At 34.3% G+C, this 68,830-nt stretch overlaps 3 protein-coding genes and 2 non-coding genes across 13 annotated transcripts; 4 read left to right on the forward strand and 1 right to left on the reverse strand.

Moving 5' to 3' along the window:
- Positions 1 to 25,993: 25,993 nt before the first annotated feature.
- LOC120074821 lies at positions 25,994 to 26,069 on the forward strand. The gene has a single exon (XR_005481102.1). It is a non-coding gene; the product is annotated as a small nucleolar RNA Z102/R77 (small nucleolar RNA).
- Positions 26,070 to 28,488: 2,419 nt separating this feature from the next.
- Positions 28,489 to 28,560, forward strand: TRNAD-GUC. Its single transcript has one exon. It is a non-coding gene; the product is annotated as a tRNA-Asp (tRNA).
- Positions 28,561 to 30,696: 2,136 nt separating this feature from the next.
- LOC120073140 (protein FRIGIDA-ESSENTIAL 1) lies at positions 30,697 to 47,757 on the forward strand. Of its 5 annotated transcripts, none has more exons than XR_005480681.1 (8): positions 30,697 to 30,896; positions 35,887 to 36,408; positions 36,598 to 36,827; positions 36,907 to 38,321; positions 38,425 to 38,483; positions 39,174 to 39,252; positions 43,968 to 44,069; positions 47,741 to 47,757. XR_005480681.1 is itself a non-coding variant. In XM_039025785.1 (6 exons), the coding sequence occupies exons 2-5, from the start codon at positions 35,915 to 35,917 to the stop codon at positions 38,452 to 38,454; spliced, it is 2,169 nt and encodes a 722-aa protein (XP_038881713.1). In that variant the 5' UTR covers positions 30,697 to 30,896; positions 35,887 to 35,914; the 3' UTR covers positions 38,455 to 38,483; positions 43,968 to 44,229. The 5 variants fall into 5 exon arrangements, 1 of the variants encoding a protein (XP_038881713.1); XR_005480680.1 differs by lacking the exon at positions 47,741 to 47,757 and adding an exon at positions 47,528 to 47,680; XR_005480682.1 differs by lacking the exons at positions 39,174 to 39,252; positions 47,741 to 47,757 and adding an exon at positions 47,528 to 47,679.
- Positions 47,758 to 47,775: 18 nt separating this feature from the next.
- LOC120073142 (dormancy-associated protein 1-like) lies at positions 47,776 to 48,985 on the forward strand. Its single transcript, XM_039025791.1, has 3 exons — positions 47,776 to 47,936; positions 48,081 to 48,300; positions 48,631 to 48,985. Exons 1-3 carry the CDS (start codon positions 47,831 to 47,833, stop codon positions 48,665 to 48,667), a joined length of 363 nt encoding a protein of 120 aa, XP_038881719.1. The 5' UTR covers positions 47,776 to 47,830; the 3' UTR covers positions 48,668 to 48,985.
- A 582-nt stretch (positions 48,986 to 49,567) lies between these two features.
- LOC120073141 (putative E3 ubiquitin-protein ligase RING1a) lies at positions 49,568 to 54,563 on the reverse strand. Of its 5 annotated transcripts, XM_039025790.1 has the most exons (11): positions 54,283 to 54,388; positions 53,768 to 54,123; positions 53,176 to 53,234; positions 52,756 to 52,899; positions 51,947 to 52,028; positions 51,726 to 51,846; positions 51,590 to 51,631; positions 50,670 to 51,170; positions 50,376 to 50,483; positions 50,092 to 50,286; positions 49,568 to 49,975 (listed from the first exon to the last, which is right to left on the reverse strand). In XM_039025790.1, exons 5-11 carry the CDS (start codon positions 52,000 to 52,002, stop codon positions 49,949 to 49,951), a joined length of 1,050 nt encoding a protein of 349 aa, XP_038881718.1. In that variant the 5' UTR covers positions 52,003 to 52,028; positions 52,756 to 52,899; positions 53,176 to 53,234; positions 53,768 to 54,123; positions 54,283 to 54,388; the 3' UTR covers positions 49,568 to 49,948. The 5 variants fall into 5 exon arrangements, with proteins under 5 accessions (XP_038881718.1, XP_038881714.1, XP_038881715.1 ...); XM_039025786.1 differs by lacking the exon at positions 52,756 to 52,899 and having other exon boundaries at positions 54,081 to 54,123; positions 54,283 to 54,563; XM_039025787.1 differs by lacking the exon at positions 52,756 to 52,899.
- Between the last annotated feature and the right edge of the window lie 14,267 nt (positions 54,564 to 68,830).

Here is a 68,830-nt window from a genome sequence, read left to right on the forward strand (position 1 = left end):
GAATCGACCGAACATGTGGCCGTTTCCAAAAAAATTCACAAAATATATGTTCTTTTCGATACTTATAATATCCGTGTCATAATACAAACACAAAAATTACATGTATGCAAAAGTTATAATTCTTTTGACGATTAAAAAAAAAAAAAAAAGAGAAATCTGGGGAGAATCTAAATGGCAAAGATGAGGGAAGAGAGAAAGAAATGAAAATATCACTAGTTTTTAGGGTTAGTTTTGAGTGGGTAAAAAATGTGGTTTTAATAACCCACAGTTTTTCTTGATGGCTTAATAAACATGGGTAATAAATACTCACCCAACCCAACAACTCATACTCATTTATCAAACACCCCTTAAGTGACTTTTTAGGTTTGCCCAAGAGTAATGTTTACCTTGGAAAGCTGAACAACTTTTGATCATCATCCATTAAACTCTTTGACGGAGTTTTTGAATAACTGTCGCACGCTTGTAGAAAATCTATCTAATTCACCATTTCAGGTAGGTTCCCAAGTAGGGGTATTCCGTCTCCGTTAGCTTAAGTACCCTAGCCTAGATAGAATCCGCCTTAGCCATAAGGTCTCGTATAGATAGATTTAATACAATTTTAATCTTTTATGCCAATTAATTTAATCCCATTAAACTGATTTAAAAAGATTAAAATTAGATTGATAATTCCATTAGAACCTTGAACTTAGATCTATCTCAATTCAATTTTAAAACTCTTATAAAACATGAGTTCGCCTAAGTCCGCATGCAACTCTTTCTTATCGATTTTAGTTCTAATTTCCCTTATAACGCTTATAACCGAACACAACCAAAATCATCCACAACGTGAAGCAAACACATATAAGGCATTCATAACTTTTATAAACAAGTCTAAATGTCATGCTTCATGAATTGTTCATTCATTGCTACTCTTATATAACACTTATATAACCAAGCAACGAACATAGCATACATGATTCCATGCACCCTTATACTATAACGCTTATAATATAAAGATGACGCATGAATATGCTTACTACATGCATAAATATAACTCTTATATTTCATGATGCACGCGCATGCTCTCTTGTAATTTCATCATGCCAAAACAATATTATAACACTAATAATATATGATGCATGAAAAATTACACAACCTAAGGTAGGTTTTAAATCTATCTGTCATACATTATGTCGTATAAACTACATACATCTCATGTATATTAAGTAAAAGTTAATGAACCGGAATAATTAGCCTCAAATCCTCAAAAACCTAGCTAACTATTACAAATAGCAAAGAGTCTCTAGTTTAAAGAGGCAAACTGGGTCTTGAACTGTTCGGACGAAATCCGCGTCTCCTTAATCATGTACACACTCCAATTGATCGCCTATATGAAAGAGTAAATGCTTTACTTAATTGTCGCTTCCTGAGCTAAACGATCGTTTAGCAACGATTGTGTACCTTGACTATGCGATGAAGCATGACGTGATCGTGCAGCTCGCCTGTGCAACGCAAACCTTAAACGATCATCTAAATGAAAACGATGCAGTGAAGCACAATCGTCTAAACGATCGCTGAGCAAAAGTGAGGTATCACATACCCGGTGATCGTGTAGTCAGTGACTATGTGATGAAGCATGCTTACTACATGATCGTTTAGTGCGCACGCCTTTTATTAAACGATGAGCATCATATGCTCTATACAATCGTCTACCTCCAGCATCCACGAGATCGAGCAACCAACACTATACGATAGAGCAAACACTTTACCCCATCGTTTAGTAAATACAACATGATCGTTTACCTGAGGCTACACGATACGAAAAACCTTTGGTCTTCTTCCTTGCTGAGAACCGCATCTCCATGCTTTGAAACTTCATCACGAACGACTCAACAAACTCAAACACTTTGAATTACAGACTTGATTTCTTGTTAATTATGCCCAAAACTGTAGGGGCCCTTACAAATTAATACTTTGTAATTGAAAAGAAAGCTTTAAACAAAGGCAATTAACCGGTAAACATTCATCAACATCCATCCATAAACGCATTTAACCTTTAAACGCAATGCAGAAAACCCACCATGACTGTAAAAGGATTCCAAAACTAAACTGAAATTTGGAATATTAGAACAACCTGGCTCTAATACCAATTGAAGGAAATTAGACATGAGGATTTTCATGAGCAGCAAAATGATCGTTCCAAATTCCATTCGAAATTGAACATAAACAATTACAGTACAAGAACGGAAACAAAGGGTCATGCACAACACAAAATTACAACATGGTTTTAGAATTTCAAGGGATAGAGTATGAATACCTCTGAATAACCATTCTTCAAACTCCTTCGATCAATATCCAAGCGTGCAAAAACAAAAACACAGCCTTCGAACACAACGACCAGTACACAGCACAAACACAATGAACACAACGATCACGAACCCAACGAATGACCTCCAGATCCTTGAAATCAATCGAGCTGAGTGAGGACATCACCACAATGGTTATCTTGATATTCTCGGTGTGAGAATCCAGGATTTGTGGGCTCTGTATGATCTTGATTAGAAGAAGAGATTAGAGGACAACGATCGTGTAGACGATCAAGCAAGTGGGAGATGACATAGTCCATCGTATAGATGATGTGCTCGATCGTGTAGAAGATGGCAGCCTATTGTATAGACAAAGCCACACGATCGTTTAGCTACGACCAACTGAATGAATTATCGTGTAGTTAAAGTCCACGATTGTTTAATCTCTTTATTAGCTATCGCTTAGTGAAACACTTTCACTTGATAGCTTCTTCGTGAGTTATTTCCGAAAGTAGTAAATCTTTAAATTTAGGAAAACATTTTTTCTTTTATCTCACGATTACCATAAAACCACCAATAACCTCCCACTCAATTGGTTATTAGAGAAAAAGAGATAATTATCAAATAATTAATATTATTATAAATAAATATGACAACCAACTTACCATATTATATTTCTAACCTATAGTTTTAATATTTCATCTCATGAAACATACAAACCATGGTTCTTTTTCTATTTTATGGTACTTAATGTAAATCATATTTACATTAATCCTCCACTTGATGTATCTCATACATCGTAACAATTATATCATATATAATTGAATTTCCTCTTGTCAATTTGAATACTTCAAACTAACACCAATAACTGATTCTCAACTTGAATCCATTGAGCTACCAAGGGGACCTTATGGACTTGTAGCTTGAAGCTCCAACGATACGTGAATAGCCGACTAAACTCTTTAGTCATGAGATCCACCATTCGTTAACTATCGGGCACTCCACTAAAGATCGACAGCTGCACTCTCCTCACTATAGATATATTTCTGTGTCTATATCAACCAATCAACAATGTGATAACCCTTCACAGATCGCTCGTAAGTATAGTTGGGCCAATTTACCCTTTTTTCCTGTAGTTACATCAAACTGCTTAAGTACCACTGATCCCTCTAATGAACATAAGTCATAGTCCTATTATGACTGAGTCTTCTCTTCCAAAGAAAGGAAGTGGCCACTTAGTTCAAGACCCAAAATCAGCCCCTAAGGAAGCAATCTATCTACTTACCCCTGCTTCAGGGAAGGAATGAATTCCATCTTGGGTAACTGAGCTCACATCTCCTTAATCAGAAAAATCCCCAAAAATGTAGGTACATGAGTTGGCAATCTGGCCATTCTCACTCACACTAATCAAAGGACTGCCCTCAAAGCTAGGAGTTCTCAAAACACTCAGGATTAAGGTCATATCACCTATGGTCGTTTAAATGAGATGAAGTCTCAAGTATCAACAGTATTATATAAAGAGACCAGTCATCTCATGGCCTGGTCTTTTACAAACTCTTTGTATAGGATACTGTTGGAATATTTTTAGGAACGCATTTTGTTTTATTTTAATTATCAAGGACGGATGAGTTTGAACATGAAAACATGCATTAGACATAACTGATGCGTTTGCTCCCATGCGTCTGAGGTCATGCATCGGAATGATGATGTATTAATCTTAGTATGCAATGACCACATGTTCCTATCACAAGTTTTCTTACGCTCGCGCCAAGTATAACAAAAACACAAGTTGCTCGGGTAATCCGAGGTCGAACACGGGGACTTATCTCTCAATAATATTTGTGAAGTGATGTGTTTGAGGCGAGGAATAAAAATAAAGCGAAGAAAGTTTAAATGACTTATACACTACTCCTACTCCTAACTAAACAGATTGAGCAATAGGAGGTTTACAATGAGAATAGTTAGAAACACAACAACCAATAATGCATATTAATGTTTACTATCTTAAATCGTTCGAGTAATCCCAGCTCGTTACACTAATGCATCACACCTCTCGGTGGTCCGCCGCATGACTATATTTCTATAATGCATGGATGCGTTGAGCATAAGATTGGGCCTATCTCTAGGAACAATGTGAACCTTGCTTGGTGTGTTTCATCTCTTACCTTCTCAGACAGTTAGACGCGGCTATTTAACTTATAGACAAGCAATGCAACATCCCATAGACAAGCGGCGTTGCTACAGTCTTTCACCAAGTAAAGAGGATTAACTCACTACACTCGCATAACGCACACCTCTCGGTAGGTTGCTTCATGCATCCTATCTCTAGGCTACACGATTAAGCATGCGATTGACTTTGATAAATAAACGCTAAAGATAAATATGACAGAGATGAAGATGATGAAGAAGATAGTAATGAAGGAATTAAGATTTGTATTGATCACAAAATATCTTAATATCTTAAGCTAAAATTTAATACAATCATAGATTAGAAGGAAGGTAAAGGAATCAGCGTCAAGGCTGCCAGTGGTGCCATGGTTGAATGGTGGAGATGTCTCTCTTGAACTCTATCTCCGGCGAATGCTCCGGTCGTCACTCGGTCCGGGATGTGGAGATGAAGAATTCTCACTGGAAATCTCTTTCAGACTCTCATCTGTGATCACAAACTTCTGCCTTGAGGCAGAAGCTCAGATGTCTCAAAATGAGGTCTCAAGGGCTATTTATAGAATTTGGATGCTGACAGCTGTAATGATGGAGGTATGGCTCACTACTGCTTTTGTCGCGGTATAGGCATTATCACATCACTTTATCTTGTTGATACTCCCAAGGTATGCGTCCGAGCTGAATTTAGCTGAAGTTATCAACGCATTCTACCCATCTTGCAATCTTCTATTATGGCTGTCATTCCGTGGCCACAATCTCTATTTGTTCACCGCGTTCTCCATGCGTTGGACGCATGCGTTTACCGTAACTTCCATGCATTGGATGCATGGGGTTGTCGTCTGCGTTCGTCTTTTGTGGTTACCTGGCTTCAGCGCATGCGTTTGTCTGTGGTTGCTTCTTACAAACACATGCGTTTGGTTCCTGTGATAGCTATAAAAATAGATACTTTGACAATGAATAACGCAAAATATTGGGTCAGTGAGGATTTAGGTGCTAATCGATGCAAAACTCAACTTTTCGCAAATTCTAAGTATTATCACCGCATTTTCTACTTATTAGCCCTCATAATTCTAAATAAAAAGCTTATAATAACTGGCATTTCTTCCAGTTATCATACCCCCAAACTTAGAATCATGCTTGTCCTCAAGCATGCGTTACACTCAAGAAATTCTTAACTCACCTTTTGGCATTCCTTTGCGATGACTAGCTTTTCAGAATATAATTAACTCGTACCTCTAACCATGGCTACAATGCTCTTCTTTACTTTGGCTGCTTCTTCAAAGAGATCGTTTCTAAGTTGAAATTCGGCAAGCCCTAGCTCAAAATTTTTTTATTTATTCTCCGCAATTTTGCGTTCAGCACATGAGAATGCGTTCGTTCAAAACAATTCAAGCTTATGCGTTTACTTATTCGAATGCGGCATTGAACCTGGTTACGCTCTTCGTTTCAGCTTACCCCCACGTGTGTCATGCGGGCATCCAACTTCGATGAAGTTCCATATTCAACTCAACTCATGTCTTGTTTAATTTGGCTTGCGCCAGACAGAGAAGTTGCGCGAATGCGTTGATCCTGGCAATTGACCTTTGTTTTGGCTTGTTCCCACGGGTGTCATGCGGACATTCAACTACGGGTAAATGCCTTTCACAATTAAGCTCTTATCAACATGGGTTTCCCCTTTGCGTTGACAGTGGAGTTGTTATTTTCAAAAGCTATCTCTCTCTTTTTTTTTTTTTAAGGAAATAACCTAAATGTGAAGAACACAATTCTCCGAGACCGTTGCCACACCCCAAACTTAGAGGGTGGCAGCGTTCTCACTACAAGCTGAAAACAAACTTAATAGGAATGTGATAACAAATGTTTGAGCAAGGGTTTGTACACAATACAACTATAGACTTTCACAATTTGAAGAAACTATTAAAAGTATGGGGTGCCTTGCGATACTAGTTAGAGGACGCGGTGAATTATTTGTACCATTATAAACGCATCGCAAAGACCCGACAAGGAGAATTACAAAAGGATAATGCATAAAAGATAGCAAGAAAAGAACCTTTAGTAGAATAACGCATGTGATAATGCATTAGAGTTCATGCGATTAAAGCCTTGCATTTGAAGGATGCAGAGGATTCTTCCGTTGTAACTGCACACCAAGGAGAGTTATTATCGCACCTACAAAGAGCAAACATACCACAACCAAGGAAGCAGCCGCATATCCAAAATAACAATAAAAATAAAAGTAATAAGCTAAATTAAGAAAGCAATGTAAAAGATAGAGTGGAAGACGTCCCTGGAGGAATTGAAGTGTTGTCACCGCAAGGAGTCTCCCATGCAGGAGATGACTCTCAACTGCTTGAGTTAAGGGCTTGCCCTGACCATTGGAGCTTCCAAAAATTATTGGATGCATGATGGTTGACATGCGTCTAAGACTGCTTTCAGCTCATGCGACAGATAGCCTTTCTATCTCTGGGTCAATATTTGACTTTCGATGCATCGCCTATACTTCAATTATTATTTGCAACTTGGTCGAACAATCTACAATACGCCTAAGATTGAAAGGGTGTATGCGAAAACACAAAAACTTCACAAAACATTAGTTGCCAAGTCCCCGGCAACGGCACCAAAAACTTGTTGGAATATTTTTAGGAACGCGTTTTTTTAATTTTAATTATTAAGGACGGATGGGTTTGAACATGAAATCATGTGTTAGACATAACTGATGTGTTTGCTCCCATGCGTCTGAGGTCATGCGTCGGAATGATGATGCGTTAATCTTAGCATGCAATGACCACGTGTTTCTATCACAAGTTTTCTTACGCTTGCACCGAGTATAACACAAACGAAGTTGCTCTGGTAATCCGAGGTCGAACACAGGGACTTGTCACTCAATAATATTTGTGAAGTGATGTGTTTGAGGCGAGGAATAAAAATAAAGCGAAGAAAGTTTAAATGACTTATATACTACTCCTACTCCTAACTAAACAGATTGAGCAATAGGAGGTTTACAATGAGAATAGGTAGAAACACAACAACCAATAACTCATGGTAATGTTTATTATCTTAAATCACCCGAGTAATCCCAGCTCGTTACACTAATGCATCACCCCTCTTGGTGGTCCGCCGCATGACTATATTTCTATAATGCATGGTTGCGTTGAGCATAAGATTGTGTCTATCTCTAGAAACAATGCGAACCTTGCTTAGTGTGTCTCATCTCTTACCTCCTCAGGCAGTTAGACGCGACTATTTAACTTATAGACAAGCAATGTTGCATCACATAGACAAGCGTTGCTACAGCCTTTCACCAAGCAAAGAGGATTAACTCACTACACTCGCATAAGCACACCTCTCGGTGGGCTGCTTCATGCGTCCTATCTCTAGGCTACACGATTAAGCATGCGATTGACTTTGATAAATAAACGCTAAAGATAAATATGACAGAGATGAAGATGATGAAGAAGACAGTAATAAAGGAATTAAGATGTGCATTGATCACAAAATATCTTAATATCTTAAGCTAAAATATAATACAATACATAGATTAGAAGGAAGATGAAAGAATCTGCGTCAAGGCTGCCGGTGGTGCCATGGTTGAATGGTGGAGATGTCTCTCTCGAACTCTATCTTCGGTGAATGCTCTGATCGTCACTCGGTCTGGGTTGTGGAGATGAAGAATTCTCACTGGAAATCTTTTTCAGGCTCTCATCTGAGATCACAAACTTCTGCCTTGAGGCAGAAGCTCGGAAGTCTCTAAATGAGGTCTCAAGGGCTATTTATAGAATTTGGACGCCGACAACTGTAATGATGGAGGTATGGCTCACTGCTGCTTTTGTCGCGGTATGGGCATTGTCACATCGCCTTATCTTATTGATACTCCCAAGGTATGCGTCTCAGCTGAATTTAGCTAAAGTTATCAACGCGTTCTACCCATCTTGCGATCTTCTATTATGGCTGTCATTCCATGGCCGCAATCTCTATTTGTTCACCGCGTTCTCCATGCGTTGGACGCATGCATTTACCGTAACTTCCATGCGTTGGAAGCATGGGGTTGTCGTCTGCGTTCGTCTTTTGCTGTTACCTGGCTTCCACGCATGCATTTGTCTGTGGTTGTTTCTTATAAATACATGCGTTTGATTCCTGTGATAGCTATAAAAATAGATACTTTGACACAGAATAACGCATAATATTGGGTCAATGAGGATTTAGGTGTCAATCGATGCAAAACTCAATTTTTCGCAATTTCTAAGTATTATCACTGCATTTTCTACTTATTAGCCCTCATAATTCTAAATAAAAGGCTTATAATAACTTGCATTTCTGCCAGTTATCAGATACCCCTGTTCGCATGTTTCCACATGAATGGTCAAGATCAAACCATCTGTAGTAGTTCACAACACTTGTAAACTCTACAAAGCGGGTCATATCCGTAGTGTCACAAGAATAAGGTATCCATTCTTAATCCATATACTATAGACCTTTTAGGTTATCACTTAAGGCATGATCCACTTGTATATCTCATATATATGCTTAAGTTTACATCTAATAACCATGGAACTTTGCTTATTGGATATGAGTAAATGCAAAATAAATTAACTCTTATTTTATTCATAATAATGTGTACAAAGTTTACAAACACGAGACTCTAAGATAATTAGGACACCAATCCCAACAGGTTATGCATCAAAATATGTGTTTCTCCTAAGATATGTGTCCAACTCCTCCTCTATGTATCTAACAACTCATTCCTTATACATCAAACTCTTCCTCAACTTCATCTTTTCTTGGTTTTCATCTCCTTTTCATAGCATAGCTTTCTTCTTCAAGCTCAAAGCATAGCCATGCGTCCACTTTGCCTCTCTTCAACACACGATATGCATCCACATGACCATCTTTGCGTCCATTTCGTCATCTATGTGCCCAACACTCCAATTTTTAGGGTTTCTTGCATTTATAGTGGCATATGTTGTCCAACACTTAGCTAAATTCTCCCTCAATACGTTCACCAACCTTACTCTACGCGGTCGACCCTATTTCCTCTCTTGGTTGTGCATAGTTCTGAAGGAAATCAGATATGAGAATTTCTATAAACAACGGAATGATCATTCCAAATTCCATTCGAAATTCAACATACACAATCACAGTCTTAAACGGAAACTAACAGGTCATGCAACAACTAGAAATTACAGCATGCTTACAAGACAATCAAGGGATAGAGTATGCGTACATTTGAAGAACCATTCTTCAAACACCCTCGATTAAAATCCAACATGCAATAATAACAACACAGGCTTCGAACGCAACAACTGGTGCACAACACGAACACAACGAACCCAACGATCACGAACCCAATGAACGACCTCTAGATCCTCGAAATTAATCGAGTTAAGTGAGGACACCACCACAATGGTTACCTTGGTATTCTCGGTGTAAGAATCTAGGAGTTGTGTATAACAACCCCACCTCCTAGGACTACTAAAAAGGGGATCGCTACTACATGCATGCATAAATATTCCCATTGAGGAAAATAAAGTAAATTAAAATAGAATAATCATGATTTTGAACTGCTTTAGGTATATAAGAAAATGTTCTGACATTATTTCAAGATATTAAATCGTTCAACACGGGCATCTTTTTTAACAAGAAATAAATTATATAAAAAATTATAATAAAACCATGAATGTAATAAAAACAAAATATGAGAAAATATAAAGGGTCAAATGCGGAAGCAAATTCTGGTTCCTTTAGCATTGTCATGGATTCCTCTTGTCAGTCGTCCGAGTGTCCTTGCTCTTACCTGAAAAAAAATAAAGATAAAGGTTAAGTATAAAATATCAGTAAGTGATCCCATTACAGGAATCAGACTATGCATCTACGAGTAGAGAAAGATAGCCCGTGGCTCATACAACTACATCGATTTTAGATGATGAAAGGAAAACCAAAAGACGTACTATCTTGCCTTGAAACGCATGTCTAGTGGCCCGTAAGCACACTGTCAAACATGAAAATAACATGAACGTGAACCCGTCGACTCACGCATGTCTAGTGGCCCATAGACACACCGTCAAATATGGAAATAACATGAACGTAAACCTGGTGGCTCACTAGTCCACTAATGACATGCAACAAGCAAAACATAATGACAAAAAAATCATGCTCAGGAGTCCACTAAGTAACTTTATGGGTCTAGTCTAGGTTGCCTGGCACGAAGGCACTGGTAATAGTATCACTTACCTTAACTTGGTCTCAAAAGTCTGCACAAATGACTCTTTAATAGCCCTTGGATAAAACTCAAATCAACCCTAAGACATTAACCACAAGTTTAGTTTAGCAACTATGGACTAAGAAGTTAGTAAAAAATTAAGTAAATCCTTGGGGTCCAAGTCCAAAGGATAACCAACCAACTTACACAAAACTTACCCAACTCCAAAATTCTCCATCGAAAAGATTGGTCTCTTCTTTGCTAGCAACGCCCCAAAATCTTCCAAAATCCTAATCCTGAAAGTCGACACAATGGGTAATAAGTAAAATTGTTTCCAACACCAAGTGACACTCCAAAAAATCTCAAACACCAACCCTTGTCCAAAATAAACCAACTCTTACCCAACTCAAAAAGGCAGTGGCGGACGAATGCGTCGACTTATGGCTGGGCGCGGCGACAGAAGCGAAACTGGATGGCTGGGTGCGGCGGGTGGCGGTCAACTAGATGGTCCAAACACCAGCGAGACAGTGACGGACGAACGGCGGCTCTGTCGCTGCGACAGGGATGGCGCTGGCGGTTGACGCGGCGTTGTGGCTCTAGTGCTGACGCTAGCAATGGCGAGGTGGCGAAGAAACAGGTGGCTTGGGTTTGGGTAAAGAATAGAAGAAGAAGAAGAGAAAAAAAAAAAAAAAAAGAAAGGAAAGGCGCGTGGGCTTGAGGAGAGAGAGAAAACTTATTTCTTTTTTTTTTTTTCATTTTTCCTTTTCGCTTTTTTTTAACCTTTCCACAAGTGTGTAGATATATATAAACTAACTTCTTCCTTTTTCCTTTAAAAAAAACAAATTCTTTAATCATTTTCCAAAATATATATACTTATATATATATATTTTCTTTTAAAAGTTTCAATAAACACATTTAATTATCTCCATAGATAATCAAATCTCCAAATACAAACCAAAATAAAACTCATTTAATTCCAAATAATTAACTTATATTTTAGCTTAGCAAAAAAAAAACATAAATCTCGTATAATTTATCCAAGTAGCCAACATAAAAAAACTTAATTACAAAATAAATCAGGATGTTACATTGTGGGCTCTGTATGATCTTGGTTTGAGGAAACTACTGGAAGACAACAATCGTGTAGACGATTGAGCAAGTGAGAGATAATACAATCTATCGTATCGACGATGTGCTCAATTGTATAGAAAATGGCAGCCTATTTTACAGACAAAGCCACACGATTGTTTAGTTACGACCAGCTGAATGACTATCGTATAGTCAATGCCCTATGATCGTTTAGTCTCTCTAAAGCTATCGCATAGTGAAACACTTTCATTTGATAGCCTTTTCTGTGAGTAACTTTCCGAATGTAGCAACTCTTCAAAATTAGGAAAACATTTTTTCTTTTATCTCACAGTTACCATAAAACCACTAATAACCTTCAACTCAATTGGTTTTTAAAGGAAAAGAGGTAATTATCAAATAATTAATATTATTATAAATAAATATGATAACCAACTTACCATATTATATTTATAATCTATAGTTTTAATATTTCATCTCATGAAACATATAAACCATAGTTTTTTTTTTTTTTTTCTATTTTATGGTACTTAATGTAAATCATATTTACATTAATCCTCCATTTGATGTATCTCATACGTCACACTAATTATATCATAGATAATTGAATTTCCTCTTGTCAATTTGAACATTTCAAATCAACCCCAAGAACTGATTCTCAACTTGAATCCATTGAGCTACCAAGGGGACCTTATGAACTTATAGCTTGAAGCTTCAACGGTATATGAATAACTGATTAAACTCTTTAATCACGGGATCCACCATCCGTTAATTGTCGGACACTCCACTAAAGACCTACACCTACACTCTTCTCACTACAAATATATTTCTGTGTTCATAGCAACCAATCAACAGTGGATAACCTTTCATAGATTGCTCGTAAGTACAGCTGGGCCAATTTCCTATTTTTCCCCTGTAGTTACATCTAACTCCTTAAGTATCATTGATTCCTCTAATGAACATAAGTCATAGTCCTACAATGACCGAGTCTTCTCTTCCAAACAAAGGATGTGGCCACTATGTTCAAGACTCGAAATTAACCCTTAAGGGAGCAATCTATCTACTTACCCCTGCTTCGGGGAATGAGTGAATTTCGTCTTGTATAACTGAGTTCCCAGCTCCCCAATCAGGCAACTCCCCAAAAAGGTAGGCTTGTAGAGTTGGCAATCTGGCCACTCTCATCTATACTAATCAAAGGACCACCCTCAAAGGCAGGAGTTTCCAAAACACTAAGGATTGAGGTTATGTCACCTATGGTTGTTTTAGGTGAGATCTAAGTCTCAAGTATCAACAACGTTATATAAAGAGACGAATCATCTTGTGGTCTTGTCTTATACAAGCTCTTTGTAGGACACCCTTGCTCACATGTCTCCATATGAATGGTCAGGATCACACCATCTGTAGTAGTTCACAACACTTGTAAACCTTTACAAAGAGGGCCGTATCCGTAGTGTCACAAGGATAAGGTATCCCTCCTTAATCCGTATATTACAGACCTTTTAAGTTATTACTTAAGGCATGATCCTATATATCATAAACATGCTTAAGTTTACATACAATAACCATGGATCTTTATTTATTGGATATGAATAAATGCAAAATAAAATAACTCTTATTTTATTCATAACAATGTGTACAATGTTTACAAACTACGAGACTCCAGGAGAATTAGGACACCAATCCCAACAAGTTCAGTGCATTGTTTACTCAACACATAACCAATACTTCCCCATGCTTTCACCTTGTCCCTCATCTTAAAGCATGGCTCCTCATCCTCATAGCATAGTCTCTTATGCTCATAGCGTAGCTTCTCATGCTCACAGCATAGTCTCTTAAGCTCATGGCATAGCTCTTCATGCTCACAGCATAGTCTCTTATGCTCGTAGGATAACTCCCCATGCTCATGACATAGTCTCTCATGCTCACGACATGACTTCTCATGCTCATAGCATAGTTTCTTATGCTTGTAGCATAGCGTCTCATACTCACAACATAGTTTCTTCTTTCTCATAGCATAGTTTCCATGCATCCAAAATTGTCCAAAGTTTTCCTTATGATGCACCTACCATGCGTCCAACATGGTAGGACTTTAGCCAACCATGCTATGAGTTGAGCTTCCTTAGCTATGTTATGACTTCACCTACTATGCTATGACTTTTCATCTATACTATGACTTACTTCTGTCAAATACACTATGAGTTGAACATAGCCAAAATCCTCCATTCTTTCCTATGCTTTGAATCCAACTCTCATTCTTATAGTATAGTGTTGCGTTGAAAATGGAGAATAAAGCATATCTTTGATCAAAAGGAACTAAACCTAAGACAGAGAAGATGACTTGAATTGATTAACGATTATGACCGTACAATTGACTATCACCCAGGTAAAACAAATGTGGTAGCTGATGCTTTAAGTCAAAAAACTAAATCAGCTGGAGCTAGTATTAATTCAATGAAGGGTAGATTGATCCATTAGTTGTATAATGCTAGGGCAACATTATCAATAGGTCGTAAAGGAGAATTACTTGCCTTACTTCAAGTACATCCTACTCTTGTATAAAATATTATACGTGAGCAATTAAAGGATTCTAATCTTCAGAAGTTAGCTGAAGAAGTGGATAAAGGATTGAGGACGAACTATCAACTAAGAATAGACAAAGTGCTACTAAAGAAGGGTAGGATTTGCGTACTTAAGGACTTAGCTCTTAGACAAGCTATCCTAGAAGAAGTACATAGTTCGCCATATGCTATGCGCCCAGGCAGTACGAAGATGTACAGAACATTAAAGAAATCATACTGGTGGCCGGGTATGAAAAAAGAAATAGCGGAGTATGTTGACAAGTGTCTAATATGTCAACAAGTTAAACCAGAGAGACAGAAACTAGCAGGATTACTTAATCCACTCCCAGTACCAGAATGGAAGTGGGAACATATTACGATGGATTTCTTGTATGGATTACTTAAAACACCAGCAAGCTATGATGGTATATGGGTAATTGTGAATAGATTGACAAAAACAGCTAAGTTTTTACCTATTAAAGCCACTTATACCTGGGACCAACTAGCTAAGCTATATGTTGATCGAATCGTAAGTCAGTTTGGAGCTCTAGTTTCAATTGTATCAGATAGAGACTCCAGATTTACATCAAAGTTTTGGCCTAGTTTGCAGAAAGCTATGGGGACCAAGTTATGTTTCAGTACCGCTTTTCATCCACAGACGAATGGTCAGTCTGAGCGGACAATCCAGACATTGGAAGACATGCTGAGGGCATGTGTTTTGCAATTCAAAGGCAGTTGGGATACGCATTTGTCGTTAATTGAATTTACGTATAACAACAGCTACCATTTGAGTATCAGAATGGCACCATATGAAGCCCTATACGGAAGACCATGTAGGAATCTGATATCCTGGAATGAAGTCGGTGAAAGGAAATTACTAGGTCCAGAACTTGTACAACATACATCAGATAACAGTAAGATTATAAGAGATAATCTTAAGACGGCTCGAGATAGGCAGAAAAGTTATGTTGATAAGCGGAGAAGAGAATTAAAGTTTGAAATGGGTGATAAAGTATTTCTGAAATTATCTCCGTGGAAAGAAATACTCAGGTTCGGTAGAAAAGGGAAGTTAAGCCCGAGATATATTGGACCGTATGAGATAATAGAAAGGATTGGTCCAATGGCATATTGATTGGATTTGCCTCCAGAATTATCTCGTGTTCATGATGTGTTTCATGTGGCAATGCTTAGAAAGTATGTGCCAGATTCTACTCATATATTATCTGAGCAACCAGTACAGTTGAAAGAGAATTTGTCATATAAGGAGGAACCAGTAGAGATTCTGGACAGAAAGGAACAAGTCTTGAGGAATAAGACAATCCCATTAGTAAAGGTGCTATGGCAGAATCATGCTATAGAAGAAGCAACATGGGAAGTTGAGGAGCAAATAAGAAATAAGTATCCGCTGTTGTTTAACTGACGGACTTGTGGCGAAATTTCGAGGACGAAATTTTTATAAGGAGGAGGTAAATGTGAACCCTGAATCCCAATTTTACACTTAAGTGTGTTTTCTTATTTAAATTGTCTTAATTTTCCACTTAATTGTGTATCTCTATTTAAATTTGTATAAATAAGTTGAGTAGGTTGATGAGAAAGTTAGTATGAAATGGTGAAGAAGGGATGGGGATTTGAAAAGAAAAATATGGAATTGAGTTGGGAAAGTTGGGGAAAATTAATAAATAGGTTGAGCTAGTGTGGAATAATATGGAAATTGAGTTTGTGAAATTTCGGCTAAGTATAGAGAAGTTATGTGAAACGCGTTATGGCTGAAGGACTGAGAAAAAAATGGAATTTATGTGAAATGCAAAATATGGGAAATTACTTTGGAAAAAATTGGAAAATCCGTGTAAAAGTATCATCAAAGTGGTGAGCAAACGTGTACGGAGAACAACGTTCGCAGTAGCTAAGAGCGAGATCGGTGAGAGTGAGATCAGCGAGATCGTTGAGAGCGAGATCATTGAGATCGAGACCAGCGAGATTAGAGAGGAAATGGAAGAGAGCGAGAGTGAAGAGAGCGAGACCAGCGAAAAAGCTGGAGAGAGCGAGAGTGGAGAGAAAAGTTAAAGCTGAAGAGAGCGAGAGGGAGAGCAAGATTGGAGAGAGCAAGACCAGCGAGATTGCTGAAGAGAGCGAGAGTGAAGAGAGCGAAACTAGCAAGAAAGTGGGAGAGAGCGACACTGCCGAGAGTGGAAAGAGCGAGAGCGCCTATGCCTTAGCCTTGCTTTGTCCGATTCGAACGTCACGCCTACGCCTCGCCTATGTATTGAACGGCCGAGCAAGTTTCTGGGCAATGTATTTAGACGCATTGGGGTGGATTATGCTTGTGAAAACCCTAATTTGAATACAAACAAAGCTTGAAGACGTAAGGGCAAACGTCAATTAAAATCTAGGTGTCCGATTAAGAGAAATTCTTAAACCCTAAGAAACTGTGTTAGATGCGTTTGGGAAGAACACATTGAACTAAGGTGAAGTCAGCTTATGTTGATAAAGGGAGGATTAAACATTTGACCATGCAGCCAAGTAGGTGCTGTCAATCCCACGAGCAATTTGAATGCCTATAAATAGGGAGTTGGGATTTCATTTTCAAATCACACAAAAATCATAAAGAACGTAGAGGGCAGTGAGGGTTCAGAGGAATGTGTCAACTTTGAACGAGAAGATCTTCCAATATACTAGTGCGTTTGGAGTGATTTCAAATCCATCTGAAAGCTTGGGAAGTCTAGTTTTCAGAGTAGGGCTGCCGGAGGAAAAGGCTCAAAGGAACTGGGCTGGAGGTTGAGAAGAAGGCAAAAGGGTCAGACTATTGGATCAGTCTGGGTCAGTCTTGAAGATTTTGAGATTCCGGCCAAACCACGAGGAATTCTAAACTAAAAGTTTAGGGTAAGATTCCTAAGAAATTTTAGAATAAGTTTGTAGAAGGAAATGTTTTCAAATAAGGTTTGTAATTATAAGTAATCTAAGTTGTAAGTTGAATCTAGATTCTAGGGGTGAAAAAGGGACCCGAGGAGCTACTAGAGTGAAAAGTTCCTAAGAGTTCGAGGTGAGTGGCTAAAATTTTTTCGAACTAAAATGTTTTTAAACTGTTTTGATTGCAAACATTTTACAGAAAGCAATGTTTGCGAAAATAATTCTCATGCCTACTAGTTTTATAAAAGTGGTTTCCAAGCAAGATTCTAAATTGTGTTGTGAACGCATGCCTATTGTTGAAAAACTATTTACATACGTTGATTTTATCCAGCATGCGTTACCATCTTTAAAGCCATGTTGTACATGTGTTATACTCTACAAGCTTTAAAGAGAAAAGTTGTTTATAAATAGTTTTGGTAAAATGCGATGCCGAAGTACAAGGAGAAAGGCATCCACCCAACTAGATACTGAAGTACAAGGAAAATGTATCTATTGGTACTGAAGTACCGTTTGAGAAGGTACCAAGCCAACGGGATACTGAAGTACGTTGGAGAAGGTATCCTAGTAGCTCGATACTGAAGTACAAGGAGAAGGTATCTGAGCAGTAGTACCTAATGTGTGAAGGTACTTAGTGTGGCCACAGGTGAATAAAGTCAGAAGATTGAGCAAAAGGGTTCTCTCTGGACTAGTAGTTGGTGTTGGGATTATTTTACCAGATATACAGTACTTTGACTTGAGAAATGATTTTACTGTTTTATGTTTAAAATAGTTTTATATACATTATGCTTGGAAATATATTTATGCTGCAAAAGTTTATATTTCAGATAAAACTATTTTCTGAAATTATGCAGAGAATTTACTATGTTTTCTCGGTCACTCACTGGGCGTAAGCTCACCCTGTTTTCAACTGTTATTGTCCCCCCCCCCCCCACAGGTAGCGGTCAAATCCTCTGAAGATAGCTCAGTATCTGCTCTGCCACTAAAGGACCAAAAGACTTGTAACCGTTTGCTAGGTGGTTACTATTAATATTGTACACATGTTACTATTGTTCATATAGGAACTAGGGTTGTGGGTTTGTGGGACTTGTAAATCTAATGTTGTAAATACTCTAAACATATTAAGTTTCTAAGTTAATAAATTATGGGCCTATAGCCGTCCCGTTGCATATAGTTTGTATTTGGTATCAGAGTTATTCTGCAAGAGTTTTTAGGTAGTAAGTGTCAGTCTGAGGCTTGATAACTGTTGTAGTCACACCCTTCTCTAGGCTAAGAGGGTGATCTGGGGTGGGGTGTGACAGTTGCGTCGAGCATAAGATTGTGTCTATCTCTAGGAAAATTTCATACTTCACTTTAGTGTGTCACTACTCACCCTCTCAGGCTGTTAGTTGTGGCTAATCAGCTCATAGACAAGCACTGCAACAACCCATAGATAAGCGTTGCAACAACCTCACACCAAACGAAAAGGATTAACTTATTATACTCCCACAACGCACACCTCTCAATGGGTTGCTACTTGCATCCTATCTCTCGGCTACACTATTGAGTATGCGATCACCTTTAATAACTAAACGATGACATAGATAAAGAAGATGAAGAAGATGGTGCTGAAGGAATTAAGATATGTATTGATTACAAAATGTCTTAATATCTTAAGTTAAAATGTAATACAATACAGGGGCAAGAGGAGGAATGGAAGGCTCGATGAAAACAATCTCTTGCTTTTCATCCGAAATGCGTCAAGGCTTCTGGTGGCGGCATGGATGGATAATGGAGATGTCTCTCTCGAGCTCTATCTCTGGCGGAAGCTCCGATCGTCACTCGAAATGGTTTGTGGAGGTGAAGAATCCTCAAAGAAAATCTCGCTCATGCTCTCATCTGTGATAGCAAGCATCTGCTTTAAGGTAGAAGCTCGAATGCTTTAAAGTGAAGGTCCAAGGTGCTATTTATAGAGTTTAAATGCCGACAACATTCATGATTGCGTTCTGCCTCACTGTTGCCTTTGTTGCGGTATAGGCAATGTCACATCATCTTATCTTGTTGATGCTCCCAAGGTACGTGTTCGAGCTTATTTCTTCTGAATTGCCAACGCATTCCATCTACCTTGCGAGCAGTTTTTTATCACGATTATCACTCTGTGGACGCAACATTCCATGCGACGAACTAATCTTTGTGACAATCATCTCATGCGATCATCCTTACGACGGTCTGGGACCGACGCATGCGATCAATTCCTGTAATATCTTCAAAAATGGACACTTTGACGCGAAATAATGCATGGTATAAGGTTAGTGAGGATTTTTGGTGCTGATTGACGCAAGCTCACTTTTTCACATGAATTCTTAGTATTGTCAATGCATATTCTGCTTATTAGCCCTCATAATTCTAAGAAAAATGCTACAATAGCTTGTATTTCTACGAGCTATCACATAGTTTGGACACTTAGCCTATTTTTTTCACTCCAATCTACTATGCCTCCAACACATAGAGATTTTCGTAAGTACTATTACTTTCTTTAAGGCATACTTTAGGTACTTAGCCAAAATTTTTCCTTTCAAGGCTTCAAGTATGAGCTCCTCTTTTAACCTAAGGAATCCTGTAAGGGTTCGGGTGTTACAACCATATTTACCTAAAAAATGACGGCAATAAATCGTCATTTTCCTCGATGTTGGCTTTATTATTGGAACTTTGTCCTTTCTTGTGTCTGCACGTTACAACAGTATGACCACTCTGATCACAAACCCAATAATTTTCTCGAATGCGCTTGCTAGGATCATTCTTTTGCCCATGACACTTCTTTAAATTTTTCTTCTTGGACTTATGCTTTAAAGCTTCATCAACATGAGCCTTGACTTCGACTTCCAGTTGAGTTTTATCTCCTTTTCTGTTATCATATTTGAAGTTTCATCGTAAGGTTCTCCATGGATAATTCCTTTCATTTGCACTTAAAATAACATTCAAAGTTCTTTTAAGAAGGAGACAGCTTCTCAATCACAGTAGCAACTTGGAATGACTAACTAATATCCAATCCTTCATTTTGAAAATCATTGATGATAATTTGTAATCCTTCCATCTGATTGACTACCATCTTAGTGTCATTCATCTTATAATCTAAGAATTTTCCCATAAGGAATTTCTTAGTACTAGCATCTTCCAATTTGTACTTCTTGTATATTGCCTCCCACAATAGTTTTGATGTACTATAGACATTGCAATACACATTATACAAAGTGTCCTCGAGACCACTAAGCATATAATTACTGCGTAGGAAGTCCTAATGCATCTATGCTTGCTTCACAGCTTCCATTTCAGAAGTTACAACATCTGGTGAGGTAATTGGAGAATCTTCCTTCAAAATGTGAGCAAGATTCAGAGTAGTGAGATAGAAGATCATCTTCTGTTGCCATCTCTTGAAGTTGTCTCTCTTGAACTTTTTCTATTTTTCAGCATGAGGTTTGAAAGTGGGCGATCCCATCATGGAAGAAGTAGAAACATCGGTGGAGGAGTTTGCAACCATCAGTTCAGATATTAATCGTCTTCAAATTGTTGGGAAAAATGAAATATATATATGAATTGAATACACTAGCAAACTTATTACATCTCAACTAGAAACAATTGTATAGTATTCAAATTCAAACTTAAGCCAGATGATGTAACAAGGCCTAGATATGAAAATAACCAAATACTTGAAAGAACCTTAAAATTTTGGAGACTCCAAAATGTAGTCGAGGTACGCTTCTGATGAGCGTTGTACTGAAAAAACTTTTCACTTTGGAATGAGATGCTACAATTGAAGAACCAAGTTGCCATGTATATGCTAATAACTTAGTAACTCTAAAAAATACAAAATAAAATCAATAAATACAAAAACTAAAACATTTACCAAATTTAACTCAATTGAATTGTTACTTAGCAAAAATCAAATATAACTCATTCAAATTTTTTTAAAAAAAACAAATTTAACTTTCATACATGTTAAATTTGTATATAAAACATCATTTTAATTTGAAATATTCTAATAAATGAATTTAATTTACACAATTAAATTCATTTTTTATGTTTCAAGTCTTTACCTATATATATCCAACAGACTCAACAAATTTTATTCAATAGAAAATTCAAGTATTTGCTACTATAAAGGCCCATGCCCTTTTTGGTCACATTGATGCTTCTTCTCCTCAACCAAATCAATATCTTTCCTCTACTACTTGCAACTCAGTCAAACGGGATCTTAATATTTACCTAATTAGATTCCGTTTAATATCTATTATCATTTTACCTTTCTAAAACCAAAAGGTTCACCTATTTTCGTGTATTTTTCAACATTAATGGCAAAACAGTTTTATAAATTCTTTGTTTTATTATAGGTAGACTTTTCACATGTTTTATAACTATAGGTAATGAATAGATTTCGGAAATGACTTAATTGCATTTTTTTTCTTTCAAGATTGCACGATTTTAGGCATTAAACAATTTTCAATTTTAGTCTCTAGGTCGTTGGGTTAATTATAAGATCAGGGTGGTTTTAGAAAGAAATTAAAGAAAATGGGTGGTTTTTAAATTATTTAGGAAAATAAGTTAGTTTTTCGTCTTTTAGTGAAAGTCGTCTTCAAAATTGGAATGTATTTTTTTATGAGATGGGACCCACACAATGAAGAGCACTAGTTGTTGTGATTTCTTTTATTTATCTATTTTTTACACATCAATTTCCTTTATTTTTTTAAGGACATAATCGTTTTTTTTTTTCTTTTTATGATTATTATCTTATCATATCATCTGGTTTTCTTTTATTTTTCTAGCAAATTTAATTTAATTAAAAAATATTACGTATTTAAATAATTTTTAAAATATAAACAATTATATATAAATAAATATAATGTCACTATTTTTTTATTTTACATGGTATTGTAGTTTTATTTTACTAAATTTGTGACTATGCAATATTTAAAAAGAAAACCATAATATGATATAGTAAAATAAATTTATTGCATAGCTAAGTAAAATTCTAAAACTTTGTTATATGAAAATATCAAAAGTTCTAATTTTTTTTCTAATATATTACTAATCCTTCTAAGTAAAATTAATAGATAATTATATTTTTTTTAAAAATACCAATTTGATCTCTATGTCTCAAAATCTAATATTGAAAATTTGTCCCTTTTGATCTTATTTAAGTATTGAAATTTCAATATTACATAGTGTTCGCACGAGATTTTCGGAGAAATTTAATTCGTTGCATTTAAACTTTGTATTTGTTTTAATTTCAATATAATGAGCACAATCTCTAAAACATAATCCTTTTATATTTTCCCTTGAAAAAAATAAACTTTAATCTTTCAGCTTGTTGATTTTCTGAGACGATCGATTTTTTGACTTGTTGACCTTCTTGGAAGATCGATCTCAAAGCTTTAGGAGAGTTATATTATCTAGATCTTTAGAGCTTTGATCTTCAATTTGTGAGCTTCAGTGCTTCAGTTTTCAGAGCTTTGATCATGTGGAGTCGATTTTCAGAGTTTTGACCTTTAAAATGTTAGATCTTTAGAGAGCTTTAGTCTTCAATTCTTACAACCTCTTCTTTTTCTCCCCTAAAATGAAGGGGTAAGGCCTCTATTTATAGAGGTTTCTTGTGAGTTTTGCATGGGCTTGGGCTCAGTTTTTCCTTTAGCCCAAATTTCAGTCATAGGTATGGATTGAGCTGCACTTAGACACAAGCGATTTTAACTACACGACCCGATCGAATCTATAATTTTTACAATAAGCTTGGGCTTTTGTTGTGATGACATGAGAAAATTGGTCCAATCATCCTAATTAGTCTTCTGTTAAGTCACTAACGATTATGTTATTTAAAAAAGAATTTCCCCATGAAGATTAAAATAGTCACATCATCAATCTATTTTGATTTAAAATTGGTCCAATCATCCTAGTTAGTCTTCTGTTAAGTCACTAACGATTATGTTATTTGAAGGACTAAAATTAAACATTATTGAAATCTCAGGGACAAAAGTGTTATATTTTAAATCATTGGGACCAAATAAAAACTAAATCCAAAATCTAAGAACCAAAAGGATATTTTTCGAATAATATAATTATTCACTAATGTTACTTAGAAGGATTAGTAATATATTAAGAAAAAAATAGAACTTTTGATATTTCTATATAACAAGGTTTTAGAATTTTACTTAACTATGCAATAAATTTATTTTATTATATCATATTACGGTTTTCTTTTTAAATATCGCATACCTCACAAATTGAGTAAAATAAAACTAAAATATCGTGTAAAATAAAAGGCAGTGAAATTATATTTATTTATATATAATTTATTATTTAAAAAAAATATTTAAATGCGTAATATTTTTTTAATTAAATTAAATCTTAGCTATTCTAAATAAAAAAGCCCAAGTATATTTTGGTTAACTATTCAAGATTATTAATTCGAGTATTACAATATTTGTTTAAACAACTTGTAATCTTAATGGGAGCAAAATATACATGAGAGATCTCCTATTAATATTCGACAGGACATGTACGAAGCATATATTTTTTATATTACGATCAATGTTACTTGCTATTTTTACATATCTTTATTGACAACCTTTATATACTAAATATACAATAATTCATTAAACGTGTACAAACTTTATTATATTCATTACACGTTCTAATTAGAATTTGATATATATCAATCATTTACATACTTCACAAATGTGCAACATTGTACACAACAATATAATTATGCATATGCCTTCATGTATACTTTTACCCACTAGTATATACCTTTATGTATGCATTTGCTACTCACATAACTCTGCACACATATATATACTCTGCACATCCACTTATTATAAATAAATATCTATATTCTTCTTTTATATATCATCCATATATGCTGATATGTATTTCATATATATGAGTAAGATAAAGGAAATTTGAAAATAGATTAGAAAAGATGAAATAAATTCCAGTGATTTCCTTTAAATTTAAATGGATGCAGTTGAAAATTTATTATTTTGTGATATCGGAATGTAATATGCAACATCCCACACAATCCTCTCGATGGACTGGCCATATATTGATTTGGCCGAGCAACTTATATCTCATATTTATCCATTTTTTCTAACTAGTTGTTGACAAGTGAAAAAACTTTAATCTAGTGGTATATATGGTCTAAACGATGAAATTAGTGTAGATTGTTTCCTTAGAGCTGTGAAAAGTCTTATATTTGGCCGTTACAATATGAAATATTTACAAAAAAGCACTTTGAAAGCTTTATTTGTTAAATTTAATCCATGGAAGTTTTGTGCATCATTTATAGCCTCAAAAACGTAAATTAATTCTAAAACTAACATTACAACAATTTTGGCTTTAATATCGGTGAAAAAAAAATAAAAATGAATGTAATAATATTGATTTTAAACCGACATTAAAGATAGGCCATAGCTCAACGCATAGTGTTCATACTATCGATCTCGAGGTTTGATATTCGATTCTCCCACCCCACACTTTAATTACAATACTTTTTTTTAAAAAAATCGACATTGTAGATACCCGTTATTTTTTTCCCTTTAGTAAAAAAAAATATACTCTCTTCCATTTCACTATCTTTCTTCTCTCTCCTTTCTCACTTCTCTCCTCCAAACTTTCTTGCTCTTGATGGATCATCACCGTTTGCCATTGCCCATTCACTGTGGAGGTTCAACTTGTGTTGTTTCGAGCCCGTGTAGGTCCGTTATCACTTCGTGCAGCTTGTGCGTGTAGGTTGCCATTCAACTCGTGCAGATTCGTCAGATCCCCGACGTCGATCAGCTCATTGTTTGCATCCTATTTGCCGTCGTTCAGATATCCGACGACGAGCATAGAGATATTTGCCTAATATTCCTCAAATCTCCGATATCGTGCAGGTTCGTTGCCGCCCGTCGAATCAGTAGATCTGGTTGTTGGTTTTTCTGATCCAGTCGTCTATTTGCCTGATCTACTCGTGGTTCTCAATCTGGTCGTCGACAAAATCTATTGCTTTTCTCATTTTCAAAACCTTCCCTTGCTTCTTTCATCATCATCACTCACTCCCACATGCATCGAAGAAATGCTTCAATCTTCAGATTTCGAGCTTGCTGCACCTCCATGAACAATCCCGAGATGATATTTCCTTCTCTCTTCTTCCTGCTTTCATTCCTCCTAATTCTCTATTTCATTTTCCTCCCTCTTTTATGTTTCCCTTTTTTACTTAGGCCATTGCAAGGGAACTCAGATGCTGTGTTGCTTTGTCTCTCAACAACAGTTGCAGTTCGACTTTTGTTTTTGTACTTAGATCTCATTACTTTCTTTTGTTTTTCTTTTTTCTTTCGTAGCTTCATTCCTCTTTTCTATTTTTCTTTGTGTTTATCTTTACTAATATGGATTTGGTTTTTCAACTTCTACTTTGTTTCTAATGAGCTTCCAATTCGCTTTGGGAGTGTGGATGCTTTATTTCTTTTAACTTTTTTCTTTCTTTCTTTCTTTCCAAATATCTGAAGATCTTTTCACTATTGCTTTGCAATCAACTACAACGCTACCAAAATCCATAATTTGTTCTTTCAATTTTTGTGCTCTTGTTTTTGTTTCATCTGTTTTCTTAATTGTTTGTTTACTGATATGATCTCAATCTCATCTACTTTCAATTTTGATTTCTATTTGTGATTTTTGTATCTACTTTGTGTTCCTCTTGATTTTAGTAAGATGATTTTCCTTCTAGCAAGATTATTCTCTTTATTGTTTGGGTTTCTTTGAATTGAGTTTTAAAATATTTTCAAGATTCTAATTCTGAAGAATGAAATGATGAGCTTTGTTGTTTTGATTGCCGTGATGATGGCAATTTTTAGTATCAACTCTAGCTGATCATTCTTGCTACAATTGATATTGTTTTTCTAGGTCTTGTTTTAAAGCATCAATTCTCTTTATTGTTTGTTATATTGGTTCTTCTTTTGGTTTAAATATTCTTATAGTTCAAAATGTTAAGAATTAAATAAGGAACATTATTCTAGTTTTGATTGCTGCCATGATGGCAATTGTTGTATTAGCTCTATAATCATTCTTAGTACTATTTTGGGCATCATTTCATCTCTTTGCTTAAAATTTTATTTTTTTCTTTATGGTTTGGCACTCTAGATTAAATGTAATTAAGGATGTTTTATGGCTTATTCCTCAAAAGAGAAAAAGGGTTGTTTTGGTTTAATGTCTTCTATTGTCTTATCTTATTAACTTTGTATTTCTGATCAATCTTAGTGCGATTAATTTTGATTTTTGGGTCTTGTTTTTTTTAGCTTCATTTCTTTTCCTTTTCAATTTTATTTTGTTGTTTAATTCTTGTTAGTGTGGCCAGAGACCAAGTTTGGGAGTTGTTAGATCGTTGTAATTATGTGTTCCAATGAGCGCGAGGATACAGAATATGAGATTCCTTCCATAATTGATGTATTATGAATTTCTTGTTCTTTTTGGATTAAATTGAAGTTGATTTTGTTAGGAATAGGATGAGGATTGAATGTTTGATTATTTTAATCTTGGATTGATGTCGGCTATTGCTACTATTTCTAACTTTGAGTTTGTGATTTTTTTTATTGTGTTCAAGTGAAAGGTTGAAGAAGAAAGAAGAAACATATTGTAAGGTGGTGCGCTAGGGGTATTTAATAATCCACAACAACATATCATTAATTGATGGTTTTGGTCAAATACATCAAATGAATTGGAGTTTTCTTTCTCTCTTGGGTTTTTTTCTTTTTCTTTTTTTTTTTTTTTTTTTATGTTCAACTACTTCTTCTTGGACCGTTTGCTTTTTTGCTTGAATGTCACTTTGTTAGGAGTGTGTACTTGTGATATGACATATTTCTAGATGTTTTGTTTGATAGTTGATTCTGTTGTTGGAAAATGGTACTCATCTTTAGTATCAGCTAGCTTTAAAGAGTATTGGACAGATGCAGTTAGCTAGAGAACAGTTTTTAAAGATGTTCTATACTTTTATTTTAGTTATTTTCTAAACATTACCTCAAGCTTCTATTTTTAATTATATTATTTTATATTTATTTTTCTTATTAACTTATGTTTACGTATTAAATTGGCTAATGATTAAATTGGGTTTTAAGTTTCCATTATTGCAAATAAGTTAGTTGTGAAAATCAATCAAATATATACAAAATGCTATATAATTTTGAAGTTTGAACTCTAAAAAATCTCGTTGTTAAGGACATATTGGACTCTCCTAGCAGCAATTTAAGTAAGTAAAATTGTAGTTATTGGGTCTTGTGCACTAGTTATGGGAGGCTAAGATCTTGAGATAACTTTCTATTTTTAAGTTCAAGCTAAGATATCTCTAAAATTATTATGTTGATATTAAGTGTTTGTTAATTCTTAAAGAAGAAGAGAACATTTTTTTATTATTATTTTCATTGTTCTTTTCTAGCACATGGTTTTGTTTTTTTGTTTTGTTTGTACACTCCCTTTTAGCTGCAATCGGTAGTTGCTTCTCCAACACATTATCTTTTCCAAGTTGTTCACGAAGGAATCACTTTCTTGGCCTACACCCAAGTCCAAATGCCGAGTTTAACGGGCATTAAGGTATATGTTAATTACTAACTATTAACTGTTGAAGCTAAAGTGTTTTAGTCTTTGGACAAAACTGGGCGTTGAATTAGTTGGTGAAGATTAAGTGACTCATGTGCGATTCTTTCTTTTGATATGATCATTGACAATTACAAGATTCATTCTTTTGTTATTTGAGCATGGAGAGTTGTAGTTTTGAAGAAAACAAATTAGAGTCCATTCATATAGACTTCTTGCTTGTCATTTCGTTTCTACCAAAGCAACTAGTTGTCCTCACTTCCAAGGTTCCAACCAAGTAGTAGAATTCTAAACTACTCAACGTATTTTAAGGTATTTTTGGAGTACTTTAATTGGTATTTTTCTTAGAAGTGTTTATAGGAAATATTTTCATATAAAATCAATATTTGTAAGTCATTTTAAACTCATTCGCAATTACTCTAAATTTCACTTGTATTTTATATGCTTAAATTACATGGGATTTTGATATTTATTTTACATTATCATCCTAATTTAATAAAAGATGGATAAACATGAATTAATGACACTTAAAAAGCTTCAATTTAATCAACAAGCCGGTCCAATTATCAAAGCAAGAACTAAAATACGTCTAACTGAAGAAATTGAGATATGAGTATATAAAACACAGACAGAAAAAGCAGGTGTGGAAACAGAATTATAGAAGCTGTTATTTTTCATATAATTTAAAGTTTTTGGCTTTAACAAACTGGTCGTTGTAGTATAGTGGTGAGTATTCCCGCCTGTCACGCGGGTGACCCGGGTTCGATCCCCGGCAACGGCGTCTTTTCGTTTTTATTTCCAAATTTTGTAACTGCATTCTTTTGTTTTTATTTTGAAATTTTGTTTCACAGTTCACGCATTACATCACACTGAACTAGGTTTTATGGTGCAAATTTTGTATAATTATTATTTTATAATATTATATAAATTTATAAAATGTGATGTTACATAATTTGATTCTGAGAAAAATAAATTAGTTTATGACACTAAATTATATATTTTTTATTCTTTTTTTAAAATGTAATTAGATATAATGAAAATATGTGTACTTTAAGAAGTTTCGGTCTTTTGAATCACAAAATTTAAACCAAAGGATATCTGTAAATTAATAATTGATAAATTCATTCAACTTTGAATTTGAATACAGAAGCATGATTCATATTTCATACCAAACATGACATAAACATATTGGAAGATTCTTTTTAAAACACACACACACACACCATGACAAAATGATATTAATTGACAGTCAATAATTTAGGACCAAAATATGATTGTGATTCCAATGTATTTTATATGATTCAACTTCTTTTTTTTTCTTTTTTTCTTTTTTTAAAAAAAAAGTTTGACAATAAATAAGGTGGAAGATTTGAATATTCATTATTTTGATCGATGACATATACTTTAATCAATTAAATTATACTCAGGTTATTCAAATCTAATAATTTGATAAATCAACGTGAGGTAATTCAGTTATTCAAAACATTATATCATCTTAGATATTTGAATTCTCACTCCATGTATTTTTGAGTCTACAAAAATAAATAAATAAATAATTTGCAATATCATGATATGAAGGATTTTTTTTAAAATATCGATTATTAGTTGACTTACATATATCCTATATATCCGTGACTTGAAGGATTAAAGGTTTGGATTTCACCTACGTTAGCTAACTAACAAAAGAATATATGGAGTATACTGCAATTTACATTAACAATTAAAAAAAAAAATCCAATAAAACTTTTTTTTAAAACATATTATTAGTAAACAAACATAACAATAAGTTGGTCATGCATAATTGGTTGGTGTCATCCTACACATGTGAGAATGGGTTATAATAAAGGGATTTTCAAGGCATATGTCTAATATGTTTGATCAATGCAAAGTCGTAGTTTGAATCAAAATGATATATCGAGTATACTACAATTTATATTAAAAATACAAGAAAAACCATCTCCAATAAAACTTATTTTTTTGTTTGTTTAATAGACTATTAGTAAACTTGCACAACAATAACTTGGCCGTGCATAGTTGGTTGGCGTTGTCCTACACACGTTAGAATGAGTTATAATAGAGGGATTTTCAAGACAGATGTTTGATCGATCAAAGGTCATGACAAATTTGAGGATTAAGGATTCAACAATATTTGAGTTTGAGCAGAGTAAGAGTTTGATGTGTTTATCTTGAATAAGGTAGCTCATGTCTTGAGTGCCCCAGGCTGTAATCCCATTTGGATATTTGAAATTCTCCGATTAATTGTGTTGTATTTGTATCAATTATGCAAGCCATTGCCCTTTATTCCAACATATTGTTTTTTTAATAAAAACTTTAATAAATACCAACGAACCAAAGAACGAAGGTCGTCGTTAATTAAATCCAGGACCCACTCTAGAAAACAAAGATCTCCAATACTTGACAAAAACTTATGAATTGAAAGATAAAAAAAAAATCAAAAGATTTTGAGAAACCAACACCACAACGATCTACATAGTAAGCTGCTCGATTACTAAGACAAGAACAAAAATAAAACGAGACAATTTTCTAAGCATCTTATATTTAATAATATACAAATGGTAATTCAAAGGCTCTCTTGCAAATTTTAACCCAAAAAAGATATTTATAAACTGATTGATGTTAATAAAATAAAGTTGGAATAACTTCGCAAAATTTCAAAAATTTGAAAAAGATGATCAATTTCATATTATACACATGTAATGTAATTGATTGAATGCACATATATGTATATATATATATATTATCTTAACGAAATTCAGAGCAAGAATTGATGGACAACTAAAGAAATGGTAACATATTTTAAAATTTGAAGATTAAGATTGTAATATTAAGTGATTTTAAAATGCAATTTGACAAAATTGAAGAGTGAGGGTGAAGTTACAATCTTATGTTTCACAGTTGATTTCCTTTTTCATTATTGTAAAAAGAACAGAAAGTACCCCCCGAGCCCATTTCTTCATTTACTTTTACTCGATTTCTAGCACTGAAAGTTGGAGGAAGAAGCAGAACTCAGAACCCGGAGACCGGAGGCCGGAGGCCGGAAGCCCTAGCTTCCGATTTTAGCGTTACCGTCTTCCCAGTAGCTTAAAGATTGAATATGTATGTTGCTTCCTCTCTCTCTTCTCATGTTTCTATTTGACTTGTATTTGGTACGTGGGCTTTGAATCGTGTAAGGTAAAGATTCATATTTAGTTCAAAATTAGATCTTTAGCTATCAATTTGATTTCTAGGGTTTATATTTTTCGCTGCCCAATCTATGTTTTCTTCTCTGAGTATTCTGAAATTACAAGACAGTGGATTGAGTTCAATATAAATGTTTTTGGGTTAGTAGTTAAAAGTAAGGTAGGAGGTGAAGTGAGCAGGGGGGTTATGCGTGGAAATTCTCATCGAGCTTGACACAAGGGGGCGTGTTCAGGTTCCTCAAAAGATGTGGAATTTTAGGCTCCTTCCTGCATTTTGTTACTGAAGGAGTTGCTTAGCTATATGTTTCATGACAGAATGTGGGCTTCAGAAATTCTATTTACTTTGAGAAGTTGGTAATATTTGGTTTTTCATCTCGGGCTTTAGTTTCTTTCCCAACAAAATGTTGGGTTGAGAAAATACTTCTCCTTCAAGGAGTTAAGTAACATTGGTTTTCTAGTTACCTTCATAATTTGTTCATATCTGCAATAGCACATGGTAATCATACGGCCTAGCAACCCTGAATTGACACAGACTTTTAACTTCTCCCGCCTTCAAGAATCTGCTCTCTTTCCTTGTTTCCTCTATTCCAAGATTGTCCACCCTTTTTTTCCCTGAAAAAATTATATAAATTTCTTAACTTTCTTTGAGGGGAAAAAAGAAAGAACACAAGGTCATACAAAAAATGAACCCACAAAAATAAGAATCAGGCAAACTACAAAACGGTCTCTAATCAAGTATAACAAGACCTATATAGAACTATGTTTTGATTAATCCTTTCATGGCAGACAAGGATTTGCTTAATTTCAAGGATGAAAACTCAGTAAAGGCTCTAGAATCTGAAGGAAAATGGAAACTCTAAGGTGATTTTCATTTGTGTATTGGAAAGTGGTCTCGAGGAAAACACAGTCATTTGGATTTTATTGAATATTATGGTGGGAGGATTGTCGTTAAGAACTTTCTATCCTATTGAGATCGTAGCACGTTCGAGGCTATCCATCATTACTTTGGTGGTCTTGAGAATATTTCTTCTCAGACTCTTAATATGTTGGATTGCAATAAGGCTCATACACTAACACAAGTCGAGATGAATTTTTGTGGTTTTCTGGCAACTAGATTAGAAATCAATGATAAAAAAGGGAGAATGCTTCGTAGATTTGGTGATGTTGCTGCCTTAGATCCTCCAAATATCATTAATGATGTTCTTTCCTAGAAAGACTTTTCCAATTTTTTTTGGATTTGCATCGTTTAGACCAAGTCATGGAAGACAAAGGAGTTTTTAATGTGAATGATGACGTAATTAATCCTCCAGCTTTAGTTCAAGCGATAGAGGAGATGATATTTGCTTAACAAGGGATCTATGTTTGATATGGGTCTAATCTGCATGATCATCAAAAACCTGTTCTAAATCTTCAAGATCTTTGGAAATCTTTCGAGCCACTTGCCATTATTAACGACCATTCTTCCCATGCGGGGCCTATTGCGATTCTTGAATCCCCTTTTGAGACATCCATTAAAGCTCTCAAGTCCTCGTGTCAAAGAGATTAAAAATTGTTACATTGCAGCTTATCCCTTATATATACTGAGAAAAGTGAACCTATCATTTCTCCTCATTCACTAACTGAAGACAATACTACGAACTCGATTTAATTGAAGTAAATTGTTCAGGTCTCATGATCCCCTCTGTACGACAAGTGGGTTGTTAGAACTTATCTACAATATCTCCGTCAAAGCCTTCAATTCCCAATCCTTGTAGCTATACAAATTTCTCTTCAAAAGATCTTGTTTTGATTCATGACATCATCCATTCAACAAAAGACCCTGCAACTCCTCTTTCTCCCTTTGGGTGTGATGGCTTTGATGCTGAATTTGAAGTTAGCCCAAACAATGTGGAATCTCTTATGCAGCCTATGAATACTCACTTTGATGATATGGTGATTAAAGTCTCCCTTTCTAATGCTTTTGAGTTTCTATTTCAGCACAATGATAAGGAGATTCTTCCTCCTTCCTCATCGATGCCTAGCAAATATGCATCTTTTATTCAAGCCCGTGGTTTTTGAGTTCTGTGAAATCCCTCCTTCGACATCATAAGAATCTGTTTTTCAAGGTTCCAAGGTGGTCTCTTCATTTTCTTTTGGAAGTTCGTGGAAGATCCCTCATTTATTCCTTGATTATTTTGTTATTTAGTTTGGGGATTCTGTTCTCAAAGAATTTTAGGTGCCTTGGTTTTTCTTTTTTCGGCCTTTTGTGGTCTTCAAGGGGATGATGTCTTTGGTTCAATCGCTTCATATTTTTTAGATTTTCATGCTTCTACTTTTGTGGAAATTTGGTCTTTCAGATTTGTTTGGTGAAGGTTTTTGGCCAACTATTACTTGTATTGGTTGAAGTGGTTCAAGTTGTCGGCTGTGGTTGCTTTTCAAGGTTTCTCTACCGTTGAGCTTTGATTTGATTGGATATGTTATGTGTGCCTCTACTTGGGTTTTTAAGTGAGTTTGTGTGTATTTTAGGAGTGCAAGAGGAAAAAAAAAAATTGAAAGACGACTTAAATCAATTGAAATTGATGTCGGGTTTGTTTGGAACCAATCTGATTTAGAGTGTTCGGTTAGTATATATAAAAAGAAAACGCGAAGAAATTTGGTCGGATTTGGGTTTTGGCTAGATGGGATGAATATAATCGAGCCATATAAAACAAATATCAATAGTGTCTCAAAAAAACATTTGTGGTTAAAATGTCTAAGCAACCATGCTAATATCCTCAAGGGTAAGAGCAATGTTGTTGAGGCGAGTTCAGGGCGGTTGTCCATGGCGGGAGGTGAGGCGAGGCGAGATAAAGCCTCAATGCCTTGAAAGAATCCGAGGTGAGAGACTTCAACAAGGAGCTCGCGTGGGTGCTCCATTTCTCGCCTTTTTGTACCATAGCCATAAAGGCAGATGAACGCTATCAACATGGGCAAAAATGACCTTATTAACATGGAAAATTGAAGAGTTAGGAGAAGAAAGTAAATACAAAAATGAAGAAGAAAGAGTCCAGAAGTTTGAAGAAGAAAAAGAAGAAAAAGAAGAGAGGAATGAATAATAATAATAAAGATGAAGTGCATGTTTGAGAGTGATTTTTAAATTGTTAAAATAACTTTTTGTCAGGTTCAAAATCACTTTGAAACACACTTTTAATACGCAAAATAAATTTGATGTTGAATTCTACACTTTTTAATTCAATTTCCATATCAACAAAATTGATTTAAAATGATGAATAGTAGGTTTTAGAGTGATTTTGGAGAAGATAAGTGATTTTAACCATTTAAAATCACTCTCAGACATACCCGAAGAAGAAAGAAGAAGAGAACAAAGAAAGAATATGAATTACGTAGTCAAGAAGAAGAAGGGTCGAACAAGTAGAAAAGGCAAAAAAGAAAAAATGTATAAATCATAAAAGTTGCACGTCGGATGTTGCATGCTATAATGACATATGGGAATCTTTCTCTTCCATTAAATTTAATGCCTAGCTTTATTTACTTCTGACGTTTAGTTGACATTGTTTGAAGCTTGTTTTGTTTAATTTTTAGTCATAAGCCTAAGCCTAAGCCTGTAGAACCTGTTTTTTACGATGGTGATGATGATGATGATAATAATAATAAATCTGTACTTTATTTTTATAAACATCTCTACTTTTTCATACCTTTATTTAAATATCAAATAGTTTTTTCCCCTTGTTTTCATGTTTTTAAAATTAAATATTTATTATTTTTACATATAAGATAAGTTATATAGAATATTTGTTTATATCATTTTATCACATTCGCCTTGCTTCACTTAGGCGTCACTTTTCTGTTGCCTCTCACTTTAAGGTGCTTAGGAGACTTGCCCCCTTAGAGCGTGCCTTACACATTGAAAACACTAGGTAAGAGTTCAAGTCTTAATGAGCGTGCTAAAAATTTTTATGTGGTATCTTTTCATTCGTACTCGTGGATGACGTGAGAGCTTAGCAGGCCCATCAACATTGTGTTAGGAACCAAGGTAGTATGGGCTACCTTTGTCCCATATTGGTTAGAATGGGATGACCAATGTGGTACTTAAGTGGCTTGACTCTTTCACCTCAATAGTTGACTTTTGGGGTGTGGTTCTCCAAGGTGCTTAAGTACCTAATAATGGTATCAGAGCTGGTTGTTGATGTTCCGGAGTGGAACTGGCAGGGATCAGGTGTGGCTGAGTGAAGTACTGACGGAGTAGCCACTGGTACGTCGGCTTCCGGGAATGGGGTATTGTTAGGAACCAAGATAGTATGGGATACCTTTGTCCCACATTGGTTAGAATGAGATGACCTATGTGGTACTTAAGTGGCTTGACTCTCTCACCTCAATAGCTGACTTTTGGGTTGTGGTTCTCCAAGGTGCTCAAGTACCTAACACACTATAACCCAAGCCTAACAACCTAATGCCTAATAATTTCGTTGGGTTCTTGTCCCAACAAATGCATGTGGATTTATATGTAAACGGAAATGGCCAGACTGACCCTACAAAGCCGTCGGTTTGGGCGGTTTGGCTCGAGTTTCCTATTTTCTTTATATTTCTAGTGGTTCAGTTTCGGTTTGAGCCCCCCAAACTGAGCTGATGTGAACCGTTTACACCCCTAGCGTATTTTACAAATTAAAGAAGCCTCAAATTGAGATGTATATGGTGTTAATAGAATGATTTTGCAAACAACTGAAGATGATGAAGCTATGACTTCTGGTTGAAATTTCAAAAACACCATTTCTATCTAGCTAGTTTTGAATTCTGTTTGGTTAGTTTTCTCAAGTCTGTGGCCACTTGGCCTTCTTTCTACCAAATGCTGGTTCTTTTGTGCTGTAGATAAATATAAAAATCTTCTTTTCTCCCATAGGTGACCTTTTTATTTTTATTTTTTGTCTCAGTGTGTACCTTGTAGATGTTTGTAATGATATGGATACCAAGAGGCATGGCAAGCACTTGAGATCAGACACCATTACTACTACTGAAAATTCTGAAGTGAAACTGTTCTCTGTAGGAGAAACTGAAAATAGTGGCAATCTTGAATTTTCTAGTCCATCAGGTAAGCCCTTGGAAAACAAGGAGGAACAATCACATGGAGAGTGCACGAAAGTTGAATCACGGAAATGTCTGAAGGACAAGGAGACAGAAGATCAAGAACTTACTGTGGGTGATAAGGATGTAGAGGCTTTGAGAAATAATTTACCTAAAGATTTTGGTGGCTCAAATTATAAGAAGGTTCTATTATGCAATAGTGAGGTTATGGATGCTGAAGCCACCAATGGATCAAGTGTCACCTTAGGGGATTCGGACATTGGATCAAAAAATCACTCGGTTGGACGGAGTATTGGTACTACAAATCCTGAGAGAGAGAGTAAGCAAACGAACATGGAACTAGAGAATGGAGAAAACCAAATGGCATCAAGGTACTGATGATGGTGGTTCAACAACTTCCTTTATTACTTGTCAAAGTACCATCTTAACAATTGTGTTAAAAGAAAAAAAGCCACCATACAATCATCTTTTGCAGCTAATGCATAGTGGTTATTTTATTACCTTGTCAAATGTCAGGGATAGTTCTTAAAATAGCTCTTCCTAACTATTAGAATTTCCAGATCAGCTGCTTCAAAAAAGAGGTCAAGAAGTTTGTCCCCCGTTGCTGATGTTAATGGTGAAGAAAAACACCCTGCTGCAGCTATCTGTGACTTCTATGCTAAAGGCTGGTGCATAAAAGGTAGCTCTTGCAGCTTTCTGCATATAAAAAAGAATGCATACAGTAGTGACCAGCATTCTGAGGATCGTGCTGATGCTTCAAATTTGAAAAAACAAGCTCAGCTCAATGAAGGTGAGATAAAGTAAGTTATGCAGATGTCGGAAATTCCTTCTCTAGCATCAAATTCTAATAGTACTTTCGAATGGCACAGGTTTGCAATACAGTGCAGACGTGTTGAAATCACCAGTTGTTCATCATCCACCGAATTCTTCTCTTCTAAAGGACTCTTCACTTTCTCTGAAATTTGGTCTTTCTTCAGAAAGAACTTTACCAAGGGACTTCTCCAAAAGCCAAGGATGGGATGGGTTGCATGAGAAAAACAAAATTTTATTGCATCAGAGGGAGGATTCACTTTTGGGTGCACTTCCTGATTGCCAGAAATTGCCTTCTACTAGTTTTGGTGCATCGTTTCCCCTTAGTAGAGGTCTTTCTGCATCAAGGCATGGGTTGCCTCCTGAGTTTGGACTTTCTGCAGATGGCTTCACCAAATTGGGTGTCATGGAGGAACCCGCTAATGTTGCATGTCCACGTTTGCTGAACAATCACCTTCCAAGGGGTGGTATTTTATCTTCACGTTTCACTACCTCTAATGCTTCTTCTTTGCCTTTTACATCTTCCTCAAATGCAAGCCTCCTCGGTGCTCATAAGATGTCCATTATGGACAGAGAACATCATGTTTCTACGCTGGCCTCGTTGATGAGAAGTTCTCCCTTTTCTGCCTCCGGATCAGATAATTCATTAACTAATGGGTCAATGAATTCTTCAGAATTCAAAATGAAATATTCTTCGGACGATTGGGAACCATCTATACCTTTTAGACCATCCTTTTTTATTCCTTCAATAACTACGGTAAGCCAGTATGATCCTTTCTTGGATAGCATTGAGGTACCGAGAATAGTGGGTGGTTCTTATAATGTTTCTCTTGATCGTCAAGGACATGAAGAAGCATCACCTCTTAGAACTTTACGGAGGGCATCGGGTAATTTTATGGTTCCTGGGAGTTCAAAGCCGGAATCTAATGATGATACAAGTTCTTTATCCTCTCATAATAAAACTGAGGAGAAGAATGAAAAAATTGGGCATCTACAAGGCAAAGATTCACTTTTGTTAGAAGCAGAAATACGGGGATCTTTTGGTATTGATGGCCGTAATGGTTCTAGGACAAGAGAGGATGATCACATGGGTGTCACCCGTGAAAAAAATGTTACCAAAAAGAAGGATGGTGAACTAAAGCTTCCAAATATTTCATTACATGAAAAGGACTCTGAAGCCGATAGTGATAGACAACTTGGTGATATGGATGGTAAGCATCTCATGGATGGAAATGTGCCCAAAGAATCAAAAGCAACTAGGCACTTCCGATCTGCTCTCATAGAATTGGTGAAACAAATATTGAAACCTAAGTGGCGTGAGGGACGTCTCAAAAAGGATGTACATAACACTGTTGTTAAGAAGACACTTGATAAGGTTCTAGGTGCTCTTCAATCTCACCAAGTTCCAACTACTGTGGAATCGGTTAAGCAGTATCTTTCTTCATCTCGTCCGAAGATCGAGAAGCTTGTTGAGGTAGGTATCTTTGTTAGAAAGATGAGTATACTCTGAATGATGTAGATTGTGGGCTCTACATAGAATCTTTGTCTTACTGACAATGATCAACATTTATATGCAGGGATATGTTAGTAAATATGGAAAGTCTTGAGATGGCAGGCTAGCGCTTTTTTTTTTTTGGTAAGTTTCCTAAGGATTCTACAATTTAGAAGCCTTGAAGAGTTTGTCAAAGGTTGTTTTACAATCTTGATTATTGGAAACTTGAAACTAGTTGTGATGGTTGCTATTTAATGCATTGTGATATTTTCTTTTCATAAGCATCTTTTCTCCCCTCATTTTGTTCTGCTTAATTCTTCTTGCTAGTTCTATCAGAAAAGAACTCTTTATCATCATCTAAACTGTAAATCTGCTCTTGATTGTAAATAATAATGCCCATCCTTCATTTATTCAGGTGACATTGTCCCCTCAAATCAAATAAAATAATAGTAATAAATATAAACTTAAAAATAAAAAATTAATAAATTTCTAGTTCAATAACTTCCAACTTGATTTATTCTAGCTTTTACTGATTTTTCTAATATTATTTTCATGTAAGCAGTGGGGAATGGTGTAGACCTGTTGAAATTTATACATTCGTGCTATATGTGATTAACAACTATAGATCAAATCACCTTTTTGGGCTCGTTTTGGTGTCTTTGTTCTAATTGATTTTTATAATTATGCAATTTTCTTTTCTTTGTTCTTGTTCTTTATCCTTCCCCTTTTCCTTTTCTTTAAGCCAATTGGTGTAACATTTTTAAGCTCCTTCTATTTTGGATAAACTAATGCCATATCTTCTATGTCTATATCTGTTTTTGTTGGTTAATGAAGTCTCTCGTTCTCCATTGAAAGACAAGGATAGATGATTTTCTGTTATTAGACGCAGTGCTTCTGAGCCAGTTTTTAGAAGGTTAGCAAAGTCATCTCGTTATGAATAGTTTCCGTATCTAATTTCAGCTATGTTATTCTTATTGATATCTGGGCTTGCTCAAATTTTGAAATAAAATATATTCAAGAGAAATTTGATAGGAACCTAAACACAATCAACGTAAACTTACAAGATAGCCAAGTAATTCGAGGAACTTGGACTCTCACCTCTTGAAATCTCTCTCAATCCCTAAATCAGTCAGCCAAAATATTGTCTAGCTTCTCATTTTTCCCAGTCTCTATTTGTAACCAAATATCATAACCTCCCTAACTAATTACTAACATACCCTTAATATCCTAACAACACCGCCATACCATTCAATCAAAATTAATTTTTTTTTTGGCTAAAATATTAATTTTGAGTCCCTCAGCGATGCCTGTCTTATTGTTAATTAATAATTATATAATAAAATCTTGATTTGTTATGAAACATAAGGCTTTAGGCACCTATACACATATCTGGATGAAAAATAACAACTTTCATTGAAAGAATACACAAGTGCAGGTGGAGCCCATAAAAAAGGAGCCGGAAAAAAGTTACAAAAAGGGCTTAAGTCCAAAATGATATCTATGATCTTGGACTGGTTAGAAATCAAAGAGGCATTGAAGATAGGGAATGGGAGAGTGCCATTGGCGAACTCAAAAGCCATTCCTACCAACCACGAAACCTTTGTCAAAATCAGATTGAGAAGCTTGCTTGAGCGGTCAACTAATGCGTTTGCTAGAAGCCCAAGTAAGGGGGAAGGATCACCTTGATAAATATCCCCAGAAGATATATAATTCCCTTGTCCTACAATTGAGTAAGAAGGAGAAATTTGTAGAAGCAATGCTGCTCCTGTTCCACGATTTCAATCTAGAGCGAAAGTTCTTAGCCTTGAGAACAGCTAGAAGGAAATTTCAATCAACCCTCTCAGAAGATCTAGCTTAGATGCTAGCCTTGTCACATCCCCTCCCAAGCTCACCTCTCAAGCCTAAAAGGAGACGTGAGGGCGACAGATACCACCCTTTTGTGATACCTACTGCCCATCTCTTACATGTTTTGCTTAGTAAACTTACAGCCAAAAAAATATAACAATAAATCTTTGGCTTAACTTCTTTTATTACATACAGCATAAAGTTTACAAGCCCTCAAACTCAACTTAACAGTTCCAAACTCTTAGTTATAGAAACTCATAATAACAAACTTAAGTCCGAAAGTGTGGCTGTAGTATAGCAGACCTTAACCTCAAGTGGCATCCTGAAACTCCTCTCTTTCGTTACCCGGGGGCGGGGGGATAAAACATTTGGAAAACATGAGCTGGGAAGCTTAGTGAGTGGTATGTTGTATACAAAAATAGGTTTTGCTTTTGAAATTCATTTTGAAAACGTTTGCACAGACAAACAGTCATAAAACAATATAAGAATATAAAAACGTAACCATCCCAGTTTGGTAACTGAGATACACTGGCATGATCATATGTTTTTCGAAGATGAATCATGTCAACCAAATACAAGACCGAGGAAACAAGTCTAGTACCTAATAAAACCCGCCAAATGTGCACATGTCGACAATATCCCACTAGACATACTCGGCTTACCATGGACATGAAAACAGACTTCGGATAGCCTCAGGATAATTGTGGACGCATGGTGACCTTCCTCAGCACCTGTTGGAGGCATGGTTGCATCAACAGACTAGTTGGGCGCATGGTCCACCCTCTTAGACGTAGCATGCCTTCTCAACTCAACTTCAGACTCCATTGGTGCATGGCATCATGACCAACGCATAGGCATACCCTTATTAACGCATGGCCTCTCCCTAAAACTCTAATTCTCTCTAGCTCTCTCTTTTTGAGTCTCCTTTGAGAGAATTTGAGTTGTGAGCTAAAACGAAGCTCTATCGGAGTATTTATAGGCCCTCCAGAGTGTCCTTGTCATCCTTCCTATGCCATCAATGCATGACACCTCCCCTCTTGAGTGTCTTCACCACGTTGAGCCACCACCTACTTGCATACGAGCTTGAGGTGTCTTCACCGTGCATAGTCCAACGCATAGCTCCTCTTTGAGCTGTCATTCCGACCTTTTGCATGTCCTACTATGCGTTCACCTCATCCTTGACTCGGCCAAGACTTCACTTGGTTGAGCCACGTATCCCACATTGTTGTCAATCCGACCTTGCTCTCCAAGTTCTCAAGTTAACGCATGTTGTGTAACCTATGTTGGGTGCATGGTTGCTTCACCAACCACCCGATATGCATCCAACATCTCCTTCCTATGCGCCCATATAGTGTGTCAACGCATGGTTCCCTAATTATGCTCCTAATTCACCTTTCATCTTATAGCATAGTTTCTTCCTTTGGTTCATAACTAGGGTATGTGTCCATTCCACACCTTTCCTTTAGGTATGCGTCCAATTAGGTTTCTTGGCTTCCTTGTTGTATCTCTTTTCCTAAAGGTTTGTCTTGTGCTTCCAACTTGCTCGTCATAGACCCAAAATGGAATCCACAAAATCCCCTATGCGCCAAACCCTAGTTTTATGCGCCCAACCTTAACTTTATGTGCCAATCCTTCCTTTACTTCCTTCTTCCTTGGTTTCTATCTCCTTCTTAAAGCATAGCTTTCTTGTTCACACTCAAAGACATAGCCATGTGTCATCTTTGCCTAACTTTTCCTCCAAGCATGCGCCCATAGGGCCATCTCTACGCCCGACACTATATTCTTTAGGGTTTCCTCCACTTGAAGTGTCCTATGTTGTCCTACACTTAGCCAAAATCTCTCCCTTGAATACCCTATGCACCCATCATGCTTTCACTTGCACAATCTCCTTTGTTCGTAGCGTAGTCCCCAAGACTCGTAGCATAATCTTATAGCTTAGCCTCCAACATCCCCTAAACATCCAAAGTTTGTCCAAAACCTCCCCTTGGATGCACCTATTATGCATCCATCATGCTATGGCTTGGTCAACTATGCTATGACCTACTTCCTCCACTACACCATGCGTTAAACTTAACCTAGATTCTCCATCCTCACCTATGCTAATTCTCATAGCATAGTTTGGACACTTAATTTTTTACTCCAAATTTCTAAGGCATAGTTTTAGGTACTTAGTAAACTTTCCCCTTCCAAGGCTTGAACTATAAGCTCTTCTCTCCTCCACCTAAGGAATCCTACGAAGGATCGGATGTTACAAGCCTTTTCTTTTTTCTTGTCTTCCAATGTTAGAAGAATCTCATTACCACAAATATAGAATCAATAAAAATGGTTTCTAACTAACAAACTGCCAGAATCAATTATTTGTCTCTGACCAACAAAGGCAGCTTAATTAGGAGAGATTGTACCAGGCAAACAAGTCTTCACTCAACCTTTACATTAGATCCTTAGCTTCAATATTCTACCTGCAATTCGTTTAGGTTTGATCCCCTGCAACTGTGTTACCACTCTAGCAGTTGCATATATTTAGGTGGATACGATGGAAGAAAAGAGAAAACTATCATTTTTTTTTAGTTAGAAAAATTCTTCAATCCGTGTGGAAATGGGGAAGTTTTTTTGTTTTTCCTTTTTATTGATTGAATTTGAAGATGGTTTTCGGGTCCCCAATCTAAGCTTGTGAAATGATCCAGTAGGTTGGTAGAACGGAACAGGACGAGTGGTCAGTGGAGTTTACTGAAGGGATAATAATGTAATATATGTTGGTTATCACTCTACCTATTGGAAGAGGATGTCTTGGCAAAATCTTCTTCTTTCGGGATTTAATCTTATAACCTTCGAGTGTCTTCAAAAATTTATTTGTGTCCCTCTAAAATTTTACATAGGGAAATAAAAGGCTAAGGTTATTGCTGTGAACATGATATGCTCCATTAGTTGTCAACTATGTCGAATGAATTCTCCTCCATCCCTGTTTTGATGAGAATGGATTGTTTTTGTGTTAGGCTGAGATTTGTGCTATTTTGAAAATATGTGGGGGTAAAAAAAAATATATATATATCCGAGGATGTTTGGATTCTCTGTTTCTCTGGAGCCCATTCAAGTAGTTGGCTCCCTTTTGTATACTTGTGTATTCTTTCATTTTTTGCTTAATAAGGCCAGGTTTTTCATTTTCATTTTTTTATTTTTTTAATAAAAGTCCTCGACTTCTAGAGAAATACTGGCTATAAGGTCTTATGGCGATCCTATTGGTAAAGCTATATTATTTTCTACGGATGGAATCTTTCATGGAGAGGAGAAAAAGTTGGAAATAGTGCACTTTGCAAAACAAAAGTAATTGGGATTTGAAAGAAGATGCAAACATTATGTTACCTCTTCGAATATTAGATGACCTCGTAGACAAAATTTATTATAACTTTATCAATTTATGTTCTAATCAGTGCAGATTATTATGTTCAATTGTTCACAATATGGTTATACTTTTAGCCTTTCCATTGAAGAAGAATGCTATTAGATTTAGGGGGACTGAACTGAAAGCATTTGACTAATAGATTAGACATGTCATGTAAATTAGTTATCAGCATTGCTCTTAGGGGCAAAAGGTTGTAACTTGTAAGGATAAGGTAAGAGAGAGCTCAGAGCATCGAATCAATGAGTTAATCCATGCCTTTTGGGCTTTGACTTTGGCTCATTTCTCTCTTTTTTTGTTTGCTTTACGGCACGTCACTTTGGTTTGTTCCCAGCTCACGGTTTTGTATATTGTGATTTGGTTTCTTTATAAACTTCATCCCTCAGCCTTATCTGTTGCTGTGGCGACTACTTTCTGTCAAATGAACTGTTGTTGGAACGGGGCACAGGCACATCATTAACAAATACAAATGCTTCAAAGAATTACAGGTGACTTCTTGTTTGTTAACTGTTAATATGCGATTTAGTGTTGGTTTGAAATGACTTTCGAAGTTTTGATCTTACTAGACCAGCTAAAAGCTTACTCCAATTGATTATGGCATGCTTTGAGCCTCGAAATATATATAATATAACCAAAAAAATTATTTAAGACATGCCTTTCTATGCTAACGTGGCATTTGGTTATTGGGGAATGGATATTGTTATCATAGTCAGCATTTTCTTCACTTGCCAATATATCCAAGGTGGAGAAATTAAATGTGAAATAAACATCCATTTTCCTTAAATGATTAATGGATTTAGATGGTGAAATTCATCAACCATATTATATTTATGGAACCCCTAAACCTTAAAGAATAATCCAACTTCCATTCCACCCAAGCAAAGTCTAGATTCTTCCAGGGGCATCTTATTATCATCATGGTACGTTACGTTTAATTTATATCCATAGACAATTTAAAACAAAATCTGGGCCGTTGATAGTTGAAGAACAAACAAAGTGAAGATGTACACGTGTGAGCTTTCAATTTGTGTTAAATCATGTGACCTTTGCACTGAGAAATCGGACAAAACCTGTTTTTTTTAGTAATTTAATTATTATTTTTTAATAGGAGACATGATCCCACTTGTAAAGCAATCCATAACCTGCTCCGTATTCAAGTAGATATTTTTCCTTTTGTCACCATGTTTTCTGAGTCTTCATCCTTATCCATTTGACATGTTCTTTTTTATTTTTTTAATCCCATATTTGATTAAAAAAAGGAACTTTTATAATGCTAGCGTAGAAGATTTCCTGATTAATTACAAATTTGGAGAAAGGTAGGAGACGTTCGGGATAAGGAGTTGATTATTATAGTCTTAAGTTATTATAGTTGGATCATAATAGTTTGTATTTGAGATGCAGACTATTTTAGTTTGAATTATAATAATGTGTTTGTGTGTAAATTATTTTAGTTTAAGAATGAAATAGTAAATATTGTAGCAAAGAATAAAAAAAATTATGAATAGTGTTGACTGTAGCTAATTGGGGACTACAAAAGATGATTATTATAGTCTTAGGATAGTCCTTGTCCGAAACGATCCCTTAGAGGTTAGTTTGGTGGTTTAAAAGTTAGATTTTATTAGATATAAAATTGAGGTGTTTTTAAATTTAGAAAATTGGGTAAATTATTTATAAATATATAGTAAAATATCACTATATATCATAGACAGATCGCGATAGAAATCTATCAGTTTCTGATAGATGTCTATCGCGTTCTATTGTGCAGTAATAAATGTTTATCACGATCTAACTATTACGGATAGACAGTGTCATTTTACTATATTTGGAAATATTTTCAACACATTTAAAACAATTATCCTATAAAATTTAATTAATCAATTATTAATTAAGTTTAAAACGTATTAAATGTGTTAGACTATTATTAGATACAAAATTAAAAGTTTAACTAATCCGATGTTATTTTTATTAAACAAAATTATTGATACAGTATATTATATTATTACATTCTCGTACTTTGGAGTTTATTTTAGGAATTTCAAAAGTTCTATTTTCTACCTTTAAACTTTGAAATTCATTCCAAAAACATCCTTAGTTTTTTTTCCCTTTTGTCTTAATAAAGATATAATTGATGCAAAGATTATTGTGTAAAAATTGAAAAACATGCCTGACAATATTTACAATATTTTGTAGCATTTGATATGTAGAAATTAACAATGCAAATGACTTTAACTATATATTTTTAAGATGAAATAAATGGTAATAACAACATATTCTTTTTTATAATTGGAAATACTATCATATATGCCATTTAATTTTTACACATTAATTGCTACGTTGATTTCGTTTTTTATGTTAATCAAGAAGATAAAATTTTGGAACAATTTATTTGGGAGTAAATTTCACATGGATAGTCTTGCATACGCCTTTTAATTTTTATATGGCAATTGCTAATTCTTTATGGATGAAACATTCAACGTATCAGAATATATTTGGAAGATTTCCAAAAGTTTTAAGAGTGTTTTGTCTAATTAATCTATGGCATGTGTGATGCCTATAAAATTTATATATAGGAAAAAAGTTAAAAGAATTTAATTAATGAAAGTCTTATATTTTTAATTTGAATAGTTGCAATTATTTGAAGTAAAAAAATAAAATAGAAAATGTGAACTTTTGGTTGAGTATGGGGGCGTTATAAAAGGTGCCTCAAGGTCGAGTATAGGTCTCACGGTGTGAATTTTTGGGGAAAATGTGATAAAAAAATGAAGTATCTTATATCCTATTTTCTTCACGTTGAATGCTTTAATAATATTTCACACTGAATGAAGTATCATATAACTCATTTTTTTCACATTGAATGTTTAATACAATTAATTATTTTTACTAAGTTATTGTTTACTTTTGTCAATGTAACATTTATTTTGGATAATTAAATAATATTGATTATTGTTCATTAAATGTTTTAATAAACTTTAATAAATCAATCATTGCATGCTTGTAACAAATCTAACTTTGACCTAAATAGTTTTACAATGCGCAAAATATGTATTTATAAAAAATTATAAGGGCAAAGTAGGGACTCAAATATCCTCCTTCATAACTCAATTATATACACACCCTATAAATTGAGAATTTGGAATTTAGATATTTCAAAGGTTAGTGGTTCACTTTAAAGTATAATATAATATAAATAAATGGTTTAAAAAATATAGTTCATGTTGAGATTTGAAAGAAAAGATTTTAGTCAATGCTAACCTGAACATATATTTCAATAGTAATTGATGTATATTTCTTCTATTAAAATCAGAGGATTAACCTTTATACTCTACATTTATAATACTGAAAGAAAAAGTAATTATCCTATAACGATCAAATTGAATAATCTTCTATTGGGCAAATATCAATTCATACTCTCGATTTTGAGTGTTATATCAATTTAAATCTTAAACTAATAGTTATAATAATTTAAACACTGAACTTTTATTTGTATATCAATTCAAACACTGAACTTTTATGCGTATATCAATTTAAATCCTAACCTTTCATGAGTATGTTTATTTAAACACTAACTTTTAGATGGTTTAAATTGATAACTTATAAAATTTCAAGGTCTAAATTGTTATACTTGTAAAAATTTAGGATTTAAATTGATACAACTATTAGTTTAGAGTTTAAATTAATAAAACCTCAAAGTTCATAGATGTAAATTGATATTTATCCTAAAAATTACTTACGTGCATTTTGAGTTGAATAACACTTGGGTGCACCTATCTTTATACATCTCTTTTCACCGCTCACATAAAACAAAATATTAAAATATTTCAAAAAAGGGAAAAAAGTAAAATTTATCACATGACAACTTATGATTAGACAAGTTGGTGGAATGTACAGATATAGGTGTTACTCGCTCTATTTATTAATTTTTTATTAAATTTTATCTGTTATGTAGGTGAGGTGGACCGAAAAAATGGAAACATTGCTATAGGCTTCACCTAGTTACTGGATTCTCTTTTTTCTTTTACAAAATAAAAACAAGTCATTTTTTAAAAATATATTTATTACATGACAAAATTTTATTGAGCAATTGTCTTTTAGTTTGGTGTTGTGTGTTTTTTTTTTTTTTTTTTTTTTTTTTTTAAAAAAAAATTAATAAAAAAAAAAGGTTGGCCAAGACAGTTCGAGCAGTGAGAGGTCTATTTATAAAACCATACACATGACCATAGAATTGGGCTTCTAAACAAAGTGATCAACAATGGTTCTGCTTGAGAAGCTTTGGGATGATGTTGTGGCTGGACCTCAGCCTGACCGTGGCCTCGGCAAGCTAAGGAAAATCTCCACCAAGCCCTTAGTCCTTAAAGGTAAAACTCCCCCCTTTCTTCTTTTTTGATCACTTTCTTAATTTTTCTTTTCAATCTAATTTGTTGATTCTTTCTTTTGGTACAAATTCCTTGTTGTTGATTATATATATATATATGTTGTTACTCTTACTATGACAATTTTAGATTTGGAAGGAGAGGGAAGCAAATACCAGAGATCGATGTCCCTGCCAGCTAGTCCGGGAACACCCACTACACCGGTGACACCTACGACGCCGTTCACGGCGGCGCGTAAGGACAATGTTTGGAGGAGCGTCTTCAACCCTGGTAGAAACTTTGCAACCAAGACTATCGGTGCCGAAGTCTTCGACAAACCTCAACCCAACTCTCCAACTGTTTACGACTGGTATGTACCCCCACTTTCCACCCCTTTTTACTGGGGCGATTATTATCCACGCGCCGCCTTGTATATATATATCAAAACTTTAAAAGAAAAGTTGTAAAGAATGGAAAATTGTAGTGATAGTGAAATGAAATTAGATTCCGGGGCATTTTGTCCTCAATATTCCCAACAGTTGGTGGATGATAAAAAAAGATTCGAAATTTTGATTCTCCCGAACGACATCCAAGCCGTCAGATCTGTTGACTTCGTCATGGTCCTGACATCCGAGGGCTTGGATGAGCCCTCTATTTTGTCCGATCAAACTGACATGAAACTGTTGTTTTGCGATTACAGGCTCTACAGCGGTGACACCAAGAGCCAGCACCGTTAAATGGTGGCTGCAGCGGCGGCGATAACCGGTGGCCGTATGTAAATAGCGTCGTGAAAGGTTCATGTTTGGTGACGTGAACCGGTGGGTTTTGGATGTTTATGTGATTTACATGTTCTAACTAGATCTTGGCATCTGAGCTATCCAAGCAAGTTTTTAGAGTGGTGTTTAATGTGTGAGTCTGTAGCTAATTAGGTTTAAGTCTGCTGACACAGCCGACGATCTGGACTACTACTCCATAGGGTCCGCCGTGCACGGCGGTGATTAGCGACTCATAATTGTTGTCTAAATAAAAATTATCTTTTCTTTTTCCCCTTTAAATTTAATTAATCAGTTGATAATGTATGATGTTGATGATACCCATTAAATTGTGATAAACCCGTCTTTATTACGTAATTGTGTAATGAAATGTTGGTAATGGAGTGGACCCACGACGCTAAAAAAGATCTAGAGTGGGGCCCAGTGTATTTCCAGCTAGGTCCCACAAATGTGGAAAGTGTGGGAAATTCCAAATGGTATAACAATACAAGCGGTTTATGGATAAGGATAGAGTCAGAATCAATCAGCTCGGTTGGAGGTTAAAATTATTGCAGTGTTGTTTTTATTCAATTTACATAGTGGATTTAATTGTAATTATTAGGCCAATTTTATTTGGCAGTTGAAAGATCAATTTCAATTAGTTTCCAAAGAAGGAATCAATCACACAACCAGATTTGACTAAAATTTTGCACCATCTTTCGGAAAAAGTTAAAGTAGATCCCATTAAGTTTCCAATTCATTACTTAGAGTAACTATAGCATTTTGTCCACACATTACTAAAAGAAAAAGTCACCTATTCAATAATAAACTATCATGAAGATGAAGAGAATGAAGTTGAGATGGATTATAGAATCAGACGCAACGTTATGAAAATTGCTCTACATTCTCAAGTCATGAACATCCATATTCCATGGTATATATATCCACCTAAGCTTTTATCAGTTTTGCATCAGTTAAATCCTGCATGGTTGATGAAAATGGCACATATACATGGCAAAAGGGGGAAACCAGTAGCAAGAAACTAATGCAGGTGGTTAGATAACATTATAACACATTCAGATGGGGAAAGAAGACATGTAGTTGGAGCTTCTTAAAGCCCTTGATATCTTGAGTTGATATATATACATGGAAATTTTACCTAAATCTTAATTTCAAGGATGAATTGCTAGTACGCTTAGCATGTCTGCACATAGAGACTTGATGCTTTTATCTTCTTAGCCAAACAAATTCCTCTTCAGCAGAACTCTAGCCCTTTTTCTTATATGCCAAGAGCTGGAATCAAGGGAACAAGCTTAAAATGTTGCACAGAAGGCTTTATACAAATGGTTATTGATGTAGTGGGTGCATTTTTTTTCAAAGCATTTGTGTGCTGTAGATTCAAGGCATACCAGATAACCACAAGCTAGCCTGTGTGCTTTGACTTTGGCCGTCGATAGCGTTTCTTGCTCGTTTAGTATCTGTATAATTTCTTTACATGGGTTCTTTAGAGTTCCGGAGTCTGAAGGATTGAGTTTCATTTGCAGCTCTTTTGCCACGCACATTTCAACAACATCAACGGAAAGCCCGGTTTTGAGAGCAACGTACTGCAGAAGAAAGGAAGCTCAAGGATCAACTAAAAAATGAATTAAGAATATAAACGGATGAAGTGCAGCTCCATTTAGTGACAGATTACTTGACTTAGGTGTCCAATCGTCACTGAAGGCCTGCAGCGAATATATGGTCTTTGCAATGCGGGTACTCTAGTTTCATCGATGGAAATGAGCACAAGGTGGATGTCCAACTAAAAGTCAGGAAGAGAAGGCAAAAGTCATTGATGGATAGAAACATAAAAGATCGTTGAGCTTTTAAGCAGCTAAAAGAGGCATAACAGCATGCATGTGATTCAATAGGAGAGCCATTTATACGTTAACATGTCCATAATTTATTCACAAGGAAGTTCAGTAACACCTCAAATTGTTGTTTTTACCTCCTTCTCACTGACATTTTCTGAGTTTCGAACATAATCCGACAGCTTCATGATGCGGTTATTCCTGGGATTTTTACCAGCCCCCCCATTTACACCCCCATATCTAGTGTGACTTCTTATTCCACCTTTTCCCCAAGAAAGTTTTTCCGAGCTACCAACAAGCCCTATAGATGCACCAACTTTTTCTTTGTACACTTCATAATCATTTTCGATACCACCATCTGTTCCATCTGCTCCAGTAGCTGAAGAAGACTGGGAAAATCTAACAGGACCACCTCTCCTGGATCTTTTAGGTCTAATGTCCATTCGCTCATCCGCAGAAGATGAATTTTTGCTGACATCATAATCATTTTCGTCCTCGTTTTCATCAAAGCATATACTCTCAATATGATTTTGGAAGCTTTTGGATCCTCTAGAACTTAATCTCCTCGAAGGTTTAGAACGTTTCCTACCCAACGCTTCAGTTTGTCGTTGAAGTGTCTGAGCGATGGAAGTTTGGATCTGAAAAATAACCCAAAAATAACATTTTAAACCAAACGTGAAGATAAAGGATCAAGTGTGATCATAGATACCTGATACAACTACAATCTATAATAGAGTGTAATCTTAGATACCTGGTACAAGTAAATTCTATAATAACCATTTTGATTTTCAGCACGAGATCTTTCCAAGTTAAATGGAATAGAAAAGCACAACAGCGAAGAAAAACATGCTCTATTTCATGTCCCAATGTTCCACAATTTTGCATTACATATTTATCAAATAATGACTTAATAATTCCTCTCTCTCTTAATCAATTTCAGCATGACAAACTCTGTGATTTCTTGTACATTTAACAATGCAAAGTGAGCTTATTAACTCTGGAAACAAACAAATTCATGTCCATAACGAAAAAAATCCACAGAACTTAGCCTTCTCACCTGCTTATTACGACCTTTCTCTTCTTCTTGGAAAGCCAGTTCCTAACCAAAAAAGAAAAATTAACAAGGAGTATACAGAAATGACAATATCAATCATCAAACACCAAGCTTGCAAGTTAAAACATAACATTCCCACCTCTTCCTCATATTTGTCAATATCTGGATATAACACGGCAATCAAGGTATCATAATTTGGATCATCTCTCAGAGAGCGTCGACTGGCACAATGAGTGCGGCAAGCGGGGCACTCCTTATTACTGCAGCAAATTTCAGTACAAGTTTAGTGTAAGCCAGAAGGAAAATCGTGCAACGATACTTATTTATTTTCTTCAAAATAAAAATTACATAAGAGCATACCCTAGGCGCATTGATTTGTCTATGCATTCCCTGCAGAAGCGGTGCAGACATTCCATCACTGTTCTGGTTTTTTTTATGATTCCTGCACGTTAGGAATTGAAAAAATTTTATCGACCTCCTTAAGAATACATGCATAAACATGGAGATAACCCTCCAAAGTGAGCTCTGAGGTTACCTCACCTAACCCACCTAAATATATTTCCCAAACATGCTAAGACTTAGAATGTCATGGCTCATAGTATTTGGATACAACCACTAAAAAATGTCACATTTCAGGAATGTTTTGATTTGGAATTTAGTTATGAAAAGGAAAATTTTTTGGTGTTAGCTGTAAGTGCATGAACTGAAAGTAAAGATCAAGAGTCTTGACAATATGAGCATAAATGTACTAATTGTTACGTGTAAACATTAACACCATCACAAACCACTGGCCCTAAATGTACTTATATGTAGCCTGAAACGGTAAGGATCGAAAAGGAACACAGAACACCAAAAGGAATGAAAACCAAATTCCATAGCCTCATATGCTCAAGAATTCACTCACTCTACAGTCCAATTAGTGACCTTGACGGAATGGTGTAATCACAAAATGCAAAACTCCATAACAAAGTAGAAGTTGAGGTGGAAAAGTTTGTCATCTTAAAACTGTGGAATGCGTACATAATCTGATAAAAAAACCATATCGGGATCCATTTCTAAATCAATAGTCCATATACAAAGCCAACCTCAAATTTTAGTTCTTGCCATCACTCCCAGATCCGGAGAATGGAGATTATAAAGAATAAAAAAATTTATGTTCTCCGACACACCTTATATACAAAAATCAATTTTGCTGCATCAGAATAGATTCTTAGATCAGGTGGGTCCGGTGGCACTTGATTCAACACGTCATTTAAAATTAATCGTCTCCTCCTCCACATTTCATCACGGACAGTTAAATCATTTGAAATAACCTTATAGATAGGTAAGTATATAAACCAACAAAAATAAGTTAATTATATATGATGATTGATTCTCAGGATGTGACAACAATCTTGTTAAAGTCAGTAAAGACCCAGATGAAACGTTGACACCAATATTAAACAGCAAAATTGTTTCACGTAGTGAGCGTGTTTATGTACTTGCAGAAGATGAATTGTATAAAAATTAAAACCAAATGTTTAAATCAATAGAAATCTTATCATATGTGAGATAACTACGTTCAACAAGAAGGGATTATTAAAACATACCTAAGCAGATAGGACATTGGACTTCTTTCCGAATGTCTGACAATTTCACGGCGATAAATCTGGAAAAGAAAACCAGACAGAAGAATTAGGATTCGAAATAATCGCAAGACACCTAAGATCGTGTTAATCCTTGAGGGAATTCTACTGTTCACCATGCAACTAAAGAACGGATAAACAACTTTCTGTTCAGACGCGTATATTCTATAACGCAACCCAAATAGTTCGTTCATCGCCCTAGCGTAAGAGTAGCGCTCAAGTTGTAAAAATTTTGGGTAAACTCGTTCTTAATGAAATGTCGGGTTTCCAGTCGTTAACTTCTTGGAATTTGCGTAAAATTGGATCCAACAATCAATGGCGGGAACCAGCAAGATTTTTCCGTGAGCGCTTCAGTTATGGTAAGCTTAATTCCACGTTGAGTGAAAGCTTGATCTCGGATCATGTGAGCTTTAACATCGTAGAGAAGCTAAAACCATGTGAGCTCCAACGTCATTACCCACCCAGCAGCTTGTAGCATAGGTAAAAACTGATTGATCGCATATACGACCTCGAGAACCCACTTCACCCACAAGATCCAGCACCCAATTCCACTAACCTTAATCGGAAAAGGAACTGAAAACTTGAAAGTAAAGAAAACTCCGGCGCAGGACAAAAATCAACGAATGCCTCCGCACGTGAAGCTTACGCAGCTGGTCTTCGAATACGGTCGCAGCAAGACCTCAATGAACAATACCACGAAGCATAGCATGCAGATCCCAAATCAATCCCAAGCAGTTAGGCACCAAATAACTCCATAACCAAGCAGAAGAAATAAATCAAAAGAGTAAATAGAGTAAAAAGGAACGGCACGAAAAAGATGACGAACAAAAAGAAGTAAGCCAAAAACAGAGCTGATAAACAGAACATACTCGTCCTTATCTCCTTGACTGGAGGAAGGGCTTCGATCGGATTCTGGCGAAAGAAGAAGCAACATAGAACAGCACGAACTCAGTACACGCAGAAAGAAAAGAATTAAACAAACAAATAATAAGATATATGAAATGCAGGAACATCAAAGAGTGGGTTGCATCGTGAAAAATTTAGGGTGCTGAAGAGAAACAAGAAGCGTACCCTCAGATTGTCCATCTTCAGAGCATTCATTGAAGGTATTATGGAGTCGCGGCAAAAGATCAACATCCACAGTGTCGTAAGCGCGCTTCCGAGCCGGCATTGCTTCGGTCTGAAGCAAAATAAGTTGAAGAAACAACGAAAAGAAGTTGAAAGTTGAGAAAAATTGAGGTTCGTAGAGATGATGAAGGGGACGGTGGAGCAAAATATCGGAGACGAGAGGGAGGGAGGCTCGTGTTCGTGGTTTTACGAAATTTCCACGGCATCAGATTGAGCACACCAAAGAATTTTGGAACGGCCTTTCATCAAATGCATTTACATATATACCAATTTTCATACTGTACAAACACGCTAGGGTATTTTAGTAAATCTGCATCCAGTCATTTCTTCCCTTTTTTTTTTTTTTATTTAATAAAATAAAATTATAAACTCTTCTTTTTTAATCCTTATTTGTTTGCTTCTACATTCTCTTGGCTTTTACCATATCATAAGTTTGCAAACTTGGTCTGTGAATTACGATCTAAATTATTGAAGAACGTCTGCGGCTTAATCCTTAAAAAATGCTTCTTTTCAGACACATACGATACAATCAAGAGGTCACATTTAAAAAGTCAATGGGTCAGTTATCTACAGCTCTCCAAAATACATGAAACAAACTTTCATATCCTTCAAGCAGCAGAAAGAAATTAACACACCATATAAACTCACACAATCATTTCCAATCATTACCTTAGCTACACCTAATCCAATGCTTTCTTTTAATATGGTAAAAATAAAATTAAAAAGATAATTAATTTTTTTCACTTAACACATCTTTATTGGGTACTGTTTGAGCTGTCTAAATAAATTTTTTTCTTCTCACCTAATTCGTTGTTAAATTGTTGTTAAATTGTGCAGAAAATAACATTGCAAGATTTAATTGTAGAGCTCCTGAACCACATTCTCTATACACACTAAATCACTAATTGACCTAAAAATTTTGAAAATAAATTTAATACTGTATCATTTAATGATAATTCTTATTACTTGAGTTCAACAACTTGTGACAGATTTTAGACGCCGTCACTTATCGCATAGGCCTAGATTTTAAGAGTTTTCGTAATATTATCTCTATTGTTTAACATGGGCTATATGAGAAGAATCTTTTTCTCCCCATTTTGCCATTCATTTTTTTGTTAAATGTCCATCATACCCCTTCCATTAATTATGTGTGTCTTTTTTCTTTTTCTTTTTTTAGATTTTTGTTTTCAACAAAATAGCCTCTTATCAAGAGACATAATGTAAATGGAGGAGAGAGGAAAATAATATAAAGAGGGGAGAGGGGAGAGGGAGAAAGAGTAATTTAAGTATAAATTATATTCACACCCTTTTATATCACTCAATTTTATTCTTTTCAGACAAATACAATAACTGAAAAAAAATTTATATCACTTAATGTTGTGAATAAATAATGTAATTTTAAATTCATATAATAACTATTTTTTTAAAAAAAAAAATAATAATCTCACATTTTCATCTACCATGGAATCTTCTTAAAGTATTCCTAGCATAAAAATTAAAATTCAAATAGACCTATCCTTTACAAATAGTATACAAATAGTACACAACCCTTCACATAATAACTAAGTATTTTTTAAAGAACAAATACAAGCTTTCTGGTTATCTTTGGCCTCATCTCCATTTTAAGAAATTCATGCTAGAAAATATTGTAGAATGATAATTAAAGTTTTCGTTATTCGTAAAAAAAATATTTGACCATGCTAAAGTGAAACCTAGATAATCCATAAACTTATTTTCTTCGATGAAAAAGTATGATTGTTATCTTTATATTTAAATTTTGATTTATTATTATCCATTAGCCGATATGTTTGAGGGAAAATTCAGATATGTGTAGTATCTTGAAGTTATTTGGATACAATATTGATTATCAAATGAATTTCCAACACTAACAAATAATTAGGTTATTCTCAAATTTAAATTCTGATTTCGTAGGAAATTTAGGTTTATTCTCTTTATTTTTTTAATTTATTTTTTAAGTAGACGAGTGAGATAAATTGCAAGAAACAAAAATAAAACAAATTGAATCGGTAGATAAAAAATGGGAGTGGTTTTGAATGTGGAAAAGGGGAGAAGGACAAATGTGAAAATAAATGATATTTAGGAGGGAGTACTATTAACAATGACAATTATTTTGGATTTAGAAATATAGAAGATGAATTCAATCAAAGAGCAACAACACTTTTTAATTTTCAATTTGTAGGAAACTACATAAAGTGTATTTCTTTTCAACCATAACAAAGATTTACATATTTGTATTATTTTAAAATTTAAATATTGAATATGTAGTTTTTGTTAGTACTTAAAATTTTATATTATTATTATTTTATTAGTTTCCAATTAGATCTTTGATTAGATTTCCATAGTTTCAACTCTATCAAAATCTTGACTATCTTATTTAATTGTATGAATCAAAATTTTTACCCATTTTTCATGTGTTTGAATTTAACATGTTTATTCATTGTGTTAAGAGAACTATCCATGAAACTATCACAATCAGCAACAAGATCAAATTTGATAGATTCAAAAGATCAAAAACAAAAGTATGAATATCATATATATCTCTAACCTTGAATTACACAAACATGCCAGAAGAACCAATATTCATCAAAGATATTATTATTGAGTTAGTTGATGATTTATATTATTACTCCATCACATTTTAATTTCATGTAAAAACTTTACAGCTTATACTATTCCCATAAAAAGTATATTGATTCAAAATTTATGTCACCATCAATTTATGTTTCATGTGTTCCAAAGATCCTCAAACACGTGCAACTCATTTTTATATTTATTGTAAATTAATATAAAATACAATATATAGAGAGAGATTTGACTATCGACTATTTTATTATTTTTAATTTTTGTGTCAGAAATTTATTATTTAAACTTAATAAAATTTATATTAATTTGTTATTGAAATTTTACCTACAAAATTCATGTTCTAAATATCTTTAATCACGTGCATTACACCCACACGTGTTTTATAGCTAGTTTACTAAATGCATATATTACATATTGTAATCCTGTCAGTATGTAAATGGAGGAAGAAAGGATAGAATTTGTAACAATAGAACTCAATAAAAACAAAGTAACTGATCTACAAAACTGATTTGTGAGTAAATTGAATTCTAATCATCTAGAAGATGTAATTAACTCAAATCGGACCCTTGATTTTTGAAATAGTAATCATTATTTTATCCACTAAGTTATATTTGGATTGGTGTGAAAGTTCCTTTTTATATATATATATATATTATATTCTTTCCTTTTGATAAATGATTTCATATGAATGGCAGGGTAGGGAGTTTTATTATTTTATTCAATATGAAAAAGGAAATGTAGGTCGACGTTTGATTTATTCTTCATTAATGAAACGAGGAATGCTACTAAAAAGGGATTTTATTCAAGTTAAGCTGTGAGTTTAGTTAATGTATGATCTTATTCTTTTGTGTAAAATTATTTAATTGTTTTATAAGTTCCGTCTAAGACAAAAACAACAACAACAAAAAAAAAATAAAAATAAATATATAATAACTTCTTATGAAATTGAAGAGCATAACGAGAACATGGATATAGATAAAATGTAATATAATAATATATTTATATAATAATATTAAATATATAAGGTAAAATAACTAAAATTATAAAATTGGATAATAGAAAATTAGTGTATTTTTTAAGTGGAATTCTCACCAATGTATGTGTGATTTTAAGATCCACCCAGTGCCACTATTTATAGAAAAAATGATAAATAGGATGTGGACTTACATGGACACCAAATATGAATAATTACAGGCATATGGACAATATGAAGGATGATACATGGCTTTGGGACACTAAGCAACGAGCATCTATTTATTATTATAGTATTCATAATACTCCCTCGATGCCCATATATATATATATATATATATATATAATATGCCTCGTTAAAACCTTACTAGGAAAAACCCAATGGGAAAAAACCCTAGTGAAGGAAAAAGAGTACATATTTCATATAATATATACTCCTAAAAGAATACAATATATTTACTCCCCTTCACGAAAACATCATCACGTAAGATCTCTGAGTCGCCGCATTCCAATGTTGTGCACCAATTTTTCAAAAGTTGCAGTTGGTAATGCCTTTGTAAATAAGTTTGTCAAGCTATCATTCGAACAAATTTGTTGTACAGTGATGTCGTCATTTTCTTCGAGATCATGAGTGTAGGAAAGTTTCGGTGAAATATACTTTGTTCTATCTCTTTTAATATATCCTCATTTGATTTGAGCTACGCAAACTGTGTTGTCTTCATATAATATTGTTGGAAGACATTCTCGACTAGCCTTGTGAATTGCAAGAATTTCAGCATGATTTGAGGAAGTGACCGGTATAGTCTATTTCACCGATCGCCATGATATAGCAGTTCCTCCACATGTGAACAGATAACCTGTTTGAGATCTAGCTTTGTGTAGATCAAATAAATATCCAGAATCTACATAACCAACTAGATCAAAATTTGATTTATTTGAATAAAACAAACCCACATCGATTATTCCTCGAAGATAATGGAGTGTATGCTTAATTCTGTTCTAATGTCTTTTTGTAGGAGAAGAACTCTATCTAGCTAATAAATTTACTGAAAATGCAATATCTGGTCTTATATTATTAACAAGATACATAAGTGCACAAATGGCACTAAGACATGGTACTTCAGGACCAAGAAGTTCTTCACTATCTTCTCGAGGTCGAAATATATCTTTCTGTATATCCAAAGAACATACTTCCATTGGAATATTTAATGGATGTGCTTTCTCCCTATAAAATCTTTTCAAAATTTTTCCAGTTGATTGATGAATGAATATTTCATTTGCTAATGCTCAATTTTTAAACCAAGGTAAAATTTTGTTTTTTTGAGATCTTTCATCTCAAATTATTTCTTATGATATTCTATTGCCTTTGAAAACTCTTTAGGAGTTCCAATTATATTTAAGTCATCAACATATACCGTTATAATAGCAAATCCTGATTGTGATTTCTCCATAAAAACACACGAATATATTGGATTATTTTGACATTCTTCTTTCAATAAATATTCACTCAGGCAATTGTACCATATCTATCCACATTGTTTTAATCCATATAGTGATCTCTATAATTTTATTGAATACCATTTCCAGAAATTTGATGTATGTGTTTCAAGTACCTTAAATCATTATGAGATTCTCATATAAATATCATCATCAAGAGATCCATATAAATATACTGCGACTACATCCATAAGATGCATATCCAAACTTTTATACACAATAAAACTAATTAAATATCTTAATATAATTGCATCCACCACCGGAGAATATGTCTCATCAAAATCAATACTAGGTATTTGTGAAAAATTGTGCAACTAGTTTTGCTTTATATCTGGTGACCTCATTATTTTCATTTTTTTTTTCCACAAATACCCATTTGTATCCCACAAGTTTAACACCTTCTGGTGTTTGGACTACTTGTCCAAAAACATGACGTTTTGAAAGTGAATTTAGTTCCGTCTCGATTGCTTCTTTTCACCGAAACCAATATTTTCTATGTCGGCATTCTTCAATAGATTTTGGTTCAGGATCCTCATTTTTAGATGTAATATCAAGAGCAACATTATACGCAAAAATGTTGCCAATAATTACATTAATTCGATTTCATCTTTTTCCTATCATAACATAGTTTATTGAAATCTCATTATTATCTATAGGTATTTCACCTTCCTCACTAGTCATGTCGAGGATTTCTTTATGGGTATTTACATGATCAACCAAGTCTTTTTCACTATTAATTATTTTTCATTTTCGAGGACTTTTATCTTTGGAACCCACTGGTCTACTACGCTTATGTTGTGTTCCAGACTCATTAGTGACAACTTTTTTGGGTTGGGATACCAATTTTTTATGGAACATTTGCAGCTGGTATATGTGAATTAGTTACTTTCTCTGCATTTATAAATGCATATATCTGTACGGGATCTAAATGAGACACTAACGATGCATTCCATGTAATTTCTTTTTCCAACTTCTTAATTCCTCCCCCTAATGTTGATTTTTTTTTTTCATTAAAATGACAATTAGCAAATCGTGTAGCAAATACATCACCCGTCAGGGGCTCAAGATATTTAATAATTGATGGGGAATCATATCCAACATATATTCCTAACCTCCTTTGATGACCCACCTTAGTACATTGTGGTGGATCGATTGGAACATATACTGCACATCCAAAAATTTTCAGATGGGGAATATTTGGCTCATGACCATGAGCTAATTTTAATGGCGTGTACTTATAAGCTACTAGCCTAATGCGTACAAGTGATGTTGCATGCAAAATAGCATGTCTCCATACAGATGAAGGAAGCATGACTCTCATAAGTAATGGTCGTGCAATTAATTTCAAAGGATTTAGATTCTGCTAAATCATTTTGTGTCTGAACATGAGCTACAGGATGTTCAACACTTATCCCAATTGACATACAATAATTATCAAAAACTTGGGATGTAAATTCACCAACATTATCAAGACAAATGGTCTTAATTGTATAATCAGGAAATTGTGCTCTTAACTTAATTATTTGAGTAAGTAATCTTGCAAATGCAAAATTTTGACTGCATAATAAGCACACGTGTGACCATCTGCTAGATGCATCTATTAATACCATAAAATATCTAAATGGTCCACTTGGTGGGTTAATGAGTCCACATATATCACCATGAATTCGTTCTAAAAATGCAAGTGATTCAGTCCTCACTTTAGCTGGTGATGGTCTAATTATCGATTTTTCTTAAGAGCAAGCATCACATGATAATTCATTAGTTTGAAGAATCTTTTGGTTCTTCAATGGGTGTCCATTTGAATTCTCAATAATTCTCCTTATCATTATAGATCCTGGCATGATTGATTGTAAATATGTCTGGATTCATGAATTTCAGGTTCATTGTTGCATATGTTCCAATTACTCGTATATGAGCATAGAAGATAAAGCAGGAAACTCTTCCAATATATGTTTTTCATTTGAGACAGTGGATATGATATATAGATATTCCACATTATTCTTACTATTAGTCTCAATATGATAATCATTGCAATATATATCTTTAAAACTTAGAAGATTTCTCTTTGATTGACTAGAGAATAATGCAGTGTCTATTGTATATTTTATTCCTCTAGGCAAAATAATATTGGCTTTTTCAAAACCTTTGATCAAATTTGCAGAATCTGATATTGTATTTACTTTTGCTTTCAGCATTGTCAATTTGGAAAAGTATTTTTTTATTTGTAAGTATTGTGTATAGTTACACTGTTTGTCAGACATAGATGTTCTTTGCTCATTTTTTAATCACCCAAAATATGAAAATGATCTATGTTTCTTCATTAAAAGAAAATAATTACAATAAGAAAAACAACATTTAAAATATACAAAAGTTACTAAAAAAAAACTGAAAATAGATAAAGGAAAACAATAGCATTAAGTCTAGATATTCTCAAAATCAAAAGAAACATTTGATGTTCCATCAATTGCACCAATCTTCTCTTCAAGAGATTCAAAGAAGTCCGCCACATCCAAATTTGTCATATTGGATGGGTCAAATATGTCATTATCCTGATATATAAAATTTGCTTCCACATTTTTTTCTTTTTCCTTCAGGGAGGCTTGATAGAGGTCAACTAAGTGTTTTGACGTACGACAGGTACGTGACTAATGCCCAGTCATTCCTCATCAGAAGCATTTATTTTCAACACTTTTGAACTCTTATCTTGTGAAGCTTTCCTTTATGATCATCATTTTGTGTGGTTCTTTTGAATTTTGAATGATTAAAACGACTACCACAAAAATAATAATTATTTATTCCTCTGCCACGGTCACGATCTCGACCTCGACCACGACCTCGACCACGATTATTATTAAAATTCACTTCACTTCAGGGAATGATGTCATTCCAGTTGGTCGAGATTCATGATTTTTTATCAATAATTCGTTATTTTTTTCGACCACGAGAAGACATGAAATTAATTCAGAATGTTGTTTAAAACCTTTCTCTCGATATTGCTGCTGCATAAGTATATTTGAGACATAAAATGTAGAAAATGTCTTCTTTAACATATCGACATAAAAAAATTTCTCTCTACATAATAATAATTTTGAATTGATTTTAAATAATGTGGAGTTGCAATCACTTACTGATTTGAAATCTTGAAACCTCAAGTGCATCCAAACGAGTTTTAGGAAGGATAAGTGTTTTTTTATGACCATATTTCTCTTTTAAATTTTTTCACAAGATAAAGGGATCTTTTATTGTAAGATACTCCATTTTCAATCCCTCGTGGAGATGATGACGAAGGAAAATCATAGCTTTTACTTTGTCCTAACTAGATTCATAGTATCCAGGTGGATTTCGGCATCAAGTACCCAAGACAAATAATTACTGTCATTAATATCAAATGTGGCAAATTCTAATTTTGTGAGAATTGTCATGGTAACACTATTATAAAATATTATACTTATGTTAAAAATTTAATAGATATTGAATATACAAAATAACATTAAATTTATTAATTACAATGAAGAAGGAAAAGCCGACATATCTTTAGGATCTACTTTAGCGGGAAAAATGATAGGAGCATAATGTGTTGTGAAATTAAGGAGCACAACGGAAACAAGGATATAAAGAAAATATAATATAATATAATAATATTAAATATATAAAATATAATAACTAAAAACATAAAATAATTAAAACTATAAAATTGGATAATATGAAAATTAGTGGGACGTGTGTGATTTTAAGATCCACCAAATAGGCAAAATAACAAGTAGGACGTGTACTTACATAGACACCAAACGTGTACTTACATAGATACCAAACATGAATAATTACAAGCCACATGGACAACATGAATGATGACATATGATTTTAGGATAATAAGTAATGGGCATCTATTTATTATTATAATATTCATAATATAACTTAATTCGTTGATATGAAACGTATAAAGAGATTCTTACGTAGTTTGTTTAGATAAGATGCCATTGGACGTCATATTTTTATTGTTTTAAATTGTGGCCGAAAATGAAAGATGGCTTGATTAATGTCTCGTACATAGAAGTTTGGAATGGTCTCTGCTGACTTTTTAGCACAGAGATTTGTAGTTAAGGCCAAGAGATTTCACTTAAATCCAAATAATTTAACGTTCATTTTTTAGTTACATAACTAAATTATATCAATTTTATCTTATAATGAATTTGATGATAGGGTGTCATATTTCTGGAGATGATAGAAATTAGGAGTCATAAAATATAGTCTACCTAGAGAGATTCCATGAAAAATGAAATTCATGCCTGACAAGTCTTTTAAGGTGAATTTTGATGCTGCTATTGAAAACGATGTGATGGGTCTAAGTGCTGCTATTCGTGATTCTAATGGTGAGACTTTTATGGTCATGAAAAATTAATGTGGAGCTTGCTGAAGCTTTGGCTCTCCTTGAGGCCATTTCTAAGACTTTTGGAGCTGGTATATTATCCTTTATGGGTCAAGATGGATTATCTGATTATATGAGATTTCTGATGACCTCTATTCAATATTCAAACGATATTCAATTTTCTGCAGATTTTCTGTGTGATTTACAATGTCGAGGTATCATCGAGGGTTTCTTCTTTGTTAAGTGTCACTGTAATGTTGTGGCTCACGAGCCTGCTTCTCATGCTCGACGACATCGTTCCTCGTCGATTTGACTTGACGATAATCTCCTATGGGTAGGTTCCTTAGTAACCACCGATTATAGCTCTTCTTAAGTTTATTTTCCTCTCTCTCGTATACTAAAAATATATATAAATATATATATATATATATATATATATATATATATAATATATATATATATTTGAAGGCTTCTTAGTCATATCTATTATGCATTTAACTTTACTTTTTTCCTCATAATTATAAAGTGGGATGATGAAACTTTAAACCTTGATATTAAAGAAATTAATACATGTCACTTATTTATTTATGGTTGAAATATCATTTTAAGTTACGTACTTTGAATGAAATTTGTTCAGTTTTATCTATGCATTTTCAAATATCAAATTTTAATTCATGTATTTTCAATCTTAAATTGAGTCCTTACGACCAGTTCAATATTTTCACTATAAATGTTAAAAGTATATTTACGTATTGTATTTCTTTATTATTATTATTATTATTATTATTATTAGGGGGAGTTGCATGAATATTTATTTTACAATAAATATTAGAGTTTACTAAGATAAAAGTATTTGCAAATATAGATTTTTTATATTAAAGATTTAGGCTCAGAAAAAGGAAAAATACTAAAATGGACATGGGCCCATATAAAACCGTTTGACCACTTCATTTCGGCCCTTCATCTTCTTTCGGAAAACGCGAAAAAAAACTTCCAACCCTTTCGAGCTCCGACAGTGTCGTCTCCTTCCGATTTCAACCTTTCGATTTCGACAGTGTCGTCTTCTTCCACTCCGACAGTACCGTATTCTACCCCATCGATTTCGCTCCAAACTTCAAAAGGTACGTTGTTCGTTTCTTCGTTTCTTCTTTTTCCTTTGTTAATCTCTTCATCACTGATAGCAAGAATTTGAAAACGTAGGGCTTCGTTCTTCTTCCATTGTTAGTTTATATAAGAAGATAAATAGTTATTTCAAATTAGGGCTACATGCATTCTCCAACTTTTTTAGGTGTTTCATTCAGTGTTTTATTATGCATTTTGGTCACAATGTATTCATCACGGTGTAGTCATCACAGCGTAGTCATCACAACGCGTAGTCATCATAGACTAATAGTCATCAAAATGTTGATTATGTGAAGATTATTTGTAATGTTGATTGTGATTTGCTAGTTTTTTGAGGAATATGTTGATAGTTTAATGTTGACTATGTTTGATTGCTAATATGTGAAGATTAGTATTGTGTTTCGTTGTGATTTGCTGATGTTTCAGTGAATATTATGCTAATTTAGTTATTTATTAATGATAGAAGTTATCACTGATGCTTCACTGATGTTTCAGTGATTATTTATTGTTGTTTAACTGATGTTTCAGTACTGTTGTTTATTGTTGTTTAACTGATGTTTATTATTGTTTAACTGAAGTTATCACTGATGCTTCACTGATGCTTTAGGGAAAATGTTGACAGTTCATTATTGTTATTTATTGTTGTTTAACTGATATTTATTGTTGTTTAACTGAAGTTATCACTGATGCTATACTAATGCTTTAGGGAATATGTTGACAGTTCATTATTGTTGTTTATTGTTGTTTAACTGAAGTTATCATTGATGTTTCACTGATGCTGTAGGGAATATGTTGATAGTTCATTGATAGTTTGTTGATGGATTTATCTATCAACAAACTATCACTGATGCTATCATTGATGCTAATTTAGTTCCATGTACTGTGATTTGATGATTGTTTATTCATAGGAAAAATATCTATCACTATTATTGTTATCAATGATATAAATATAATGGTTCTACATGTTTGTTTTTATGATAGAAGTTATCACTGATGCTTTAGGGAATATGTTAACAGTTCATTGATAGTTTGTTGATGGAGTTATCTATTAACAAACTATCACTGATGCTATCATTGATGCTAATTTAGTTTCCTGTACTGTGATTTGATGATTGTTTATTCATAGGAAAAATATCTATCACTATTATTGCTATCAATGATATGAATGTAATGGTTCTACATGTTTGTTTTTATGATAGAAGTTATCACTGATGCTTCAGGGAATATGTTGGCGGTTCATTGATAGTTTGTTGATGGAGTTATCTATCAACAAACTATCACTGATGATATCATTGATGCTAATTTAGTTCCCTATACTGTAATTTGATGATTGTTTATTCATAGGAAAAGTATCTATCACTATTATTGCTATCAATGATATGAATGTAATGGTTCCACATGTTTGTTTTTAGAATAAATGGTGAAAGGAAATAAAAAAATATTGGAAGGATCAACATCTGGAAAAAAACACAAGAAGATCAAGGTCACAATCTAATGATATTTTATAAATGTATATAGATTTGTGGTTGCTTTTTTCTTACATTTATGTTATTGTTATATATACAAGAAAATGTATTAATTATTCCAAAAAGTGAATGGACAAACCCATTAAAAGTCAGTTTCTTCATAAGTTTAGAAGTCCTGTCTAACATAGGAAAATTAGATGAATCATCAATCCAATTATTTAGAGAAGGTCCTTTTGGGCACTTCTTAGATATGAAAATGAAAAGGGTGCCCAACCAACTCATATCACACCATATTAGAAGGCAATGCACAACTACCAAGCAAAATATCTTGGCCTTTAATTTAGAAGGACATATTTCAGAATTTGGCATCAAGGATTTTTGTTTAGTAACAGGTTTAAATTGTGATGATTACCCTATAAATCGTATCTATAGTGAACAGGAATCAATGGGCAACACAATTAGGAACTTCTTTTTCAAGACAAATACAAAAATTATAAGAAGAGAGCTCCAACCTACTTTTAATTTGTTAGGTTCTGATGCCAACATACCCATTAATATAAAGGTCAAATTTGCACACTTGTATTTTCTAGAAAGCTTCCTAATTCCTACACAAGGAATAACAAAGTAAGTTGGAAGCATTTAAAAATGTTGGATGATGAAGAAAGGTTTAGATCTTATCCATGGGGCAGGGTTTCCTTTGAACTAACTATAGAGTTTTTAAGAAGGCTATCATCAATAAGCCATCTTCCATTTTCCTCCAAGGATTTCCACTAACTTTGGTATATTGGGCTTTTGAAATTATACCAAGATTATCCAACCCCACTATTGGATTTGCACGAAGAATAAAAAGTGATGGACCTCTTACTCAATGGGAATCTCAAGAACCTAATGATTGGCAACACATCAACAACAATATTTTCAAAGCCACTGGTATAAGTCTTTTATCACTGTTATTTCCTTTATTTATATATATTATTAGCATGCTATCAAATGATAGAAACTATAACTGATGTTTCAGCTTTTATGACATAGAGATACCACTATCAGTGATAGCTTCTATCAGTCATTTGGAACTATTGTGATATCTTCTATCATCGATAGCATGTTATTGTAGATAGAAGCAATCAGTGATAGCTTGAAATCAGTGATTGTTTTTATAAATTAGCTATATCACTAACATCTTTATTAAACTTTTAGTTTACTGTTGCTTCAATTGTTCCAACTAAATAAGAATTGCAATCCAACTATTATGCCTATTTTGCGGAGCTGGAAACCAAGGAGATGGATATTGAAAAAGAAAAAGAAGGGAAAAAAATTTCAACCGGGAGAAGAATTGCATCATTACAAGAGGCAATTGAAGAATTAAAAAGAGGACAAGAAGATATTAAGAAAGACATCAATGAAAAGCACGAGATTCTTGATATATAGGGCCACATAAAAGAATATATCAATGATAAACTTCCACAAAAAGAAGAAGATGGTGAAAAGCAATCTCAAGAATCTCTTGAGAAGAACAAAGCAGCATCATCTAGTTTGGAGCTTTTAGATGCAAGTTTGGAAGTTCTAGTGGTAAAACTTGTGATTTTCTTTTTCTGTAAAGAAGTATAATAACAAAAATGATATATGCATGCAGGCTGAAGTTGGCACTGCTAAGGACAAGGAGACTCAAGATGATCAAGAGAATGACCAGCAAGAACAATTGCAAGATGATCCTGAAGATGAAGTGGAAGATCAAGAAGAAAAAGATAAAGAAGATATGACGAAAAAGAATGTAAATATTGATTGATTGATGATCTTAATTATAACATTAGCATGCTATCAGTGATATCTGAAATCACTAATAACCAACTATCAGTGATAACACACTATCATTGATAGTTTGTTATCAGTGATATTATAAATAATATGAAGCTTTATTTATTTGGCTGATACTGATAGTACATTGATATCATGTTATATTTGATTCCATGATTTCAGGTGATTGAAAATCTTGGGATTGGTGTCCTAATTCTCCTGGAGTCTCGTTGTTTTGTAAAGATACACATTGTTCAATGAATAAAATAAGTATTATTTAATTCTAGCATTTACTCATATCCAATAAACAAAGCTCCTTGGTTATCTTATGTGAACTTAAGCATGTATATACGATATACAAGTGGATCATGCCTTAAGTGATAACCTAAATTGGTTTGTAGTATAAGGATTAAGGTGGAATACCTGATCCTGGTGACACTATGGATACGGTCCTCTTTGTAGAGGTTTGTAAGTATTGTAAACTACTACAGATGGTAGATCCTAACCATTTGTATGGAGACGTGGAGCGGGGGTGTCCTATATAAAGAGTTTATATAAGACCTGCACCACGAGATGACTAGACTCTGTATATAACGTCGTTGATACTAGAGACTTGCATCTCACCTAAACGACCATAGGTGACATGACCTCAATCCTGAGTGTTTTG

This window comes from Benincasa hispida, chromosome 3 (assembly GCF_009727055.1).
Source record: "Benincasa hispida cultivar B227 chromosome 3, ASM972705v1, whole genome shotgun sequence".
In the NCBI taxonomy this organism is placed as follows: domain Eukaryota; kingdom Viridiplantae; phylum Streptophyta; class Magnoliopsida; order Cucurbitales; family Cucurbitaceae; genus Benincasa; species Benincasa hispida.

Bases quoted from the DNA above. Each gene is read 5' to 3' on its own strand.
- LOC120073140 (XM_039025785.1), top strand. From the start codon at position 35,915: ATGGATACCAAGAGGCATGGCAAGCACTTGAGATCAGACACCATTACT. The intron at 36,409-36,597 runs GTACTGATGATG...TAGAATTTCCAG, and splicing joins GAAAACCAAATGGCATCAAG to ATCAGCTGCTTCAAAAAAGA. The intron at 38,322-38,424 runs GTAGGTATCTTT...ATTTATATGCAG, and splicing joins AGATCGAGAAGCTTGTTGAG to GGATATGTTAGTAAATATGG.
- LOC120073142 (XM_039025791.1), top strand. From the start codon at position 47,831: ATGGTTCTGCTTGAGAAGCTTTGGGATGATGTTGTGGCTGGACCTCAG. The intron at 47,937-48,080 runs GTAAAACTCCCC...TGACAATTTTAG, and splicing joins CAAGCCCTTAGTCCTTAAAG to ATTTGGAAGGAGAGGGAAGC. The intron at 48,301-48,630 runs GTATGTACCCCC...TTGCGATTACAG, and splicing joins TCTCCAACTGTTTACGACTG to GCTCTACAGCGGTGACACCA.
- LOC120073141 (XM_039025786.1), bottom strand. From the start codon at position 54,382: ATGCCGGCTCGGAAGCGCGCTTACGACACTGTGGATGTTGATCTTTTG. The intron at 50,484-50,669 runs GTAAAAACAACA...CCTGACTTTTAG, and splicing joins AAAATGTCAGTGAGAAGGAG to TTGGACATCCACCTTGTGCT. The intron at 49,976-50,091 runs GTATGCCTTGAA...CCTTGATTCCAG, and splicing joins GGCTAGCTTGTGGTTATCTG to CTCTTGGCATATAAGAAAAA.